Source organism: Perognathus longimembris, chromosome 8 (genome assembly GCF_023159225.1).
Source record: "Perognathus longimembris pacificus isolate PPM17 chromosome 8, ASM2315922v1, whole genome shotgun sequence".
Classification (NCBI taxonomy): Eukaryota; Metazoa; Chordata; class Mammalia; order Rodentia; family Heteromyidae; genus Perognathus; species Perognathus longimembris.
This window is the reverse complement of record NC_063168.1, coordinates 12294330-12355277: the sequence shown is the minus strand read 5'-3', so window position 1 is coordinate 12355277 and position 60948 is coordinate 12294330. Positions and strand designations below refer to the sequence as shown.

Genomic DNA, 60948 nt, shown 5'->3' with positions numbered 1-60948 from the left:
CAACTCTTCCTCTTACAAACCAAGGAGAATGTACAGGGACCGATACCTCCAGGAAGCACAACAGAGTAAATACACACACACACACACACACATTTTTGTCTAGAGAATATATGGTCTAGATGACAGAAGTAATAGTAGCCTTTGCTGGGGCTTTGCATGTAAATCACAAAGGCCTTTAGCAAGTTTGAAAGGACTTGAGTTCAAAAGTAGACAGATAGGATTTCAATAATATGGACGTGAAGAACAAAGGCCACACATAGTTTTAAGGATCTTTAACTGGGCTTAGTATTATTTTCATCACTTATAAAACCCTGGCAATAGGTAATCCTTACCACCTATTCTTTGATACATCAGGAAACTGTAAAGGTAAGAAGAAAACAGGGAACTTTTAACTGTGGAGACTGAGACCCACAGGATGCTATTTTGGAACAGCAGAGGAAAAAAAAAATCTTAAGAGTCTCCATCTCCTTTAAAACAATTGCAAAAAGTCAGACTGAGAAGGTTGAGATCTGAGGATTGCAGTTCCAAACCTACTTTTTTTTCTCTCTCTCTCTCTCTCCCTCCCTCCCTCCTTTTTTCTTTCTTTCTTTCTTTTTTTTTTTTTTTTTTAGGATGCTGGTCCTGGGCTTGAATTCAGGGCCCAAGCACTGTCCTTGAGCTTTTCAGTTCAAGATTGGCTCTCTACCACTTTGAGCCACCGCGCCACTTCCGGTTTTTGAGTGGTTAACTGGAGATAAGAGTCGCATAGACTTTCCTGCCTAGGTTGACTTCGAACCGCCATCCTCAGATCTCAGCCTCTTGAGTGGCTAGGATTACAGGCGTGAGGTCGGCTTCTTCTGGCGCCCGGCTCAGAGGTGTCATTCTTAAGAAGGTCGTGACGTCCACAGAATCACTTCCCCGAGCCTCGTTCAAGGCCACTGTCTCACCCATGGGAACATGGACAGGGTCGTTTTGACCAACCCTTTTTCTGATGCCTGGGTAGACAGACAAGTCTCTAGCATTCACCTAACGGTGGTGTGACGCTCTGGGAAGCAGTCACCAAACCGTTCCCGTGGCTGCTTGGACCTTACTGACAGAGGCGCCAAATTCCGTCGCCGACAATTTGCATAACTTGTCGAGAGGCATTGTGGGGCTGGTAGTTCACACTAGGACCATCGCTAAGGCTTGCCGACGTCACAGAACTACACCTCCCAGCAGGCCGCACGCAGCCGGGCGCGTAAGCCGCTGGCGTGAGCGAACAGACTTCCGGAAGAGCAGGGGCGGGACCTCAGCTGGGGCTGGAGCGAGGCGTCGTCGGGATGCAGCGCCCCGGGCCCTTCAGCACCCTCTACGGGCGGGTCCTGGCCCCGCTGCCCGGGCGGGCCGGGGGCGCGGCCTCTGGCGGAGGCGGGAACAGCTGGGCCCTCCCGGGCTCCCTCGTGCAGCTGCCGGGGCGTGAACAGTCTGGGACCCGCAGTGGTACGGGCGGCACAGGTACCTGCGGCCCGGATTCCAACAGGGTCTGCCCGGCCCAATCCACAATGTCCAAGGCCGAGGAGGCGAAGAAGCTGGCGGGCCGCGCGGCCGTGGAAAACCACGTGAGGGTGAGCAGAGGGGCGTGGGGAGGCTGTCTTCGGCGTGATGGGTTCGTGTTGGGCGCGCGGCATACTGCCAGGGCGTGCCCAGTTCCTGGAAAGACAGCGGCTGCGTGAGGGGGGACACTTTACACCAGTTTGATCTATCTTCCCTGCTCGGGAAAGGCCTTTGAGATGTGGAATCTGTTGCTGTCAAGTCTCCTGAGAACTGTGGTTTCCAAAGACTCCTTGCACAGTTTTCATAGTGGAGCCTGATGGTGTCTGATGTTTGGAGTGTGTGTTGGAGGCACCTACTGAGTGGTTTCCTCGTCCACGGATGGAAAATAGCCCTGGGGTTGTCTGGAAGTCTAATTCCCACCGTCTGGGAAACCTCAGGTTTGCAAAGTGCTCTGAAATTTTACCCCAAGGAAGCTCTTAGGTTGGCGCGCGCGCGCGCGCGCGCGCGTCTCTAAGTGTACACGTGAGGGGGAAGGAGAGAGATTCTGCCAAAAGGGGAACCCGGGACTTTTAAGACTTCCACCTTTAACTAGGCCTGGTGGACACTTGACGGCTAGAGAATGCTGTTCTTCAGTGTGGAGCTGCAGAGATGTTTAGAAGTTACCCAACGAGGTCGCGACCTCACTTGGTTGTTAAGTGGTAGGTGTGGTGCTGTTGGTAAAGTCTTTCAGCTCACGTGGATTTGCTATCACTAGTGGAGTTAATTGTGTTTAATGATAGTACTTTAGCAGGAGCCAAGTGCAGTGTTTCTGTCCTGTGGTGGACTTTTCTAGTCTTGTTATTCTTTTGTCTGTTTTCTACTTCATAGGCAGCACTAGCAGGTCCCCTTATGTGGGAGGGCCCCTGTCAGGTCCAGGATGTTGACCCTGGTCGTTCCTGGGCCAGTCCTCTTAGACCATTTCCATTGCCGCCTTGTTTTGTATAGGACTGGTTAGCAATAGGATTTTCTATAGGACTTAAGAGTGATAGTGTAAAATGATTAATTTGACCCTATGTTTGGGATTTAGTGCCACAGCTTTAATATTTGGAATAATAAGCTGAAATTTGGATACCTGTTTAAGATTTGTTCACAGATGGATATACAGTTACAAAAATCCCTACATCTACTTTATCCTGTTTGTGAATTTAAATTAATATCTGGTGGTACATGTCTCCCTGACCTTTGATTTATAGTTATATGTTTGGTTAAGTAAACATCTACAAGCCTTCATCTCAGGTTAGAGCTCAAAAACTATTGGAATCCAGCCATATCACTCAAAGAAGTTATCAGGTGATACTGAAGAGATCTCCATTAGCCTTCGATTTGTCTTTTAGAGTTTGGTTCAAAGACCTTCTTTTCGCTTTCATTTTTCTTTTAGCTTCCTAAGGAGAGAAAGAGTTTTCCTTTAAGCCTAGTAGGTGCTTTAAGTTGGTGGCTTATGCTCTAGTTGTCTGTCTGCCTACCTCCCTAAAGGGTAAGCCCTTGGGTGATAGTCAACCTTACCTTCTCTTCTTCATTCAGTGTTAGTCACAGAGAAACCTCAAGAAATGTTGACTTTTGTAATGTGGCCCTTTGCTTAGAATTTCAGGGTGTATGGTTTCCAGACCCCTGTACATTGGTGTTCTATTGTGGTAATGATTATTCTCACTTCTGGATGGTGATCTTGGAGAATTTTCAGCGGAATCCTGAGTATCCTTGGGTCCAGATCTGCCTGTTTTAGAGGCTGATGGTGGGGAAGAGAGGTGTAGTTACTGAGGTTGGGTTACCAGGCAGAACTAGCTCCTCCCAAGACCTGTAGCCTTATCTCTAGTTTCTCTGTTGACTCTGTGCCTTTTTTTTTTTTGATGGTCCTGGGGCTTTGAACTCTGGGCCTGGTGCTGCCCTTGAGCTTTTGTGCTCCAGGCTACACTCTACCTAGTGAGCCTGAGCTCTACTTCTGGCTTTTTTTTTTGGTGGTTAATCAGAGATAAGATGGCCTAGTGGCAAGAGTGCTTACCTCCTACACACGAAGCTCTGGGTTTGATTCCCCAGCACCACATATATGGAAAACGGCCAGAAGGGGCGCTGTGGCTCAGGTGGCAGAGTGCTAGCCTTGAGCGGGAAGAAGCCAGGGACAGTGCTCAGACCCTGAGTCCAAGGCCCAGGACTGGCCAAAAAAAAAAAAAAAAAAAAAAAAAAAGAGTCTCACAGACTTTTTTGCGTTTTCTAGTTTTGAACCTTGATCCTCAGATCTCAGCCTCCTGAACAGTTAGGATTACAGGCATAAGCCCCCTCCCTGCTCCCGGCTGGCTTTGCTTTTGAATTGTTTGGCTTAATGAAGCTATTGGGCAGTGGTTCCATTTGGTCAGCAGTGTTTCTAAAGTTAGCTCATTGAACAAGGTTTGTGAATTTCTGCTGTTGCATATATGACACGTGGTTTGGTATGGTCCATTAGAAGGGCTTTCATCTGTAAGACTACCTCATAGCTAGCGTTTGGCCACTTGAAGTTAACTTTGGCTAAGGCAGTGATTCCTGGGTTTGTCATTTGATTCTAGTAGTAGTAGGAACACATGATTTTAAGAGCTTTGGGTCTTTCAGGCCCTGAAATTCTTGGCCTTTTCTAGAAGCCAAAGGAAGAGCTTTGTAAGACAAAGGAAGTCTGATGCACCCAAGTCAATCTGTTTGCCACCTGCCTTCAGGAGCCTGTGAGTGTATGTTAATGAGGAAGCTGGCAATTAAATTATTGTATAGCTAGAGCCCTCAGCTTCAGATCTGGTGTGAAGGTCAGATTAAATTTACCTAGGCATAGTGAAAGCAAGACCTTTTTTTACTTGGAGATCTTTACATATTGCCATATTCAGCTATTTATGAGTTTTTGTTTGTTTGTTTGTTGCTATTGTGAACCCCGTGATGATGTTGTAATGGCTTAGTCACATCCTTGCCCCTAGGTATTCTTGTGGTTTTTGTGTTGTAGGAAGTGAGGAGTTTCACTGTGGCCTTCGGTTTGTCTTGAGGGGCTTCTGAGACTGTTCTTCATGCAAAGGAAGTTTCAGAGTAGACTTTCCCTTGCCAGTGAATTGTTTATTTGTTTTGTTTTTGTTGCCAGTCCTGGGGCATGGACTCAGGGCCTGAGCATTGTCCCTGGCTTCTTTTTGCTCAAGGCTAGCACTGCTGAGGAATCAACCCAGGGCTTCATGTATATGAGGCAAGTACTTTACTACTAGGACATATTCCCAGCCCCAGTGAATTGTTAATCAGTTGCTGGGACTCAAGAAATTTAAAATGTAGTGCTGCTTCAGCATTTCCTGAAATTCTTTATTCAAAGTAAAGTTGTATGTGTATATATGGGCAGTTTGGTGATTAAAAGATGACTTTTCTAAAAGATAAGATCTTGCTACATATATAGAATGGAGCATAGGATTTTTTTTTTTTTTTTTTTTTTTTGGTATGTGTATGTACTGATCTTACGGCTGAAACTCAGACCCTGGGTGTTGTCCTTGAGCTTTTGTTTTTCCTCTCTCTCTCTCAAGGTTGGCACTTTACCACTTGAGCCACAGCTCCATTTCTGGCTTTTTGAGTAGTTTATTAGAAGTAAGAGTGTCATGGACTTTGCTGCCCAGGGAGGCTTCAAGCCAACATCTTCAGATCTCAGCCTCCTGGGTAGCTAGGATTGTAGGCGTGAGCTACTGGCGCTGGACTACTTGGAGCTTTTTTAAAAAATTCATTAAATTAAGAGGGAGCTGAAAAGGGTTAGGACCACTTCACAGGTGTCTTCATTTTGCTGATATAATAATACCTGAGGTTGTGTTATTTGTAATGAATGTAAATTTATTAACTGGAGGCTGGGAAATTCAATATCAGGTGCTGAATGGGAGCTGGAAGCGGGGCAGGGGCAGTTTGAGGTAGCTATGGAGGGGAGGAGGATCAGATTCAGTAAGTAGATATTGGTGCCATGGTGTGGCATAGTCCCATCTGTGGGAGTGGAGCCTCCATGACCTAATTACCTCCCAAAGGTCCTACCTTTTGACCTAGATGGTCTCTGCCTTCCAGAATTACAACATATATACATAATATATATGTAATCTTTCGGGAGGAGTACTAAGATTGAACCCAGAGCCTTGCCACATAGCCTTGCCTTACTAGGCAGATGCTTTACCACTTAAGTCACAAAGCCAACCATTTCTGGGGGTATGGAGCTTGAATTCAGGACCTTTCACTTGGTGCACTAGTCGTGGGGTATGAACTCAGGGCCTGGGCACTGTCCCTGAGCTTCTTTTGCTCAAGGCCACTTGAGCCACAGCACTACTTCTGGCCTTTTCTGTTTATGTGGTGCTGAGGAATCGAACCCAGGGCTTCATGCATGCTAAGCAAGCATTCTACAACTAAGCCACATTCCCAGCCCTTTATAAGGTTTTTGAGACAGGTTCTCTATGCCTTTATTACTTTGAACTTATGATGTTCCTGCTTCTATTTCTGAAGTAGTTGGAATAACAGGTATGCTCTACTGTGCCTGACTGACTTAACAGTATTTTGATGGTGAGAAAATGATTTGTACATATTGATAAGTGTTACCTTCAACTTGTGTTGGCTTTATTGGGACATAACTCATTTAAATTACTTGCTTAGTTAACGATTTTCTATAAGTGAGAGCCAGTCCTACAGAGTTATCAAATGACACAAAGCTTGGGAAGTCAAGTAATATAAGTGGTTTCCTGCATGCATTGAAAGGATATCCTGTTATCTCCTGCCCATTTCCAAGTTGTACAGTGTTGGATAAATCTCTAAAGTGGAGATAGTGTGTTATTAAGCCATAAGAGACTTGTGAGATTTGATTGAAATTAACATTTGTTAATCATTCTTGGTGGATATTTAATAAATGGTAGCTGCTGCTTTGGTATTATTTTTTGTGCCATGGTCTGGCTGGAGGTTGATCCCAGTAAGTTGCTTAGGAAATATTAGTCCCAGGCCTTTCTTTGCTCTCTTGGACTGACTGTTCTGTTCATGGGTGCCTTCCTTCCACCTTTCTTAGAATGGCAGGTTCAGTACATTGACAAGTGTTTCTTGTTCTTTGTATTCAGGAAGTGCTCCACGTCTATTACTTATCAGATGGAGACTGTCAGGCTCCCTTACTAGTGAGCATTTGTTCTCTGCTCATTTTCTCTATAGGGACCCTGGGGATTAACTGGACAGATGCTGATGTGATTTACTATTTTGAGATTACTTTACACCCTTACCTCTTCTGCTTTCTTAGAGAGCTCTAGATAGTGGGTCGGATATGTCCCTAAAGTTTCTTGAGCTGTTCCCACCTTGAAGACAGTACAGTTGAAGGTGTCAATTCCCCTTCTAGGTGTTGCCTTTGTGTGAAAATGGAAATGCCAGCTTTCTACCCTTACTTGGGCTCTGTTGTTTTCTTCTAGGGCGTTTGTTTCTCTTCCCTTTGTTTGGTGGAAATCTTTCAGTGTTTACTGATAGGCTATTTTTATTTTCCCTGCTCTTGGGCCTTGAATTCTGGGCATGGACACTGTCAGTAAGCTCCTTTTACCCTAGGCTAGCACTCTACCACTTGAGCTACAGAACCACTTCTGGCATTTTCTGTGATTAATTGGAGATAAGAGTCTCTGGGACTTTCCTCTCCAGGCTGGTTTCCTCAGATCTTAGCCACCTGAGTAGCTAGGATTGTAGGCATGAGCCACCAGAGCCAGGCCCTGCAGGCCATTTCTGTGAGGCCAGTTTAAGTTGTAAAGTTACTGTTCTGTGTAAAGAATTGAGCCCATCATTTTGTCTGGTGGAGTGAGTGAGTGAGTGTGTGTGTGTGTGTGTGTGTGGTGTTGGCAATGTTAGAACGGAAAGGAGAAAGGCTGTTGATTAACTGTCTACTGGACACTGGATACCAGGATAAAGTACAGTTTTGAGGTTCAGTGATTATGTGAATGGAAAGTAGGCACAGTACCTGCCTTGTATACTTATGATGGTCAATTGCTCTTCATAATTTTTAGTTTAGGAAGCAGTCCGAAGAGGGAGTAAAATGCAGTATTAATGACTTGCTTTCTCCCCCCCCCCCCCCTTTTTCACAGAATAACCAAGTGCTGGGAATTGGAAGTGGTTCCACAATTGTTCATGCTGTGCAGCGAATAGGTATGTTTTGAATGGTCTACAGAATGCTTTGTGTTTGGTCATGGGGGTGGGAGGCCGAGAATGAGAAGCAGTGGGCACAGGCTTGCACTTGCCCATCTTAGCTCTTGTTGTACAGATAAGGGAGAGGGGGCTGTTTGCTTGAGGTCAGTTGGGTGTTTCTGCTCTTTGGGAAAGGGGATTCTTGGGCTTTTTCTACCTGTACTGGGGGCATGATGCCCTGGCCTCTCCATGTCTGGCTGGAGAGGCTAAATTCCAGCAGAACTAGTTATCTTGGTGGTGCACACCCATTAGGAGTCCTATGTTTGGTATCAGGTTTCCTGTGGCAAACGAATTTGAGACTAGAGTAGGCTTCCTCTGTGAATGAGAGTAAATGAGGCTCTTGGCCTTGGGGGCTGGTTCCTGAGTTCATACGGATTCGGTGTGACTGCCTTCATACTGACTGGGTTGTGCATGTGCTTTGGAAGGACTCAGGAGTGATTGTCCCCACGGCTGCTCAACAGGTTCTGCTGCCCTGCTCTTTGTGAAAACAAAGCCTGAGAAGGCTTGCCCAACGCTGATCTCTTTTAGGTGCTAAGGGTCAGGGCCCAGGAGGCAAAATCTAGGATCTCTTGGTTATTAAGAAGTGGTTGTTTTGCTGGTATAGTGCCTTCAGGGAGCCGCCTTACTGGCCTAGCTAGAGCTGTAGTGCCGAGCACTTTTCTATTCTAACCAAGCTGGGAAATTTAAGGACAGGGAATACTATGATTTCCTAAGAGTGGCATCCAGACCTTCCATTATGCAGACTCGATTTAAAAAAACTTGACATTTTGAGAAGATTTTTAAAAAAATTAACTAATTACTTATATTTTAGTAGTTGTACAGAGGAGTTGCCATTAAACAGCATAGTTTATAAGTACAATGTGTCTTGAACAGCCTCACCCCCTTCAACATTCTTACCTATCACTCCTCTTTTTTTGTGTGCATGCTTGTTTGGGGCTGGATCTCTGGACCTGGGTGCTATTCTTGATCTGCTTTTGCTCAAGGCTAGTGCCTGAGCCACAGCACTACTTCTGACCTTTTCTGGTTCTTGCCTGGGATGGCTTCCATCCGCAATCTTTAGATCTCAGCCTCTTGAGTAGCTTGGTAGGATTACAGACGTGAGCCACCAGCACCTGGCGCCCAGCCTCCCTTTGCTCTTTCCACTCTTTCCCTTACTTTTCTTAATTTTGTAGGATATACACCGAATTCTTGACTGCATTCTCCTTCCTCTTTCCTTTTCCCTTTCCCTTGGACCCCAATCCACACCTTTCAAGGAACCACTTCCTGGCGTTTAATTTGTTGAACCTTGACTTTACCTTTCTAAGGAATTAGACTATTTGAATTCTCCCTTAAATCTACCATATTTCAGTTAATACATTTGTATATACTTGCATAGTACCCAAGGTATTTATAAGTTCATAAGCTAAGTCTAGCTTCCACATATAAGGGAAAACATGCATCCTTTATCTCTTTGGGCTTGACTTAAAGAAGACAGTTTTTATTTTTAAGACTTCCTAAAAATTAAACTTTCCAGAAAAATTAAGATGAAGGAATCTATCTAAGACCTTTGGGGCCTAGAGATGATTATCTTTCCTTCCTTTTCTCCCTTCCCTTTCTCCCTTCCCTTTCTTCCCTCCCTCCCTCCTCCCTTCCTCTCTGTGTATACAGGGGTTTGAACTCAGGATCTTAGGCTTGCTAGGTCGGCTCAGTACTGTTGAGCCAGCACTGGTTATTTTGAGATAGGGTCTTTCATTTTTGCCTAGACCCGGGCCTGGCCCATGTCCTTCCTAATTTCCACTTCCTTTTGTAGCAGGGTGGCAGGCACATGCCACTGTGCTTGGCTTCTTTTGGGATGGGGTCTTGCAAACTTTTCCTGGAGCTGATTTGGAACTTTTCCCCTCTCAGCCTCTCTTGTAGCTGGGATAACACATGTGCACCATTGTGCTTGGCTGTTATATTTCTTACTAAATGCAAAAGCTAAACTCAGACTTTGCTTTGGAAAAGGCAGTGTATAGTAATAGGTAGGATTATAGAGCTAGACTGCCTACAGTCATATTCCAGCCCTACTACTGATTAGCTGTGTAACAACTATCAAGGTCTCATATCTCTTTGTCTTAGTTTCCTTGTCTGGAAAATAGAGGTAATAATTGTAACTTAATTTTAGGTTTGTTAGGATTGAAAGGGCTTGTTCATACATTGAGAGTACTCTGTCTGTTGTTAGTACTTAACCTCCCTAGATGTTCTAGTGTCCCTGTCTTCTGGGATATACAGTGAAATGGTTAGCTTTTTCATGGAGGATGGGACACAGCATGAAAGACCGTCAGTGGGAGATAAGCCTTTCCTTCTGGTCAGATTTGAAGAGATACACTTGTGACAAGAAAGGTGAGTCACCAATGTGACTTTTGTCTCCACAGCTGAAAGAGTGAAGCAAGAGAATCTGAACCTCGTCTGTATCCCCACTTCCTTCCAGGTATGTCCTGATTTCCTATTGCATATTGGCAGCTGCTGCCAAACCTGGTTCAGCTGTGTGGATGTGGGACTTTGTGTTGCGTACTGGGGTTCTCGTGAGAGAACCCACCTCTTTAGAAGTAGGGTTTCACATGTGTTCATTTGTGTATTTCTAGAATATTTTAGTATATTTATATTTAGAATATATAAATGACCATATGGTCTCTATCTTAATGGAATGTTATCCTCATTTATAGGTGAAAAAATTGAAGCTAAAGGGAATTTAAGCAAAGTGGTAATAATGTACATGCATTAAAAAAATTTTTTTTTTGTACCAGTCTCTGAGCACTGTCTCTGAGCTTCTTTTGCTCAAGGCTAGCACTCTGCTTGAGCCACAACTCCATTTCTGGCTCTTTTTGGGAAGTTTATTAGAGATAAGAGTCTCACAGATATTCCTACCCAGACTGTCTGTGTAATCCAGAAATTGTGATCCTTTAATCTCAGCCTCTTGAGTAGCTAGGATTATAGGCATGAGCCATCGACATTCAACTGTACATACAGTATTTTGGTTTCCTATATAATGTTCTTCCATCATAGCATAGTAGAGACTGGAGGAAAAAAGTCATGGAGCCAGCTAAATATAGTGAATAATTAGGGAAATGTGAACTTTGGGACATGAAGGGGTGGAGATAACTCTCAGTTGTTCATATGACTCTCTTGAGAATTCTCCATTAAGATATTTCTTGCCATGCACCTGTAGCTCACATCTGTAATCCTAGTTACTTGGGAGACTGAGACCTGGAGGATTGTGGTTTGATATTTGCCCAGGGAGAAAAGTTAATGAGACTCCTATCTCCAAAATAATCAGCTAAAAGTAGAACTGGAAGTGTGGCTCCGGTGGTAGGGCTCCAGCTGAGAAGCACACGGCTCTAAGTTCAAACCCCAGTATTGATTTTTTTTTTTTTTTTTGGCCAGTCCTGGGGCTTGGACCCAGGGCCTGAGCACTGTCCCTGGCTTATTCTTGCTCAAGGCTAGCACTCTGCCACTTGAGCCACAGCGCCACTTCTGGCCATTTTCTGTATATGTGGTCTGGGGAATCGAACCCAGTGCCTCATGTATACAAGGCAAGCACTCTTGCCACTAGGCCATATCCTCAGCCCCTCCAGTATTGATTTTTAGAAAGCCCAAACAAAACTAGTTTTTAACTTAATGAGGAGCTTGATAGCACTATTATCTATTTTTAGAGGACACTTTTTATTCATAATGAAATCCGATAGAGATCTCCATCACAAGCACCCTATTACATCCCCTCCCTGATAATAACTAGCACAAAGTCCAAACTTGACAGAAGCCTAGGTTAGTTCAAATGAACCCAAATTCCCAGAAGAGTTTGTAAATAAAGGATCCAAAATTTCCCTGTGAGCAGCAAGAGCAAAATTAGTTCACATAAGCCACAAAAAGAATCTCCAGACAGGAAAAAAAAAAAAGACAGAGGAAGGCCTGAGATATACCAGTCAGGGAGAAGTCAGACTTCAGAGGCCCTAGGCTCTGTTTCACTACACATGGCAAAAAGTAGTTTGTGCTAGCTGAAGGAGAAAGATAAGAAAAAGTCCTTAGAATAAAATTCCTATAGCTTTGTGGAGCCATCCGTCTTTCATCTCTGTCTAGGGTCAGCCAGCTACAGTGGCTGATGCAAAAAGGGCTCACTTTCTTTCAGTTGGCTCTCCAAAGCTGAAACCAGAGTTATGGGACTCCAAGCCAAAATTCCAGGGCTTCCATGTGTTAGGTCCAGTCACTCACTCCAATGTGCCAGGTAAAGTGCTGAGTGCTGGTGAAACAGGATTTATTGCATGGCACAGATGGCTACAACAAGAGGCAAAGTAATAGTAGCTCATCTTCAGTCATATTTGGAGTATAGACATGGACTTTAGATTTAGACCAAGAATGGTGGCCAGCTATGAAAGGCATGTGTCTTTATTAAAAAATCCTGGTAAAATGTTCCAGCTGGTCATTAACTTAGTCTTTGTTTTGGGAAAGGTTCTGAAGCTAGCTGTCAGGTCAGAATAAGCAAGTCATTAATGGCCCAGAACAGATTCAGATACAAAAATGGAGATTGGTTGCTTAACTTCTCTCCTATTTTTAGTTAATTTGTGGGTCCAGGTAATGAGTCAGTGCTTTTTTTTTTCAAAAGTGGTTGAATACCTGCTACAAAAATAAAGGGTGATTTATTAGGGATGCTGGATTGTACCTCAATGGTTGAAGTAGGCAGTTGTTTTGAAAACTGTCAGTTAGATAAAACTAGTTTTATCTAACAGGGTGGGGTTATAAAGGCTGTGGGCCCCTCTCTTGTGGCCACTCCTCAAAGATTAGAATACTGCTCCTTGGATGTGGGAAGAAATTTGCCTTTGCCTTTGGCACTCTTTTCCCCTCCCAATGTAAGAGTAGGACACTGCCCCAGGTAAAGCAGAAGAACCACCACCAAATAAAACACAGTAAGGAGTCAGCTAGGTACTATTCTTATATATGGCCCTTCAAAACTTTTTTATTACCTGGTGTGAATGTTCTGGATATACATTTTTTTCTTCTTATATAGTACCTGTGGTAAATGAGAAGAAAGGTCTTTAACATTTTGTATCTGGGTATAACTTTGTTTCTGGGTATATCTGTGACTTGTTGACAGTGGGACATGATCTAGTGAGATGCCAACAGAAGTTGAAAAGTGCCTTTGCATTGATGGCTGGATCATTCTTTGAAGACTAGATTCTTGAGGGATGAGAAGCCATGTTGAGAACAGTTCCAGGCACACGAATGAGGCTTACACTAACCAGCCCAGATGAGAAGTCTTCCACAGAATCATGAGACATTATCTATCAATATGTGCTGAGTTTGGGGTAACTGCTGTGCTGCAGAAGCTCACTGATAGGATGCCCTAGTCCTTAATTGTGCCTGGTAACCAGTCCTAGACCAACTCTCTTCCTTTTCCCAGGAATCATTCTGCTGCTTTGGCAGTAAGAGAGGAGGATATGGAGGTGTAACAGGATCTTAAGTTGCCTTTCAACCAGCCTTCATTTTCTGTCTTTGTGTCTGCTTTCTGGAGTTCATGATAACTCTTTTTCTTGAATCATTTGAGAGGTTCTGTGATGTTAATTTGGTTGCCTTTTAGCTTTCTCTTGCACTGGTTTAGTATCTCTTTTATTTATCTCATTGACTGTAGTCAGGGTTTTCTGGGGAAACGTGTATGTATGTGTGTGTGTGTGTGTGTGTGTATTTGTTTCTCTGGAAAAACTATACATATATGAAACAATATATAATCATATATTAAACAGAATATATATACTCATATATATGGAAAAAAATATAAAATTGACAGGAGGGGTTTTATGACTGCCTAACATGGTCAGAAGTTGAGTAGTTCCACAGTGACCTTGTGCATTCTGAAGCCAGGAAAACTTGGGGATGCTCAGTCCAGGAATCTGGAAGCCCAGGAACAAGAGGACCACTGAGGTTGCCCCAGTCTGAGGCTGAGGTCTGAAAGCTGCAGGTGCAAGTTCTAGCTCAAAGGCTTAAGAGTCTCAAGTCTGTTCTCATTTGTGGAGAGCAGCAGCAGAAACCACCTGGCATGAGAAAGGCTGGGCTTGAGTGTGTATGTAAATGTGAATGACCTTTCCCTTTCTTTCACCTTTCTTTCCCTCTGGCCCCCACGCTGTTGGATGGTACTTCTTTTTTTTTTTTTTTCAAATTTTTATTATCAAACTGATGTACAGAGAGGTTAGATGGTACTTCTTGTGGTCAGGTTGAGTTTCAGCACTCAGATCAATAACCTTCCAGAAAGAAAGAACTCTACAGACACGTTCAGAAGTGTGCTTTTTAAAAGTTTTTTAAGTTTTTTTTAAAGCATCTGTTAATTTAGTCATGTTGACACAATTAAGTGTGCTTTTTTAAAGTTTTTTTTAAGCATCTGTTAATTTAGTCATGTTGACACAATTAACTGTTCTTTTGGCCTAGCTGTTAAAAATCTATGTTTATGCTTTTAAGAAAAACTTCTCTATTATTTCTTTTTTTTGGGTTGGTACTGGGACTTGAGCTGGTGTTCTACCCCTTGAGCCAGAGCTTCACTTTCAGCTTTTAAGTGGTTAATTGGAGTAAGAGTCTTATGGACTTTCCTGCCATGGCTGACTTTGAACTGAGATCCTATCTCAGGATTACAGGCATGAGTCACAGGTGCCTGACATTATTTTAATTTTAAGGAAGTTTTGGGAGCCTGGTGCCAGGCGCTCACTCCTCTAAATCCTAACTACTCAGAAGGCTGGAATCTGAGGAACTCAGTTGCCGTGAGTTCAAGCCCCAGGACAGGTACACACACACACACGCACGCACGCACACACGCACGCACGCACGCACACACACACACGTTTTGGGAAAGAGTGGAGCTAAAACAGGTGTTTAGATTGCTATCTTTAGCTGAAAGTTTGTTTTTAACATGGTGTTCTCCTAACTCACCTGTGTTTTTTCCATTTGTCCAGACTGGAAAATACTGGTGAATTTCAGTTACTCAGGTGGTGTAGACTTTGAAAGTTCATGGGGCTATAAAAAAATTCACTTGTTCAATTAACCCTTCTCCCTCAAATCCAAATCCAAACTTATTTCATGATAAGCTTGGCTAGGTGCAGTCTCCTCAAATAGTTGAAAGGAAATCAAAGTGTTTTGTGTCCTGATGAACCTAATGTGATTTGAATGCTTTTGTCTTTAAAGTTACAGGCTTTGGAAGGAGGAAAATAAAGCATCTACAAGCCAGATTTGATCTTAGCCCAAATCAACTTTTTTTTTTAATCAGGCGTGGGTCTTGAACGTAGGGCCTGGGTGCGATCCCTGAGTTCTTTTGTGCTCAAGGCTAGCACTCTGTTTTAAGCCACAGACCCACTTCTGGTTTTCTGGTGGCTAATTGGGCATAAGAATCTATCTTATGGACTCTTCTGCCTGGGTTGGCTTTGAACCCCAGTCCTCAGAGCTTAGCCTCCCGAGTAGCTAGGATTGCAGACATGAGCCACCAGCACCTGGCCTTTGTTTTTGGTTCAAAATAATAGATGGTAGGAGGGAAAGTGTAGATTAGATAAGAGGGAAAGTGTGGAGTTTTCAGTTATATTGTGAAATTTATAAAAGAAGAACTGCTCATCTGCTACATGTCACTGTCCTTTAGACATTTATGGATTACAGCTCTGAATTGCAATAAGAAAGCTTTGTTTTCAGAAGGCTCCTATTTCCAGAAGCACGACAAATCATTCACTTTTCTGCTTCGTGCATTTGAGAGAGCTTGGCTGGAAGAGGTGGGTAGGGCTGCTGGCTTCATACCTTCAGGAGACCCCTCAGCACTCAAGGCTGCTGACTGAGCTAGTGGTAGGGAGGCCCTTCCTTACTGAACTGGATATATGTTTGCTAAGATTGACTCAACAAGGTACCACTGACTGAATGCCTTTGCAAAATTTTTGTCTCATCATTCCAGAAGTCCAGCATTAAAGTGTGCCCAGGATTTTATTCTGAGGCTTGTTCGGTGCTTTTGGAGGGTTACTGGCAGCCTTTGATGTGTCTTGACTTGTAGGTCCATCACCTTGATATCTGTTTCATGCTTATGTACTCTTCTTCCTGTGTATGTGTCAGAGTGAAAATTTCCCCTTTTTATAAAGATACTGGTGTATGGCTCTGATAATTTCATTTTTTAGCTTGATAACCTATGAAGGCCCTTTCTTCAAGAAAGACTACAACACTGAGGTACTGGGACTTAGGGTCTTTTTTTTTTTGCTACTGGGGATTGAACCAAAAGCTTTGTGATCTGCCACATGAGTCACACTCTAGTCATTGTGTTTTGAGGTAGACTCTTCCTATTTTTCCCAGGGCCAGCCTGCAACTGTCCATTCTGAGATTTCAAGTGTGCAAGACCAGGCCAACTTGCTGGGAACACAATTCAACCCACAGCACTCAGGGAGGATTAGACGCATGCCATTGCACTTGTGATTTCTCTTTCTCGCTATAAGGCCACTCAAAGGGGCTTGAATGCAAAGAATCAGGCCTGATGTGGGAGAGGGAGAGTGGAGGGGTGTGGAACCTGGTGATAGGAGCAGGCTTGGAGTATTTTATTCCTGTGGGATCCTGAAGTCATGTAAGGGCCTAGATTTCAGTTATGTTAAGTAAAAATATAGGAGGCCATTGTTTTAGACTGGAACGAAGTTAATAATAAAATTCCATATCACCAAACTGAAACTAAGTTGTTTTCTGACTTCCCAAGCTATCAGGAGAATAAAGGGTAATAGCCAAGTTTCCTAAACAGGCCAGTTTCAGTTGGAGTGATAAGGAAGGTTTTTTTTTTTTTTTTACTTTAAATAGGAAAGTAACTTGGAATTAACCAATTAGTTGTTTTTCTATTCTGTTTACCCTTTGTGTTGATTTACTAGGAAAGTCACATTGAAATCTGCATCTTGTTCTTTTTTTTTTTCTGCTCATTTCTGCTTTCCATAGCCTTTCTATCTATAAAAGCAACCTTCTCTGCTCAGTTCTTGACAAACTTTCTTATTTGATTTATTCTATTCTACAATTAAAAACAAAGCTAATTATGATCTTTCATTTATTACAATTTTTACTTTTTAAATGGTATGTTTATGACAGACATATTTGTGTTTAAGAGATACAATGTGATGTGTATATGTCAGGGTGTGTGTGTGGTCTCACCCTTGAGTATCCATCCTCTCCTGTCCTGCCCTTCCTCCACTCTAATCTCAGTAGTGTGATACTGTCATCTCTGTTCTATGCCATTGGTCACACAGACCAACCCTACCTAGGACTGTGTGAGAAGAGCTATGGGAAGGCGGGAATCCCAGGTGATGGGGATTACTGGGCCCAGCCTCAGGGAATGTGATTAATATGGCTGCAGTAATGCTACCGTTGGAGACATCTAGCAACCCAGAAGTAGTCCAGTAGTACATTTATTATTATGCTCTTCCTTCATTACGTATTATTCTTTAATTAAAACATAATTGTGAGGCTTTTTTCATTTAGTCTGTTATAAATTTAGCCAGCATTTTATTGTAGATTTTTCATTGTAGAAAACTTCAAACTTCTAAAAGAAAAAAAGGAACAATAAAATGAACTTCACTGTATAACCACCCAGTTTCAAATATCAATTCCATGGTCAGTAAATTCTGTTTAATTTATATCTCATCCTCCTCTTACCCCATTATTTTGGAACAAATTCCCAGCAGAACATCATTTCATTGTGTAAAGCTTGTTGTGTTTTCTGAGGGATAAGGGGTCTTTTAAAAACATTGTAATGATGCTAAAAATTAATATTCCTTTATATTCATCAAGTAAAAACCTAGAGTTCAAATTTCTCTTATTGTTTCCTTTAAAATATTTTCACTTTGACTATTGGTGCCTAGCAAGTTAAACCCCAAGAACTGCTCCGCAAATATAAATAAATTTGTCAGTATGTAAAAATAAACTGTTATCTATCAGTCCATAGTGACATGCAGCCTTTATATCATACTGTTGGATTTATTTGTGTGTGTGTGTGTGTATACATACATACATATATATACACATATATGTATATATAATATTTGAGATATGTGGTTTAGCTGAAGTGATTCTCTGCTTTAGCCTCTTGAATTCTAGCATTACAGATATACACCATTGTGCCCATGTTGTTGAATTGTTTAAAAAACTTCTAAGAATCCTATGTAGAACTATTTAATAATAATTAGTTTTAAAAACTTCTAAGATTTTTGTGAGCTTGGTTCTTAATTATTTTATTTTCAAGTCCCAGAGATCCAGTCCAGGGTCTTGCATTTGCTAGGCAAATACTCTGCCACTGAGCTATATCACTGAACTCCCTTTTTCTTTCTTTCCCCCCACCCCTTATTTTTCTATGAATCCAGGCTGGCTTAATACTTGGAAGCTTCCTATCTCTGCCTCCTAAATGCTGGAAGCACAGGTGTGCAACCTTGCTCAGTAATGAATTTTTAATTTAAAAAAATATACACAGTTCACAATTTTAGGAAGACCATGCTCCTGTCCCAAGCAGCAAGTTGTTGAATTAGTTTTGTCATTTGTGTGGCTCCATCTCCTGGCTTTAGGTAGTCCAGGTTGGGACTTGAGTGGGTACTTGAAAGAGGCCTCCGGGTTTGACACTTAAATCCAAAAGAATTCTGAGAATCCTTGCCATGTATTCTGAACAAATGAGTACCTGTGCTTTCTCTTGTCTTTCCCCAGGCCCGGCAGCTCATCCTACAGCATGGCTTAACCCTCAGTGACTTGGATCGACACCCAGAGGTAAGAGAAACATAGATTACTATGTTTCTTGCCTTTTCATTTATGGCTCACTTGTTTATGTACTCCAGATATCTTGGCAACTAAAACTGGTTTGTCATAATTTAGTCATATTAACTTTTCTTCTGGGACCCTGAGTGTTCATTCTGGTTGAGGTCACAGAGGAGAGGTGGTTAGTTGATGTTATTGGTGTTAAGTACAAGTTAGATTACCTGACACTTAGCTCCAAGTTATGAGTTAAGTATGAGTTTAGTAAAGGGGAACTGGATAAGCTTAGAGTTCGGTTCAGAGCTCCTTAAGATAACTTTTTCTAACAAATGTAAAAGAGTGGGTTGGTCCATAGAGTTTACACTTAAGTGGAGACAAGAGGTCATTATCTGAGGCAACCATGGGCATTTGAAAACTGACAAGTTTTATAGTAAAGATTACTAGTCCTAGGGATTGTTAGAAAAGGCTAAAGATGAAAATGAACAGCTTTGCATGTGAATGTAGGACATTTTTTGAACCATTATTAGGTTTTGTTCCTTCCTGTATGAAGATCTTTAGCATCCAGCAGTCTGATGGTGGGTAGCATACTTACTCCACTTTAGGGATATGAAGAAGGCACAGTTGAGAGCACATATGATTAAGGCCACAGTACAAGCAGCATGTCCAGAATTAGAGCTTGTTTATGACTACCTCTAGAACAGTGGTTAGAGGACCAGTAGAACAGCGTTAGAAAAAGAATTGTTGGAAGTGGTCAAGTTTGAGCTGAAGTGGTAAAGCTTCATGGGATGGGTAAGAGAACCACAGGAACCACATGCGGACACATATGGACAGTGCCCAGGCTTTCTGGGTGATTTGGACAGAGTGAGTGATATGTTGGTGCATGGTGAGAAGTAAGAGGGTCAGGAGTTCTGTACCACTGTGATACACGAGGAAATTGAGGGGTTAGTAAGACCCATGGAAGGCCTTTTGGGGGGACTTTGTGGGTAGAGCTGGAGGCACAGGCCGAATCATCTATTAGGCAGCTGTGAAGGAACGGACTTTTGGCTGAAGGTGGGTTCAATTGCCAGACAGAAAAGGTGGCACCATCCTGGTCATGTAGTTTCCACTGTGCGTCCTGGCCTTAGAGTTAGTGCAAGGTGTGGGAGAGTACTGCAAGCTGCAGCTTCACACTGGTGTGAAAGGATGGATACACGTGTTCTCGTCTGCTTCCTAGGCTTTACACCTGTGCCACCCCAGCCTCGTCAAGCAGCCACACAGCATACGTGTGTGTCCCTTGCATACTACTACTTGAGAAAAACCTCACCCCAAGTCTCCATGTTGTCCATATGGAGTACTACTAGTGCTTCCTTGAACTACTACTTTATTGATTTTTTTTTTTTTGTCCCAGTCCTGGCTCTTTAACTCAGGGTTGGAGCTCTTTCCCTGACCTTTCTTTGGTCAAGGCTAGCACTTGAACCAAAGCTCCATTTCTGATTATTTTTTCTTTTTTTTTTTTTCTTTTTGGCCATGCCATTCTTTATTATTGGCTACATGTTAACAACTCAGGGTGACCTATCATAGTAGCAGAGATAAAACATACTTAGCTGGGATAGGCAGGTGGGAGTCCTGGTGAGGAAACTGGTGTTTAAGAGGATAACAAATGAGTGAGAAATTCTCCCTTGCAAACTACACATGACCCCAAGTCAGTCTGAAGCAGTGTTGTCAATGTTCTTTGACACAGGTAGCACCCAAAATGGCCTTATAGCAGTGTGAACAGGTGTGCCGAGCTCAGATTTCCTTAAATTATAAGACAAAACAGAATTGCAAACTAGTGCTCATATTTTTTCATTGCTGGCCTTCAGTGAACCAATTTTTGACACTTCTGATTTATTAGAGCTAAGAGTCTCACACCCAGGCTGACTTCAAACTGTGATCCTCAGATCTCAGCCTTCTGAGTAGCTAGGATTATAGTTGTGAGTCACCAGCAACCAGTTTGATTTTGAGTTTTGAAAGATGAATGAATTTATGTGCTCCCTGACTGCTTTTGGGTCTTAATGCAGAGATTGGGAATATAGACAATTGCTTTGTGAAGTCTTAGGAAATGCCTCAGATAATTTTCCAAGTCAGGAATATACTGAATATTTGTCAACTTCTGTGGAGAGGTCTCCATTTGATGTTCCTGTCCACTTGAAATTGCCTGTATTTGCCCACATTAATACCAACTTCAGAGCTTTTTCTTTGTTATTTTTCCTCCCCATGGATTTTTAATACTGTAAATATATTGTCTATCTGTTTGTATACTTATGACCCTTTCGAGAGCCCCAGTCCATAACATCTAGTTTTTTCCCCCCCTCAAACCTTCATTCCCAGAGTCAGTTTCTATTTCCTTGGTAGTGAAATAGCCTACATTGGGAATGCATGCTCTGAGGAATTCTACCTTGTTCATGGAGAATTCCATCAATGAGAAAAGGGAGCATAGTGCTGTAGCTGGATTGAGGTTTGTGCTTCAGGCCCTGATCTTTTCCCCATTACCCTAGTGAGGTGGCTAACCTGCTGGAATGTCAGTCTCTTGATTGGTTAAGTGGAATATAGGACTTCATGAACTACTGTTGTGCTGCCAAATTTGAAAATACGTCTCAGCTCATGAGATTCTTAGTGGTTTTTGTATCTATCCTATCCCCTTATACAGATTGACCTCGCCATCGATGGTGCTGATGAAGTAGATGCTGAACTCAATCTCATCAAGGGTGGTGGGTGAGTGCTATAGGACTTTCTGGAATACTATTTGACCAGATTGTTAAGTCAGTGGACTCTACTTTAAACCTTTATGTCTGTGAGCAGTCAGGGTGCTGTTCCTTATTTGGAAAGCAGAGGTGTTTGTTAAGTACTGGTTTGGAGAGTATGGTAAATAGAAAAAGTTGAGTTTTTGATCTGCTCATTCTTAATAGTTGAAGCAGAACATCGGGTAACATTGTACTTTAATTTTTTTGTATGTGTTACATATTCTTCTGGTTACATATATGTGAAGCAGTAGGCGGTAGAGACAGGCTAGACTTGATCAGCAGATTCAATGTCTGGGACTGTTTCTACTCCCAAACCCTGACTGTGAAATAGTATATTAGAGCAGGTTATGTAAAACTTGCTCTTCTCAGGCCATGTCTTGAGAATAATGCTTCCTTCTGAATGCATCTTGGAGGGAATTATGTCAGGACTGAATGGAACCACTGTTCATTTGCTAGATTTCTCCCAGACACGGGCTGATGCTCCTATAAGTCATTTACTGGGAGCAGAATGGCAGGATTGAGAATGGCTTTTTGAATATTGAAAACTAAATGTTAAATTTAATGAATTTAAATTTAACTCAAAAGTTAAATCTCACTAAATGTCAGGACTCAGCAGATTTGAGGTCCCTGTATCTGACCTTACTCCTGCTTTGTTCACTTGCTTCTTTCCCCTCCTCAGAGGCTGCCTGACCCAGGAGAAGATTGTGGCTGGCTATGCCAGTCGGTTCATCGTGATTGCTGATTTCAGGTAGTGTCCAGTGTTTTGACCTGCCTGCTGAGAAGGTAGATTGGACCTCAGATCTCACTCACATTTATAGAGGAGGAAGTTTATGGAGAAAGGCTGAGACAATATCTCTGTCTTGTTTTTATGCTAAAGGTAGATGCTGCTGAATGATCACAGCAGTATTACATTGAGCCAGAATTAAGCAGTACTTTATGCTTTCATGAGGAGAGACAGTCTGTGCCCCTGTTGGTAGAGCCTGTCATCATGTGTCACTCATTGGATCCTCGGGGACCTGCCCACACGCAGTGACTCAGCACGCCCTGCTTCTTCCTGGCTCAGGGCTTGCCACATGTCACTCATGCTGTGGACAGTCCTTGGCTAAGCTCTTGGATTCTTTTTCAAGGAGTCTGAGAGGAAGCAGTTGTGCTCAGCATGTTGAAAAATGTGTGTAATTACGTGTGAAATAGAGCTACAGGGAAGATAAAAGTCATACATACTTGTAATAAATCTATGCAAATAAACAAATGATTGACAAGCCAACTTTACCAAATTTTAACATTGTGGTCATATTTCAAATACCTTCTAATTGTGAAACAGCCAATACCTTTGAAGCCCCCTGTTCTGTCTGGTCACTGTGTTTTGCCCTCATAGCATCTAGTTAGCCCCATTCTTGAATCTGATGTTGGTACCATTTATTTTATTTAATTTAAGATTGTTTCTTCCTAGGAAAGATTCAGTGAATCTTGGGGATCAGTGGCACAAGGGAATCCCTATTGAGGTCATCCCAATGGCCTATGTCCCCGTGAGCCGAGCTGTGACCCGGAAGTTTGGGGGTGAAGTTGAGCTTCGAATGGCTGTCAACAAGGCAGTAAGTGGCCAGAGAAGTTTCCAGAGGCCCTTTAGCTCTCTGTCTGCTGTTCTTTCTGCTCTAATAGGCCACTGTAACCTTAATTTTTAGTCTGTTTTAGAGAGTTGGCTCTATTTGTTTCTATGTTCAATTTCAAGTAGATTAAGATGATACTCAATACATTGCACAAGTACTGGCACAGTACACAAATACAGTACTCAATACTGGCACAAAAGGGAGAAAATGGTGGTTTCTATCTCTTGCGATCTGACTGTCCACACCTCTAACCTTTGTACCTGAGATGTGGACAGTCCTGGTGAGTTGCTTGTCTCAAGTCCCCTGGAACAGAATGTTTTCAAGTTCCATAATCTTATCTTCTCATTACTCACATTCTGTGCTAAAACATGAGAAGAAGTAGAACTTTTTGGGCGAGATGAGTACCTTCAGGAATATACTCTAGACACTTCAGTCTGGATGATTTTCTTCAGCTTCTAAACTGGATTGCAAAAAACTTTTGTTTTCTTGTACACTTAAATAAAACTAATAATCTAAACTATAGTTATATAATATCTAACTATGGTTAAAATTTATAACTATGTAAAAAGTTTGGAAGACAGAAAATACATGATCTGTTACTATCCCTTGATATTTTTTTTTATTTTGTCATGTTTACTTCCTGATATTACTATGACTTAAAAAGGTTATCCTAACTGTAGTGTAGTGGTTGTATGAGGCCCTCACCATTATGGTTCATTTGTAGCTGGAAGGCCAGGAGGGGAGGGCGGGGTTCATTCTCCTAGCTGGCTTAACCCAGGTGGGATACCAGCCCTCACTTGACAAAATTCCCAACTGAGCTTTCACTCCCTCTTCTCCAGTTTGTGAGGGAGATCTAGTTTCCTTGCCTGTAGTCCTGATGTTCTTTCTGTCAACATTTGTGTTCCTAAACAGGCTGCTTTTCTAGTGTCTAAAGCTGTTGACGAATTCTGGACTAATTAACTAAAACACTAAAGCTCTGCCTGTCTTTGCTTCCTGTCTTTTTTTTTTTTTTCTTTCCTTTTTTAAAGACTGGTCCTTGGGCTTGAACTCAGGGCCTGGGTGCTCTCCCTGAGCTTTTTTGCTCAAGGTTAGTTGCTTTACCACTTGAGCCACAGCTCCACTTCTGGCTTTTTGGTGGTTAATTGGAGTCTCACAGATTTTCCTGCTGGTGTTGTATTCGAAGCACGAACCATAATTTTCAGATTTCGGCTTCCTGAGTAGCAGGATTACAGGTGGGAATCACTGGTGCCTAGCAATGTTTCTAGTCTTTTTGATGTGATTTCCTGATCATGGGAAGTTCTAATGGGATATATATATATGTATATATATATATATAGTTATTCTGCATATCAGCTACCTTGTGAAGTATGCATTGTCCACCTTTTGCAGTTGAGAAACAGGCTCAGAGAAGTTGCCTCCAAATTCTGTTCTTACATGGTGTTCAGACTCAAATTCAAGTCTTTCTGATTCCATAGTTCCTTCTCATTAATGCTTTGCAGTGCTACCTTTCACAAAGCACGAGGCAGGATTAATTATTGGAGCCCATTAATTAATCATCTTTGGTTATCATCTTCATGTCCCTAGCCTCTGCCTACTGGTGTCTTCATCCTTGGTCATTATGGAAAATTACCTTCTAGGGTCCTGTGGTGACAGATAATGGAAACTTTATCCTGGATTGGAAGTTTGACCGGGTGCACAAATGGAGTGAAGTGAATACAGCTATTAAAATGATCCCAGGTAACCCATTTACTGGGCATAGTCACTTTTTTATTATTGTTGTTTTATTTTATTTTATTTGGTGTTCCTATTTTGAACTCATTTTCCCTCTTCCCCCAAGAATAATTGTTGTCTACCCAGCAGCTTTGGTATGTATTTTAGTCTTTCTGAGTTGGAGTAGCTATCTGCTGATGCAGGTCAGATGAGGCTAGTCTTGAAATAAAGCCACCATCTCTAAGTAGAGCCTGTCCTTCCAGGAGCTTGACTGCAGCCTCTGATCCTCATGGGCTGTCCTAGCAGAGGGGGAGTGATGGCGTTCACCCACTTTCAATGGGTGCCTGTCATGGGCAAGCTGCTCTGCTTTGGGCTACAGGGGATGCCCCCACTCACATTCATAGAATCAGTCCTCAAGGGGAATTGGTGTGAACCTTGGAAGCTGTGTGGCTGTGTGAGCCATGGCTGCAAATAACAGAATGGAGCCCAGAGTGCACAACAACTGTTTTTAAAAAAAAATTATTATTTCATACAAAGAGGTTAAAATTTTGTCACATTATGAGTACAGTGTTCCTATCTCCCCTTCTATCATTTCCCCCATCTTTCTCCATCCCATCCCTACCCTCAAGTTATATAGTTAAGTTTCTACATAATGTACATTGAGTTTTTTACATAATGTAGTTCAATTTTTATACAATGTCCATTGAGTTAAATTTTTTTTTACATAATGTACATTGAATATAATGATTGTATTTGCTCCAATTCCTTCTTCAATTTGTGTCTCCCCTTTGCTCCCCCCCTCCATTTCCACTTCCTGGTATTCATTTTGATAGACAGTACATTAGTTGTTCAAAGGAGTTACATCTTTGGATTCCTCCCCTAAGTATACCATCCTTTAAGACTGTGTGTGTGTGTGTGTGTGTGTGTGTGTATGTGTGTGTGTGTGTGTATGTATACATACACATATATGTATGTATATACATATATACACATACATATATACACTCATATATACACATATATACACACATATGTATAGACATACATACACACACACATATATAGCCCTGTCTGTAGATGTTATTATGCATTGTATTTTAGATCTAGCTCTTCCACATGAGAAAAAACATGCTGTTTGTCTCTCTGTGTGTGGCTTTGTGAGCCATTCCTGCCAATGACGTAGAATGGAGTCCAGAGTGCACAACAGCTGTTTTTTTTTTTTAAAAAATTATTATTTTCATTGTTATGTACAGAGAGGTCACTTTTCTATAAGTCGGGTAATGAGTACATTTCTCCCTGGACAATGCTACCTCTTCCCATACTCTCACTTCCCTTACTCTCTCTCCCTCCTGTCCCCTGCCTCAAGTTGCACAGTTCATTCTCAACATAGTGCCCACCTAACACCTCAGCTGCGTTTGTTCACCCTTTGTCAATGATTGTACACAGTAGCTAGGTTATCTGATTTTTTTCTTGGCTGTTGTTTGTGATCCTTGAGAGTAATAAGGTCGCAAAGGATCACCTGAACATTTGAAGAAAATACCTAACCCAAGCCAGCCATTGAATATTCAGCTTATCATCAGTTCCTGTGTGCCTCTAATTCTTACTAGTCTACTAGTGCCTTTACCTAACTTATTAATTCAAACAGATGAATTGCATTATACATACTTATTCTTTTGACTAGTGTTATCTACTTAATGGAAAACTAAAAGCCAAGAAGGCAGGAGGAAGAGACATGCAGAGGTCGCTGATCATAATGGGTCAGGATAGGAAACTGCTCTTCCGGTGCACTACCTCTTGTGTTTCTTTCAGTACCCACTAGGGAGCTCCCTTGCTCTTGCTTAGGTCTTTTTGGGTCCAATGAGACTTTGAGAAGATCTTTGTGAGGATTTTTCTTCATTTTGCTGTTCTTCTAAATGTGTGGAATCTGCATACTTTTAGAGCTTTTTTTTTTTTTTTAATATAGAACCTAGCCTGAAGAAAATGAAGGACAGGTTAGCTAGTAAATCAAGCAGTGTGTTATCAACATGCCCACCAGAGTGGTTTGTTATCGCCTCTCCTTTTCTCCTCCCAGTGTTGCCTGTTAGTTTTGCTGTTGGACTGATGGCAGGGAGAGAGAAGCCGACCACTCTTCCTATTGACCTCTTGCTCATGTCCAAGGTGTACCACTCAGACCAGCTCCCTTGGGTCTCAGATCCAGGCCACCTGGAGCAAGCACCTCTTTGTTGAAGAACCAACACCATTGGGGCCCTTCTCTCTGCGCTCACATTTAGCCCTCTCTGTCCTCTGCACGGTGTTTCATTTGGGGTGGAGCATCTCAGTAATTTGAAGACATTCCCACAGGATTACCCTGTGATCACCAGGATCTCCACGCACGGCTGTTCTTTTCTTTCTTTCTTCTCCTTTTTTTTTTTGGCCTGTCATGGGCATTGAACTCCAGGCCTAGACACTGCCTCTGAGCTTTTGCTCAAGACTAGCACTCTACCACTTCAGTCACAGCACTACTTCCAGCTTTTTCTCTGTGTATGTAGTACTGAGGAATCAAACCCAGTGCTTCATGCATACGAGGCAAGCACTCTACACTGAGCCACATTCCCGGCCTCCTTTTTTTTTTTTTAAATTAAGACTTTTTTTTTTTTTTTTTGCTATGCCTGAGGCTCGAATTCAGGGCCTGGGCATTGTCCCATAGCCTTTCTTTGCTCCAGGCTGGTGCTCTACAACTTGAGCTACAATGCCATTTCTGTTTTTTTCTGAGTAGTTTATTAAAGATAAGAGTCTTACAGCCTTTCCTGCCCAGGCTGGCTTCAAACTGTGATCCTCAGATCTTATCCTCCTGAGTAGTTAGGATTATAGTCCTGTGCCACCTGTGCCCAGCCCAAAATTAAGACTTTTGGTTAGCATGCATTGATTATCAAAGGAGGTTCCATTGTATGCTTCCACACAACCATACAAAGCACCCCATTCCATACCCCCTTACTCTTATCTGTTCTCTCCCCTCCTAGGATTCAACAGGTTTCAAAGTTTTGTTTTCATATATTCTGAGTTTTCTTTAAAGCCTTCTCTCCTCCCCATCCCCCTTTTTTTGTAGTGGGGCTTCAACTCAGGACCTGAATACTATCCTTGAGCTCTTTTTCTCAAGGCTAGTGCTCTACTGCTTTGAGCCATGGCACTACTTCTAGTCTCTAGTGGTTCATTGAAGATTAGAATCTCATGGACTTACCTGACTGGGTAGCTTAGAACCTTGGTTCTCAGACCTCAGCCTCCTGAGTAGCTAGGATTATAGGTGTGAGCCACCAGCATCCGCGTAAAGCCTTTTTCTTGAAGCCACTTTGACTGTGTGGTCAGATTGCAGCTTTCATCTTGTATGTCAGAGGTTTGGAGAGGAATAGGGCTTGAGGGCTGTGGTACTCATCTTTGGGAGACTTTGGTTGTACAGGACTTATTGAAAATTATAATTTATAATAAAAATTGTCATGTAACAAGCAATTTTAATTATAAGTCAGTATGTCCAATATATATCTTAAGCACCTCTCAAATCAGTAGAATACACCTTTGTTGAAACATTAAAAAGAATAAGTAGCAACAGGGTGCAGGCTTATGCCTGCAATCCTCAGGAGGCTAAGATTTAGTCTTATTTTGAAGACAGTACAGTTTTGTCCAGGGACCTTCATATGTAGTGACCCCACGTGGTTTGTTCATTGAGGGCTGCCCTGCAAGTTTTAGTTTTGTTTATCCTTTTAAAATTTCTTAGTTCAACTGAGCCAGTAGCCTGTGTGCCCACCAGGGAGGCCACGTTGCTGGTGAGGTTGTACATATAGAGGAGTTTATTTAAACTCTCATTGCATCTTTGGGTCACCATGCATCACGCACCTAGAAATACTTAAATAATAAGTGTATATGGAATGAAACAATAAAAAACCCCACAGAATTACTTAATTCATGCAGCTTCTCTTGGTTCATGCCTGTACTCCTAGCTACTCAGCAGGCTGAAATTTGAGGATTGCAGTTCAAAGCCAGCTTGTGCAGGAAAGTCTGTGAGGTTTTTCTCCAAGTATACCAAAAAAGCTGGACATAGAGCTGTGGCTCAAGTAGTAGAGCACTACCTTTGAGTAAAAAGAGCTTAGGGACAGGAACCCAGGCCCTGAGCTCAAATCCTAGGGCTGGTACACACACACATACACACACACACACACACACATACACACACACACACACACACACACAAAAGATTACAGTTAGTTCAAAATTTTGATTAAGCCGAGTTAAGTGTCCTTCCCTTCCCTCTTTTCCTGCTTACTAGTACCAAAAAAATTCTTCTTTTTTTCCAGTCCTGAAGCTTGAACTCATCAGGGTCTAGGCACTACCCTTGAGCATAGTACTTGTCTGTAGGAGTAGAATTGCTGGGTGTCTAGGCATGAATATGTTCATCTTTAGAAGATCACTAACAAACATTTTCTCAAGTGGTTGTTGCAGTTAATTCTGCACTATGAAGGTGTAACATGGCCTTGTTTGCATCTTACCCAACTGCCATCGTGCTCATTCTGGTAATGCATAAGATTGTATTCACTTGGGCTAATTTGAATATCTTTTAACGTATTTAGTAGCCTTTCTGGATAGCTTCTTTTATCAAGTGCCTTTGAAGTCTTGCTCATTTTTCTCTTAGGTTCTCTTTGTCTTAGTTATTTGAAGAATTATTTATATATTTTAATGTGTTTCCTGGGGAAAATTGGTAGTGTGGTTGAAAATAACTGGGAGTGGGGGCTGCTTAGAGTCATCTTGGAGGGTCTCTGTGGAAGAAGATGTGTCATACACTGGACAAATGAAGAAGAGCAGTCCTTCGAGCAATTGAAGATGATCAGGCAGGCAAAGGGATGAGCACAAGCAAAGGCACCGATGGACAGAGCTGGAACATTTGGGCTCCTGAAGAAAGCCTTCATAGGAAGGGCGAAAGAGGTGGTATGAAGAAATAAAGATAGCCAGAATCGATATCTACTTTGTGAAGAGTAAGGCTTCGGATTTGTCATGTGTGCACTATTACTTCTAGTGTTTGCTTCCTGTGATCCTACAGTCCTTGATTCTTGTCATGGGATGCTGACCCTTCATCCTTCTCTTTGTCCTGCAGGTGTGGTGGACACAGGGCTGTTCATCAACATGGCGGAGAGGGTGTACTTTGGGATGCAGGATGGCTCGGTGAACATGAGGGAGAAGCCTTTCTCTTGACCCTTGGAGGAGGAGTGTGCTCACCTTCCGTCTCTCCAGCCACAGCCAAGGTGGATGTGTCTCTCCTGAGCCTTTGCCTTAATGTATCCTGCCAGGGCGGACAGTCGATACTGTGGGAGGTGGGGAGAAGTTAAATCAGTCTTCTGAAGTATTGTTATGTGTCTTTTTAAAAAGAGAAATTTAAACATATATATTTTTACTATTAAAATATCCAGTTTTTTATACAGTAGAACTTGATTTCATGTTTTATATGAAACATTTACCAAAAATAAAAATAAACAAGAGAGTGCAGGACTGTCTTAGAAATCTTCAACTTCGGCCTGCTGATTAAGTTTCTGAATTACCATGAAAATGACTTTCTTTGGAGCTGGTGAAATGAAGGGCAGCCGGCAGCCATTTCCTGATGCCTTACTAGACACATCGTTTACTTTCCTGCCACTCTGTTTGGTTTGTAGGTAGCTTTCATTGTGATCACGCACAATATCTACTCACATTTTAGGTTCAGGTTGACAGGAATCTGGCGTGGAGCAGTGTGGTGTAGGGACTTGGAATGAGGGACTTCGGCTGGGACCCTGGGGCTCCTTCACACCCCTGTTATTGGAAGCAGTTGGCTAGAAATACTTGCCAGTACTGCCAAAGCACTGCAGTAAAATGTGAAATACTTGCTTTTTTTTTTTTTTAAAGATATCCTTTCTGTTAATATTTTTACTGTTCTTTTAATATTGCATGATTTGGCGTCAGACGTCATCACTTCATGTGGTTTGAAGTTTGAAATAAAAAGTGTTGTGCCATTTTGCCAGACTCTGTGTCTTTACTATAGAATTTGCAATGAAATGTGAGTTAGTTTTGCTCACCTAGTTTATACCAGGTAAGGGGTGGAGTTTACTCAAGAAATCTGAGCAACAACCAGGTAAATGGTTTCTTTGTTTCTGGTAGGCAATACTTTACTATTGGGGTTTTTAGCCTCCCATGCTCTCCTGACCTGTGGGAGAGACGGGAAAACACACCCCACCTGGATGAGCCAAGAAGAAGAAAGGGGAGACAGACTGCCCACACCAGCCCTCCTTTTGTCGGAGGACAAACAGACAGTCCGGGAGCCAAGTCAGCGCTAAGACTCTCTTTAATGGGGGAAAGGAGCCGCTCTTAGAATGGGTCAGAGAGCGGCGGAAGGGGAAGGGTGCGGGCACTTACGTAGGGGCTGTGAAGGGATGCCTGAGCTGTCCGTCAAGAGTGGAGAGCCGAGGGACCAATCCTAAGAGGTGGCCTTCTATGTCACAGCCCACAGGACCGCCTCCGGGTTCACCACCAGGCGCCATCTTGGCTACACGTGGTCCCAAGGCTGGAGGCGGGGTCATCTAGAACCGCCTTTCCAGTTCTGTGGAACCGGGAAGGCAGGCGGGGCTATCCACGTGGCCCCAGTGCTGGGAAAACAGGCAGGGCCAGCTAATTGCCCCTTAAAGATGCAAGGTGTGCCCCACATCTCCCCCTTTTGTTTTTAATTAGCAGGAGGCGCCCTACTCGAGAATGTGCCTGTCTTAGGTCACCCCCCTCTGGATGTCTTACCCGTCATTAGCTATCACTCTAGCTCTTCAGGCAAACCTACGTGCAGGGCTTGCCAGCCCAGTGGAAGAACTCGGGGTGGGGAGGGGGGAGAGGAATTGGCACTCAAGAGGAGGCCCTGTTATTTTTGCCTCACGCCTGTACACCCTGGTAGGATGCACATTCTGGTAGGGGCCATGACCAACCTCATAGGGCTTCCAATTGGCCAAAAGCAGCATAATGCTGCCAGACCACCATTAACTGGACAGCTCTGGCTCATTGCTTAAGAAATAGGGGAATCCTGTTTACCCTAGCAAGGGTCAAGTGTAAACACAGAGGTAATGTAAACACAAGGATCATGAAGGGTCTCTACCACGAGGGGGAGAGGGTAAGGGAGCCACCCATTTGGCTCAGTCTAGGGAAAATTGGAGTTCAGTCCATTTTGGCGCTGCTCAGGGTGGGCAGGCAGCATTCCCCTTCTCTGGCGGTGAGCAGGTCCAGGCCCTGGCGGTTCTGGAGGTCCACGGCAGCCAAGGTGCTAGCAACTTAACGCATGTCGTTAGTAAACAGCTTATCGTAAATATGAAGCAAGGTGCCAAGGCCAACGCCTATTCCCCCCCTACTCTCAACAACAGGGGAAAGGCAAAAGGGAGACAACAGTGCAGACTCCATTCCAGTTCTTTGGCAAAGCTGTAGGTGGTATTGCCACAGGGAAACATTGCACCATAAAAGATGCCGAGGTAGAGTCCAAGAAGCAAGCAGGGCCGGGCACTGGAAGGAAGGGAGGCTGGCTGTCCCCATTGTTGTCCACCGCTGATGATACACACAAGCAGGTTTCCCGTATTTCCAGGGAGGAGCAGGAAAAAGTCCACCTCGGTCTTTTTTTTTCTAGAGAGAATGAGAAGGCATACCTCAAGAGAAAGTGCTCTTGGGTAGTTATTCTGGTGAACAATATTTTGGGTCTCTAGCAGGTATCCAGATTGGGCTTGGTTCCCCAATTGGAAAAACACATCTGAAGCCCCTTCCCATGATCCAGTAAGGGGGTCCTTCCATTGGACTTCCACCTTTAAATAAGGTGTCTGCTTTAACCAATGCCTAAGCCGTCAGAGGTTGGTCTTTGGAGAAATTTAAAATATTTAATGTAAGCATGGCTGTCCTTAACTGGTCATGGGGGCTGCTTCTCCCTTTTTGTTTTAATAATTGGTCCTTTAGGGTCTTGTTATGCCTCTCGATTATGGCTTGACCCCTTGGATTTTATGGTATTCCAGTGGTGTGTTTAATATTCCATATTTGAAAAAATTTCTGCAATGGTTTGCTTATAAAGCAAGGCCCATTGTCTGTCTTTACCTGTAGAGGTATCCCCAGGATGGCAAAACATTGTAAGAAATGGCTTTCAGCATGCCAGGCCCTTTCACCTGAGTGGGTAGTTGCCCAACAGGTGTGTGAGTGGGTGTCTATGGACATAAATATATATTTTAATTTTCCAAAGGGAGCATAGGGGGTTACCTCAGTTTGCCAGATAACATTAGGTTTAAGGCCCCTGGGGTTAACTCCAGGAGACTGCAGAGGCGGGACCTGCCGAAATGGCATACATGATCTGCTTGTCCTTATGATCTTTTTAAGTCTTTTATAGGAACCAGGGGGAATCTTTGTTGTAACCCTCTCCAGTTTAAATGTGTACGCCCATGGAGTCCTTGAGCCATTTGAAAATTTTTTTTCTTTATTCTTTTTTTTTAAATTTAATTTATTAATTGAATACAAATTTTTTGACAAGGTGTTGTGCAAAAAGGGTACAGTTACATAGTAGGGCAGTGTGTACATTTCTTGTGATATCCCATTTGAAAATTTTGAGGCTGTGCAGTGACTATAGCTATAATAGTCCCATTAGTGGCCAGGTGATCAGCCATTTGGTTACCTCGTGCCAGATTCCCAGCTAGTTCTTGGTATCCTTGGAGGTGCTGCAAAAAGATAGGCTCAGCCCGTTTCTTTAGTAAAGACCGGACTTGGATCATTAAGGGAGTAATTGGATTTTTATCTAGTTTAATGTATGAGGACACTAGGGTTGGTAACCAATTAACTACATACAAACTGTCAGAGAATAGGTTCATAGGCTGTTGGACATGGGTAAGTGCCAGGGCAACTGCGTACAGCTCCTTATAGGTGGCGCCCAACACTTGGGTGTCCGCCACCCCAATAATGATGTCATCCATATAAACGTATAAAATAATATCTGACTGGCCCTGAGGGGTTGTAAGACTTGCGACACGTAATGCTGGCAGAAGGGCGGACTGTTAGCCATGCCCTGAGGTAGTACCACCCACTCATATCTTTGGTCTGGCCTCTGGTAGTTAACCGAAGGGATAGAGAAGGCAAACTTCTCACAGTCCTGTGGGTTAAGAGGAATGGAAAAAAAGCAATCCTTGATGTCTATTACAATAAGAGTCAGATCCTGAGGAATGGAGGGGATCCACGGCAGCCCTCGCAAAGGGGTGCCTGTGGAAATCATCTGCTCATTTATTTTTCTTAGGTCCTGTAACATTCTCCATTTACCTGTAGCCTTTTGTATAACAAATACAGCACTGTTTCAAGGACTTAACGAGGGTCTAATATGTCCTAGGGTCAATTGTTCTGATACTATTTCTCTGAATTTTTCTAGTTTGTTTAGGGGGAGTGGCCACTGTTCCACCCAAACCATGGGGCCCGGGAGCCATCGAATGGGCAGGGACGGTAGGAACAGTGGCCCCTAGGACTGGGGATGAGGCCTCAAAATGGCAACGGGAACCCTCTGCCTCTTGGCCTCAAAAGGAGGAACTCCCTGATAGTTGCTAAAGTTACCTGACAGGCCACGATCTGTGGTGATAAAGGCCTCAGCTTCCCCCAAAATATCCTGTCCCAGCAGAGTAGCTATTAAGCTGGACGCCACCAGGGGGCGTACTTCTCCCTGCCTACCATCTATATCTCGCCAGGCAAGCCATTCCCTGGTTACTTCAGGCCTAGCACCACCCCTCACCCCCAACAACGGAGGCCCAGGGATCAGCCTCCATTGTGGGGGAACCTCCTCTTTTCTTAATATTGTCTGTTCTGCTCTGGTGTCAATCAAGCATTGGAACCTTTTCCCTGCTATAAAGATGTCTATTTTTGGCCTAACTCCCAGGACTATTGGGACTGTCCAGTGGACCCCAGCAGGGTCATTGGACTGGTTGCCTTCTTTGGGTGACGGGGCTGGAGGGTGCCCCGCTACCAGTTTAAAGGCTTCCCCTCAATGTCATATTTAGACCTACACTCCCTTTGCCAATGAAGTCCCTTTCTGCACCGGGGGCAGGGTGTTTTAGGTTGCCTCTTAGCCTGGCCTGAGAGGTGTCCTTGTGAGGCCCCAGGTTTTACTTGGCCTGTAGGACACTCCCTCTTAAAGTGGGCCTGTTGGCCACACACAAAACAGACCTCCTTGTGTGCTCTGCAGCAAGTGGCATGGGTGCACGAAGCCATCTGGGCCTGTAAGGCTGCAGCCAGCGACTGTGTCTGGTGGGCCTGAGTACCAACATCCTTGGTGGCAACTATCCACCCTTTCATAGATCTATCCTTCATCCCTGCACAGGCTAGTTTATGGTCTGTGGTCATTCCCTCCCAAACCAACATCTTAACAAACTGGTCCCACAGAGGCCCAGGAGGGAACTTCTTTGGAGGCTCTTTTCTACTCTGTCAATAAAGGTGGCGAGGTCCTCCATAGCCCTTTGGGTAATTCCTGTTATTGGGGGCTCCGAGGGGCCCTCCTCTAACCTTTTCCATGCTGCCAGTCCTAGGGCCTGCACTTGTTCTTGATAGGGGGCAGGAATAGCAGCCTGTTGGAGGCCTGTAGAGAATTGATCATTGGACCCTGACAACATTCCAAAGGTTATGGGGACTGGGGGATCAGCAGCTGGGGGATCAGCTCTTGACCTGAGAATGGCACTTGTCGTTAAAAAAGCACACCATTTTAGGTACAGTGGGCCAGGAAGTACGGCCTTAGTTAAACTCTTCCAATCCTGGGTGGTGCACAGTTGATGAGCCAGAACTTGGAGGATGGTTTCAGCCCAGGGTGAGTTAGGTCCATCCTCAGAAACTGCCTTTTTAAGTTCTTTAAGATCCTGGGCTTCCCAGGGGTACCACCGGGTCGGCCTATTGCAACCCGGGTTAGCATTCACTGGCAAGGCCGTGCATGGTAAGTGTGAGCCGCGGCCATGAGCGGGCGACTCAGCGGGCTCTCCCAGGCTTGCACAAGGTGGTGGGGAGCCTTCGGCGGGGGAGGGGTACGGCGGAGGCCATCCTCACCTTGCCCGTCCGCCACGTGTTCTGAGGAAGGGGCGCTTGGCTTGGGACCTGGGGGATCTGGCCCAGGCTCCTCCCTCCCCTACTGGGCAGCAGGAGGGCTGTCTCCCCCCCTCCACGATGTTCCCCCACAGATGCTTCCCCAGCCAAGTTGCTCTCCCTTAAGGGGCCTGGGGAGAGGCAAGTCCTAAGGTCAGAGAGGATTGAGAAGAGTGCGGGAGAGGGTTCCTCTCCCAAGCTAACTTCCCTCCATCTCACCATTTGTTCTACTCCATCCCAAGTAGCTAGGCTGAAAAGGTCGGCAGATGCCACCCAGGGTGCAGTGTGCTTCAACGCTTCCCAGACCCTCCTGGCCTGGTAGTCCGAGACCTCCAAACCTACGTTTTGGAGCATGAAGCTCAGTGCTTTGAGCGCTCGATCATCATGCTGAGTTTGAGCCTGCCCCATCTTTTTGGGGGTACCTTCACCTCGGAACTTGATTGGCTTGGCCCGCTGATAGTTTCACCTCATACGTCCTCCTTGCTCCACATTGGGCGCCAGTATCGGGGTTTTTAGCCTCCCGCACTCTCCTGACCTGCGGGAGAGACGGGAAAACATGCCCCACCCGGATGAGCCAAGAAGAAGAAAGGGGAGACAGACTGCCCACACCAGCCCCCCCTTTCGTCGCTTTCGTCGGAGGACAAACAGACAGTCCGGGAACCAAGTCAGCGCTAAGACTCTTTAATGGGGAAAGGAGCCGCTCTTAAACGGGTCAGAGAGCGGCGGAAGGGGAGGGGTTCGTGCACTTAAGTAGGGGCTGTGAAGGGATGCCTGAGCTATCCATCAAGGGTGGAGAGCCGAGGGACCAATCCTAAGAGGTGGCCTTCTATGTCACAGCCCACAGGACCGCCTCTGGGTTCACCAGGCGCCATCTTGGCTACACGTGGTCCCAAGGCTGAGAGGTGGGGCCAGCTAGAACCGCCTTTCTCCGTGGAAACCCGGAAGGCAGGCGGGGCTATCCACGTGGCCCCAGGGCTGGGAAAACAGGTGGGGCCAGCTAATTGCCTCTTAATGATGCAAGGCGTGCCCCACACTTTACTGTATTTAAATAAGGGAATATTTATTCCATAGACATTGGTCCTACAGAATGTTGCCTTTCTTTGTCAATACTAGGGTAGCACAGTCAAACAAAAGTTATACTTATGCCCAGGCTTTTTATTAGTCAAACTTACTGTAGTCACATAAGCTGATAAGCAGTAAAATAGGTAACAGGAACTTTCTTTTTTATTCCCTCCACTCTGTAACCGTCAGATAGACTGCCTAATAAGCAACGAATGTGTAGAAACAGCTTCATCAACAGGGAAAGGCCATGACTAGCTCAGTGATCATTCTGGATGGGCCTCAAATAAATGGCCCATTTGGTTGTTAAAAGTCTCAGGGCCAACACCTTTGTTTTCCCCAAGCTAACTGCTAATATTTGAACAATCCTTTCCTCAGCTTACCCTTTGTTTTGAAGTTTGAACTGTATTTACACCTACTGGCATCTCGAGTCCTGCTAAGTTGAGTTGCAGAATAAAAATAAATCAGGACAGCATTAAAAGGCATTTTTGCTTCTTGCCAAAGTTCTTTTTTCACTCTCAAGTTTCTTTTATTTTAGAAAACTTTATATTTTTTGTCCAGTTCTGGGACTTGGACTCGGCCTGAGCACTGTCCCTGGCTTCTTTTTGCTCAAGGCTAGCACTCTACCACTTGAGTCACAGCGCCACTCCTGGCCTTTTCTATATATGTGGTGTTGAGGAATCGAACCCAGGGCTTCATGTATACAAGGCAAGCACTCTTGCCACTAGGCCATATTCCCAGCCCCTAGAAAACTTTTTAAAAACTTAAAAGTATCTTTACAAAGTTGTACAACATATCTTTTTGTGAGTACAATATAGTGTGTGTGTGTGTGTGTGTGTGTGTGTGTGTGTGTGTGTGTGTGTATTGGTCCTGGGGTTTGAACTCAGAGCCTGGACACCGTCCCTGAGCTTCTTGTGCTCAGGGATAGCATCCTACTATTTGAGGCATGGATCCAATTCTGGGTTTTTGGTAGTTTATTGGAAATCAGAGTCTCATGGACTTTCCTCTCCTGGCTGGTTTCCAACTGTGATCCTCAGCTCTCAGCCTCCTGAATAGCTAGGATTATAGGTGTGAGATACCAGTGCCCAGCTAAAATGCATTTTAAATTACTACTATTAAGTAGTTGCACAAAGACATTACAGTTTCATAAGTCTGGTTATGAATACAATGTATCTTGATAAATGTTATCCTTTTCATCATTTTTTGCATCTCCAACCCTACCCATCCCCTCAATTTTCTTGGCTCCGTTTTGACATATGTACATTAAATATTTTGACTGCATTAGCTCATCTTTTCTCAGTCCATTTATCTTCCCTCCTCCCCTGGAACTTCCTACCCTACTCCCCAACAGTACATGTTCCACATTCCTGGTATTCATTTTGTTAAACTGTAAGTTGTTCAAAACTTGAAGCACAGAAAATGAAGGATACTTAAGGTTATTTGTGAGAAAAGGCAGGTCACTTACATAGGAAAATGTATCCGTATAATAGCAGAATTCTCAGGAATTATAAAGGCAAAGAGAGCTTGAAATGATTTTTTTTAAAAGTACTGAAACAACTGTCAACCCAGAATATTCTCTCCAGCCATGCTTTCATTCATAATTGAAGGGAAAACAAAAACATTCCATGAAAAGAAAAAACTAAAACAATTTATCAACACAAAACAGCAGATCAACATGAACATGAGAAAAATGAAGATATCAGATCCTGTTAGATTACTAGATAAACAGAATGAACTAGAAGAGAAACAAAACTAAAATTGGGAGGAAGATGATAGGACTACATTTCAATTCTAACAATATTAATAGATTCACTTATTCTATCAACAGATAAAGTCAGGTTCTGGTGGCTCCTGCTTATAATTTTAGCTAGTAAGGAGGCTGAGATCTGATGATCACAGTTCGAAGCCACCCAAGTCCAGGAGACTCTTACCTTCAATTAGTCACCAAAAAGTTGTACGTGACGCTGTGGCTCAAATGATGTAGTGCTAGCTAAAAAGCTCAAGAACAGCTTCCAGGCCTTAGTACAAGCTTCAGGATTGGCACACATGCACACACACAGTTGTCTAACACATTGTTAGGAAAGTTATTGTTAGGAATTCATTCTTTTTGTTTGATAAATTTAATGTATTTCACATTTTATTAGCATACATTAATAGTACAAGGTGTTTCATTGTGATAATTCCATAGATATACACAGTATGCTTGGAGTAAATTTACCTCTCATATTTCCTTTTTCCTTCCTCTTTCAAACTGTGGGTTCCTTTATGCTATCTTCATATCTATCTAACCTTGATCCTCTTCACTACCAGCACCTTTTCCCCTTCCCATCCCTTCCACTGATTCCCCTTTCATGGTTACGTCTCCTTGTTAATATTTTAAGAGTCAAAACATGACATTTGACCTTTGGAGCTTGGCTTATCGTACTTAGCATGATGAATGCGTTATTTTTCATGAAGACAATTTCTGTTTGGATGATAATTTTTGTAAAACATGAGCTGATAAAATTTGAGAGAGCAAAATTTCAGAATAGTACTAGGTTTGTGTGACATAGGTTAAATTTGGGGATAAAGATAAACAAGCTAGGTTTCTGAAAAACACCTGCCTGCTCCACCCCACATGTTAATACGTTGTGGGTTTGGCAGGCGTTCACACCTGGGACCAGACTGGAGTTTTGAATGCTAATGTGAGGCTTCTCTTGAAGAAAACAAAACATCAGCTATACCCAAGGCACACATACAGTAGTTTATTCTAGAGGTATTTTTTTTTATGATAGTCCTCATTAAAAATATTATCTGACATTGCTAGCAATAAATTAGGTGAAACAACTTTATTAGTATATGTGGTTTATTAGTATTAGTATATGTGGTTAATCTGAGCCGCAAGTTTGGTGTTTGAGAAATGCTTGTAACCAAGGTAGGCTACCACCCTTCTGGGAGGCAAAAAGAGAAGAACATGACAAGGATGTCAGCAAAATCTATGAAATCTACTCAGTTCAGCTAGAGTTCAGAGTTTTGACTTTCTCCATGATCAGACTTTTCCTGTACTCCGTCCTGGCTCAGTTCCAGTGGGCCCTGGTGGGGGTGGGGAGAGGGTGACATAGACATGAGGGAAGTATCCCTTGCCTCCTAGTGCCTCCAGGCTGATGAAGGAGAGGACAGTGACGGGAGTACCGTGATGGGAGGCTATCCATGGGGAAGGGGTTATCACGTGACTCAGATACCAGCTACTTAAGGCTGTCATTGCTGGCAAGATACTTTTCATTTACGTTTAATAATCTACCCTAGTTCACGGTGGGGAAACAGGCCTGAAGTGGATGGCTACTTGGTCACAGACACAAAGCTGGCTAGTCACTAAGTGATCCTGGAGGCCCTGATTTTGAGGGTGGGGGTTTTATCTCCCTCTTGTGTTAAAAGTCCCAGAGATGCCACAATGTCTTCATGGGAAAATTCCAGTGGACATAGATACATTTCAAAGACCAATTTTAGAGTATTTTTTTTCAAATGGTGAACTTATTTCTGGAGAGGGACTTTGATAGGCTCCTTAATGTACAATTTCAATATCAACCTTTTATTTGAAGGCAGAAAGGAGAGGAAAGGGGGAAAGGGTTACTTTGAACTTGTTCCATGTGCCAGACACCATTCTGGGATTTTTTGCCTGTGAGGCCATTTGCTACTTTATAGTTGTTTTTGTTATTATTTTTGTGCCAGGTCTGGGGCTTGAACTTAGGGCCTAAGCACTGTCCCTAAGCTTTTGTGCTCAAGACTAATGCCCTGCCACTTTGAACAGAGCATTTTGGTAGTTTACTGGAGCTAAGAGTCTCATATATTTTCATGCCCCAGCTGGCTTCATACTATGATTCTCAGATCTCGGTCTCCTAAGTAGCTAGGATTATAGATGTGAGCCACTGGTGCCTGGTATAGAGTGTTTTTTATTTTTTCTTTCTTGATTTGCAGAGTGAGAAACTGAGGCAGGGTATAAATAAACTGTTCAGGTCACCCACTGGAAAGCAGGTCAGATTTCTCTCATCTCAGATCTTGCTTATACTTCAAGATAGTCGTCTGACTAGTTTGTGTTCCTTGATTGTGTCTACTGGTTGAAACATTGATCAAACCTAAGTAATTTGGTAAAGCATTGAAATGAGTATGCTTTTTATTTTCCATATGTGCCTTTAATAAGATCATGATTAAGCCTCCCTGCATCCGTATTCTGTTGATATTTCTTTGGAAGAGAAAACAGAATGTTGCACATTCCCTGGGGTGGGCCATGAGAAATGGCCCTGTGTACTGGTTGTCACTCCAAAGGAAGCTTGAGAACAATAGATTGTCCCCTCTCCCTCCCCTGGCCCCTCCCCACTCCCTGCTTTCTCCCCATGGTATCAGCACAGTGGCAACCATAGGTGTTACTAACCTGGGAAGGGGTATTTTTGGCTAAGAATTGTGAGTCCCTTTAGCTACTCAGGAGCAAACTGACTGAGGGAAGCCATTGACTTGTGCTGTGGCAGCTATGGGTTTCTTAGTTCCTTGGCCTCAAGAAACAGGTGCTCCTCAGGATCAGATGCTGTCAGAAAGCAGGGTAAATGGTTAAGCATCTTAATAATTCTGACCTGGAAGGTGAGAAGAATAGTGAGGTTAAAGCTGGTATTGGTGAAACAGTGGCAGGCATTCATTAGGGAGATGCCTGCTACTCTTCATGGCCTTGACAATGTTCCTGTTAGGCCTATGTTCAGACATGAGTATGGAGGAAGTCTTGTTTTGTCTTCCTCATGGTGACAGAGTGGACTTGTCTGATGATCACTGATGTTCTGTGAAATTACTCAACAAGAGAACACCAGGACTTAAGATAGGAGAACACTGTAACAGGAGAATACTGTGACCTAGCTGGGGGTACCAGACCAACTTGTAGCCACACTAAGGCCTGACTGGTAAACCCAGACCAAACTTGGCTGTCAGGGGCAGCATTTCCCTTTCTCAGCATTTGTATGGCCTGAGCATTCTGTAATGAACTCTTCTACATCCTTTGGCTATCTGGTACTGTTCATCCATTGTGGCATTAAGCATTGAGGTGGGTGACCTGGACCCCAGACATGCTGCGATGTAGCTCCAGCTCTTAGACTTCATTGATGCCAGAACAACAATTTCTTGTGATCTTCTCAAATGCCTGACTGCTATTTCCTGTCACACCTAGCAGCTGATGCAGCCAGATTTAGGACTGTGGCATCCTTTGCTCACCACTAAACCAGTAATCAGGTGATGTTTTTCACATAGGTTCAGTGCCATTGCACTTTTAGAAACTGGGTTACACCTCTGGGTAGCAAAACACTTCAATATAGCACAGCACTCAAATATACCAAACTGATAAACATCCAGTAGTGCTTTGAGAGGGGTGGAAGTGTGATGGAGGCAGAAACCAGACAGAGGAGGAAAGGACTTCCTTTCAAAGGAAGTTATGGACAGAGTTATGCATCTTTTTTTTTTTTTTTTTGGCCAGTCCTGGACTCAGGGCCTGAGCACTGTCCCTGGCTTCTTTTTGCTCAAGGCTAGCACTCTGCCACTTGAACCACAGCGCCACTTCTGGCCATTTTCTGTATATGTGGTGCTGGGGAATCGAACCCAGGGCCTCATGTATATGAGGCAGGCACTCTTGCCACTAGGCCATATCCCCAGCCCAGAGTTATGCATCTTGATGAATAAGGTAAATTCAGTGTTTAAAACCCTCTCTGCTATGCTGGATCTCTGATAATTTTCCCAAAACAGTATTGGGGTGGTCGAGGAAACAGTTCTGTCTTAGAGAACTGGAGTCCTGGTGGGAGCATTTCTTGTCAGCCCAGTGATAATTAGAGCCATGCATTCGTCCTGATGGCAGAGCTACAGTCTGAAGGATTGCGCAAGTTCAGAGATGCCTCTAGCAGAGTTTGAAATAGGGGGCATGATCGTTTTCATTTTACTTCTTCTCACTAAGCCTCACTTCCTAAAGATTCCATCACTTTCTAATAATACCAAGCTGGTTGGTGATGAGGCCTTTAACATGTAGGTCTTTGGGAGACACCCAAACAGCAGGACCATTAAAATTTTAAATTGTTATTGTAAAGGTGTTTTACAGAGGGTCACAGATATGTAAGTCAGGTAGGTATTGAGTATATTTCTTTTCAGACATTGCCACCCCTTCCCTCATTAGAGCAGGACCATTTTAATGGAAGCTGCAAACCTTTCTCAGAAATTATACAGTGTCACTTCTACTTACTTGTACTAAAGCCTATTTCAGGAGTTAGAGCAGTAGACTTCACTTCCTGATGAGAAAAGGAATTAATTCACTTTGTCAGTTGTCACATGGAATGATGTACAAGAGGAATTTAGCCTTCATCTGGCCAGTGGACCCCAGAGTCGATGGAGAGTATAGCAGTGCCTGCAACTTCACTCAGGGTGGCAGCAACAGTGGCATCTAATTCAGGCTATGGGTAGGACAGGGGCCATCATTTTACCAGTTTCTTCTTACTTTTTGGGCCCAGTTTTTAATTCTTACTTATTTTTGGAGCTGTATAATACCATCTTAATGAATCCTTTCTGATTCATGTAGCTAGAGCTAGCATCTGTATCGTTGTGTTTAACAACCATGACTGATAACCTAAACAGTAAGAGGAGAATCATTAAAGACTCAAGACAAAATTGTTTACCGAACAGGAAATGCATATGGATAATAAACACCTGAGAAATGTTCCACCTCACTAACACAAAAACAAAATACAGCCATAAATAAAACAGCAACAACCTGATGGTCTTGTTTTTCTTTTATTCTAATAAACAAATGAATGTAATCAGCTGCAGAGGTGATAGTGAGATGGGGATTGTTGACTGGTCAACTTTCTTACTGGAGACTTTTTGGCCATCAATTTTAAAATGGATAATTAGATACTTAGAAGTGTAGGCAGAAATATATGCACAATGACATTCATGCTAATGTTATATGTTAGCTAAAATTGGAAACTTGAGTGTTTTTGAATCAAACTGTGATGTCTCATCTGGATGCTGGTAGCTCATGCTTGTAATCCTCTCAGGAGGCTGAGATTTGAGGATCATGATTTACAGCCAGCCTGGCAGGAAAGTACACGAGACTCTTATCTTCAGTTAATTACCAAAAAGTCACACAGATCTGTGGCTCAAGTAGTAGAGTGCCACCTTTAAGTAGAAAAAGCTCAACAACAGTGCCCAGGCCCTGAATTCAAGCAAAAGTACTAGCATGCACAAAGAAAAGTGTGATGTTTCAGGTTATGCAGCCATCCAGAAAAGTTTGTGAAGAACTTAAGATATAAGGAAATCCAAATGGAAGTAATAATGAATGATACATTATTGAGTGGTAACCAAAATTATACACGTGACATAGATCAGTAATGATGCAGTCAGGAAAATTAGCCACTCTTGGCATCACAAACCATTTTTTTTATGGGAACTGCTTCACAGTGACGAGCAGTGGGGGGCGGGGGAGTGTCCATCATGAGTTTGGAGTGATCCAGAAGTGAGTGATGCCATCTCCATCTTTTCTTCATCCTCCCCCCAGGGATAAAGAGGGTGGTACCACAGTCCAGAAATTTGTGGGAGCTAGCATCAAGGAATAGACTAGCCACTGCTCAAAGATACCTTCCTAAGGAAGAGAGTGACAAATCCTCCTAATCCTGGTTTATTCTTTCCTTCCTATCCATTCTTTCCACTCTTCAATCTCTTGGCAGTGTCTCCCATTGGCTAAATCTACCCAGAAGCCTGTTTACTGGAGCTAGGGACAGGAAATGGAACTGGACGTAGATGGACAGGTCGAATACAGTGTAATCTCAGCTATGTAAAAATGATGCATTGATGCATATTAAATGATGTTACAAGTGGGTAAATGTCCAGGAGTGGAATTGCTGAGGCATAGGGTAGTTCTATGTTGAGTTTTTTTTTTTTTTTTGGCCAGTCCTGGGCCTTGGACTCAGGGCCTGAGCACTGTCCCTGGCTTCTTCCCGCTCAAGGCTAGCACTCCGCCACTTGAGCCACAGCGCCGCTTCTGGCCATTTTCTGTATATGTGGTGCTGGGGAATTGAACCTAGGGCCTCGTGTATCCGAGGCAGGCACTCTTGCCACTAGGCTATATCCCCAGCCCCTGAGTTTTTTTTTTTTTTTTTGAGGAAATTCCATACTGCTTTCCAGAATAGTTGAACAAGTTTACATTCCCACCAACAGTGTAATAGAGTCCTGTTTTGGCCACATCCCCACCAACATATGTTACTGTTAATTTTCTTGATAATGGCCATTCTAACTGGGGTAAGGTAATCTCAGTGTTGTTTTGATTTGCCTTTCTTTTATGGCCAGAAATGTTGAATATCTCTTCATGTATCTATTGTTCATTTTTACTTCTAAGAAGTCTCTTTAGGTCCAATTTATTAATTGGGCTGTTGTTTCTTTGAGGGTTTATTTTTGGGGATCTAATTTTTTGAGCTGTAAGCATATTTATGATATTAGGCTCTTGTCTGATGTACAGTTAGTAAAAATCTCCCATTCTGTGGGCTTTCTATTTAGCTTGTTAGGTATGTCCTTTGCCATGCAGAAACTTTTAAGCTTGATGCAATCCCATTTATCAAGTCTTTCTTTGATTCATTGTGATTCTGGAGCCCTAATGCTTCCTCTACCCCTTCCTGTACTATTTTCATGATTACTGGTTTTACACTGAGGTCTTTGATCAATTTTGAATTGATGCTGGTGCAAGGTGACCTGTAAGTATCTAGTTTCAGTTTTCTGCATGTGGATAGCCAATTTTGCCAGCATCATTTGTGGAAGAGGCTGCCTTTCTTCCAGCCTGGGTATTTTTCAATAGAGCACAAACACGGCCACATTAAAGCTATCAGCACAGCCATATTCATGGTAGCTTTATTTACCATAGCCAAGATATGGCATCAGCTCAGATGTCTCTCAGTGGATGAATGGATCAAAAATGTTGTAGAAATACACAATGGAAGTTTAATCATATATCAGGAAGAATAATATTGTACCATTTGTAAGGAAATGCAAAGACGTGGAAAAATATATTAAATGAACTAAGACCCAGAGAAGCACCGGGTTTATGGTTTCCCTTGTTTGTGATACCTAGAATGTTCTATAAATCTATAAGTAAACACATTTGGTGGTGCACAAGTGGTTACAGATGAATTAACTGAAGTATACTAGACCCTATGGAGAGCACAAATAGTGTAATGTTTTAAAAAGACTAGGTCAAAGCCCAACAAAATAAGTACCAGGAAATGGGTACTTGCAAGAGGGTAGGGTAGGGACAAGGGTGGGCAGGGAGGCATAGAAAAATAAAGTAGGGGACTGGGAATGTGGCTTATCGGTAGAGTGCTTGCCTTGCATGCATGAAACCCTGGGTTTGATTCCTCAGTACCATATAAAAGAATACAGAAAAAGCCGGAAGTGGTGCTGTGGCTCAAATAGTAATTAGCCTTGAGCATAAAGAAGCCAGGGACTGTGCTCAGGCTCTGAGTCCCAGACCCAGGATTGGCAAAAAAAAAAAAAAGAAAAGAAAAAGAAAAAGAAAAATGAAGTGGGAAGGGAAATAATTCATTGTATATACCACAGAACTGAGGAAAATAGGGGAGGAGTGGGTCGAAGGGGGTTGAAGTAATGACAGAGATCAAGATGCATTGTATAAATAAGCTTCTTTGTGACAGGGCAGAAAACTAAATACATAACCTAAAAAAATTAACAAAATTAAACAAAGGAGTAGGTTGGTTGGGGAGGGTGAGAATGTTGAATGTAGTTAGAGTGATCAAGATGCACTGTATTTTTAAACTGCTTTGTTAAATAGCAACTCCTTTGCGCTACTACTTAAAGATTGTGTGTGTGTGTGATGCCAAATAAAATTTGGAAAAAGATAATGCATAGGGAATGATGAATGTGACAGGTCAATGAAAAAAGTTTGGAGACCTAGTTTCAGACTTTGCTGCATGGCCTTCAAAGAAGTTGGTGTCTTCCCGGGAAGTAAGCAGCAGGGGGCGCTCCAGCCCACTTAGGTTACTACAGAGTGGGACTCTTGGGTCCCAATAGCCACTGACCTCAAGGGATTTGGCTCTATTTATCTCAGAATTGATCCATTTTAGGCGAGCTATTGCCATGATTTATGAGAAAGCCACGTTGAACACCACTGGAATGAGGGTCCTTGCTTGTCTTTTAGGGTGTTTGCACACATATATGTTGATATGCCCTTAGTCCCCAAACATCACAACTGATTGTCACGGCCCAAAGGGACTTGCACTGAGTTGTCACAGCTCAGAGTGGTCACAGCTTAGAGTCCTAGATGACATGAGCTCTCTAAAGTTCCAACGTGGCTTTCCCCCAGGAAGTACATCCAATTCCCCAGGACTCAGAAGTTTTGACTTGCTACTCTCCCTCCTTCTTATCCCAAAGGACTGGCTCAGAGACCAGCTCAGATGCTTAACCAGCAAAGCAGCAGGTGTAGTTAGAGCTGCATCTTGTAGTGGCCAGAGGACATTTCTTCCAGTGGAGATGTGTTATCTTGAACGTTCTGCTCTCACTGCCTAGGCCTTAGCTTCGTTCTCCTGGATGCACAAGGCCTTCGTGGCTGAACGTGCCTGCTGAGTTGGGCTCCATTTCTGGCTACCTGAAGTTCCTCCATGGTTTCTTCAGGTGGGCAGTTTGCACTGGGTATCTACTCCCGGGCCTGTGGGGGTGCAAGGAGCATGAAGGCTTTCTGTGGGAGAATGGGTCAAACTTGGAATACTGAACAGGACAAAAATGCAAGAGGGTTCAGATCTTGATGGCAGCGCAGGTGTATGGGGAGCAGCCCGAGATGCCATAGTAAATCCCACCAACCTGATGCCTATGCAGAAACTATCTGTGTTCTAGAATCACAAGGCTGTGTATCCCCCTCCTCTCCCCCCCCCCCGCCCGCACCAGCTAGAAATCCAAGGTGGTCCACGTCATGGAAGAATAATTTCATCTCAGTTTTTAAATTTTTATTTCTTATTCTTTCTCCTTTGAATAGTTGTTCATAACCTGTTAGTGCAATGGATACCTGCTTTATGTTGGGACACATTCATCTCAGTTTTTATATTTGGATTTTCCAAGCACCTCCTCTCTGTCGACACTCCCTAGTGGAGCCTACTTTTATTTGTGTGGTTTCCTCCCTTTATTAGTATAGAATGCTGCTTAACTTTATGTTTTTTAATTTGAAAAAATGTGTCAAAGCCATGTATAGGAAAAGACTTCTCTGATAAAATGTAGGTTGAGATTATGTAAATAAAATATCCGTGTTAGTTGATACCATCAAAATATAATTCTTAAGAGTAATGAAAGGGGGGCTGGAGGAAGGGAAAGTGGGAGAAAAATGAGGGAGGGGGTAACAGTGTTCAACAAGAAATGTACTCATTACCTTACTTATGTAGCTAACATCTCTGTACATCACCTTTAGAACAAAATAAAATTCAAAAACAGAGTAATAAAAGTCATAGATGTCATTCTGATTGTGTAAAACATTTCCACCAAAATAAACTTATTTCAGGCATGAAAAGTCTCTGAATAAGTATTTTCCTTGACTGATAACGATTGCACACTTTGATCCTAGACGATTTTGAAGTAGTTTGCACAGCTGGAAATTCTGTTCTAAGGTTGGGGCCCAAAGACCAGCTCCTTTCCTCCCCCTCCCTCTCTTCCTTTCTTCCCTCTTGTTCTTTTTTACTTTTCCCCTCCCTCCCTCCTTCCCTCCATCCATCTCTCTCTCCCTCCCTTCTTTCCTTCCTTCCTTTCTTCCTTTCCTGGTCCTGGGGCTTGAGCTCAGGGTCTGGGTGCTGTTCCTGAGCTTTTGTGCTCAAAGCTAATACTTGACTCACAGCTCCACTCTGACTTTTCAGTGGCTAGAGATAAAGAGTTTCTAGCACTTTCCTACCCAGATTGGCTTTGAACCACCATCCTCAGAGCTCAGCTTTCTGAGTAGCTAGGATTACAGGTGTGAACCACAGTGTCTAGAAAGCTCCTTTCTTTTAAGAACAGTTTTCTTGTCCTTTAAATATATTATTTTTACTACGGTATAATTTATACACAATAAAATTCACCATAATTCATTTTCATCCTTAAAATGGAGTGCTATACTATAAGATGTATACAGCCTTTACTTTCAAATAAAGTTACTCTGTTTACTTAGAAAGGATGTATGTGCATTTGGAAATTTATATTTATGTTTAAAAGTTTTGGGGAGAAAAGATGGATCTTTTCCCTGAATAATCTTGTAGATTTAACGTGCATGCATGCAATATTCAATAATTATAAATTCTATTTAAGGGCAAAATATATTTTTTGTCTCCTATTAACCTAGTTTAAATGCTGAGACTATATCCAAGTGTAAAAAATGATAATGAGGTCAAAAAAGCATAACAAAGATTGGCTTTAAAACTCAATCTTTGTTATGCTTTTCTAATATGCTTAAGGAAATTTGCTTTACAGCTAAACTTCATTTAAAATTTCTTAGCCAAAAGCTATGAAGTTATAGAATTACCCCCACAGTTACTCTTTTGAATTGTTGGCATGTGTTGCAAAAGTAAGTATTCTAAAATTAAATGGAGTTTTCAGTAAGCAAGTCAGTTATGCTTTTGAACCTCTTTATTTATATTTTAAAACATGTCTTTGATCTTTTGAATGTTCTTAAGAATGTAACTAGACAACTGTAGGTGAGCAATTAAGAAAGAAAGAACTTCATTACTTAAACTTGCATCAGTCTAATTTATTTTAGACAGTTTGAAATGTAATGCATTTTCAGTTCTCAATCCAGTTTTAACTCATTTCCTTCAGACTGCTAGGGAGTCATTAGCCCTTGGGTTGGAACATTAGTTATGGACCAGGCTCTCCATGCTGAGCAGACCCCATCTGAGAATAAGACAAAGGCTGATGTCTTATTTCTACTCTGAATGTCGGCAAGTTGTTTCACCTCTACTAGTTCCTGAGTGTGCCCTATTATAAAAGTGATATATTAACAATAAACATTCTTTTTGTAAGGGGCATTAGGGGGGCATTTCACTGTGAAGTTTCCATACAGGGACATCACTAGAACTTCCTTAGCCTGGCAGATATGGGATAGTAGAGAGAATTAGTTTCCATAGTGACCATTTTGAACTGTTGAAATGTTGAACCAAATGCAAGTATTGATTTTTGAGACAGTTTTGATATGTAGCCAGGATGGCCTTAAATGTGAGATCCTACTACTAGTATATCTCAGATGGTATGTTCTAAAGGAATTGAATGTGTCAGGCGCCAGTGGCTCACGCCTGTAATTTTAGCTACACAGAAGGCTGAGATGTGAGTACTGCAGTGCAAAGCCAGCCCGGGCAGGAAAGTCCATGAGACTCTTTGTCTTCTTGGTGCTGGGATTGGAGGCAGGTGCTCCCACTAGGCCTGGCTAACAGCAAACGTTTTGAAGGAGGAAAATTTGTAGTTTTATTACACTTTAGTGCAGCAGCATTCTTAATACTTTATCCATTTTGCTTTCCAATATTTAGTCATAAACATATATATATATATAGTGACATAGGGCTGGTTTTAGACATATTGAATGGCACACTTTATAAATGCCCCATTGATTTATAAATTGTCATATAGACTTAGGAACTGCTTCTTACTTGACTAAAGGTTAGTCCATTGAGGCAATTTTCCATTATTTCAGTAGCCATTTCTCCACTTAAGACTTTTTCCCACTTGACTTATTTATTATTTTTGTAGTTCTTTGGGTAGAGTCCAGGCCTGGCTCATGCTAGACGAATTCTCCACTGAGAATTCAGTGTAACGACTGAGTTACACCCCAGCCCTCAAATATTTGATTTTAGTATTTCTTGAAATTATCAAGTTACAGGGAATAAAATTTCAGTAGCTTTCTAGATGTGTTACTGAATTGTTTTTCAAAAGAGTATCCTGCTTTGAAATGCCAATTAGATATTTCACAAATGTCATTTCTTTTGACCACGAGAAGATTATTTTGCAGGTGTGTTTCTTCCTTTTCAATCTGAGAGCAACAACAAATACCTGAGTGTAAAGTTGGCTATCCATCTAGGTACAGCTGTCTGTTTCAGGTACTGAATTTGACAGATAATCTTCTCACTGAGAAACCAAAGTAACTGACTTAGCTGCACGGATCAAGTACAGAATTTGTTTCCTTCTGAAAGTCTGGTGGTGGAAACTTTGACTTTCTGTTTCTGTGAGTGCAGGTGTCCATCTCGAAGGAGGGAGTTGAGGGAAGTTATTCCTTCTGGTCTAATTACCCAGCACTGAGTATGTGCTCGTGTGGAATCAGTAAGCAAGCCTGTCACACGTGAAGAGCCTAGTGTCATTTCCTATTGCGGATAAGGACAGAGAGGCCCGCCATGTTGCCTTTCATAAAATGACTCTGCTACCATTCCTGGCAGCCTTCCTTTCAGGGTCACTAACAATTAAGTTGCAAAGAGTTTCCCCAAGATTGTTTATGGGATCATGATTAAATGTTATATAAAATGTAGCCAACTGTTTTTACACTCCCCCCATTTTATATTGAGACTTATTTTAGAGTTCACGATTCTCATGATCACAAAGAAGCAGACCAGAGAAAGGCTTATTAAGTCTCTTTTCAAATCCAATGTGTACTTTTTGTGTTTTTTTAATCTTATTTTAGGCTACTCATTTATTCATTTTTAAATTTATTGTGCCTATATGGGCTTGAACTCAGGCTTGGACACTGTTCCCTATCTTTTTTGCTCAAGGCTAGATGTTTACCGCTTGGACCACAGCTCCACTTCCAGATTCTTGGTGATAACTGGAGATAATAGTCTCATGGACTTTCCTGCTGGAAAGTCTGGAAAGTCTGGTTTTGAACCAGATCTCAGCTTCCTGAGTAGGTAGGATTACAGATGTGAGCCACTGGCACTTGAAATACTTCAGTCTTCTAGAAAATACTATCCAAGTGTCAAAATCACTCTGTAACATAGCTTCTATAACACAGATGAAGGGAAAAGTAGACTTCATGTTATGGTAATTTCATCCAATGTTTATGTAACCAGGATGCTTGGGAATCATAGATTTCCTCAGGTGTTCAACAACTACATTATTTAAGTACTGGGGACCATCTCCTCATCTACTTTTTGGACTTCCAGGTGTATACTCAGCACCCCTGTAGGTAAGCATATGTTTTAGGTTGTGGAATGAAGGTCTGTGGAAACTTGGTTTAAGGCTATGAATATCAAGGAAGTTATGAGCTAAGCTACATGATAGCTCTTCCCTATCTCTGTTATTTTAGTTTCTTCTTGGTCAGTTATCTCCATTAAAACAATGGTTCTTTAAATGATTTTTCATTTGGTGAAGCTTCAAAAGTCATATAGAAAGGGATTTCCATGTCATACAAAAGGGAAGAACCTTAACAACCCTTCACATGGCCATGTAGGGATCATAGCATTTTAAATTTGGAAAAGACCTTCACAATTACCAGTCCAGTTCTCCATGTTACAGGTAGGGAAACAGGCACAGTAAGTTGGTCAAGGTAGTTAACAAGGTAGTAGTAGACAAGGGATTTGAGTTTACTCTTTAGACTTCATTGTGAGTAATGTTTGCTCTTATTTTAAAAAAATCTTTCATTATTTATACAAAAGGATTTCAATTCAACATGTCACTTAATAAGTACAATACATATTGATCAATGTCATTTGTTCCATTATTCTCCCTTATCTCTCTCAATGTTTGCTCTTATTTTAGAAATGAGTAGACAACCTAGTTCAGGAATTAGAAGCAAATAATCATAACCATGAGTGCTGGTTTAATTGTAGAGGCCTCTATGATTTATAAACTTTTTTAGGTATTTAAAAATTATCTTTATAGTTATAGTAAGTGAAGTGTGCCAGACCCAAAGAAACATGGACTATATGGTCCCCCTTATAGGGAGTAATTAGCACAGGTTTAGGCAAGTCACAGCAGAGGATCACAGGAGCCCAATAGCTATACCCTTATGAACACATGAGAGGATGCTAAGTGAAATGAACTCCATGTTATGGAAACGATTGTTATATCACAGTTGTAAATACTTTCAACGTGCCATATGTAACTGTAGCCTCTATTATTGATGATATTCCTGTATCACCTTCCTGTGATTGTACCTACACTATCTCTGTATCTTATCTGAGTATATTGGAAACCGTGTATACTGGTATTAGAACCAGGAAATTGGAAGGGAATACCAAAATCGAGAGACACGGGGTAAAAAAAGACAAACAACTACAAAAGCAATACTTACAAACTGTTTGATGAAAATGAACTGAACAACTGAACAACTCATGGGGGGGAGGGGGAAGGGAAAGAAGGAGGTGGAAGGGGGGGTGAGGGACGAGGTAACAAACAGTACAAGAAATGTATCCAATGCCTAATATATGAAACTGTAATCTCTCTGTAATTCAGTTTGATAATAAATATATATATATATAAATTATCTTTATAGTTGTTGAAAGGCGTTGTCACTTAGCAAAGCAATTTATGAATGCAGTATATCTTGATCAATGTCACCCCTTAAACTTTTTAATTAGCTTATACTAGTTGTAGAGGGAGGATTTATTTCATGGTTACATCTCCATACATGTTTACATTATATTCCAATTAGTCTTACTCCCTCTTATCATACTTCCTTCCCCCAGCTAAAGGACCCTTAAATGCACAGAAATATGGATATCTACAACAAAGTTTATTTGATATTTTATAAAACAGCCATACTATATCAACATTTTTACCCCTTTTATAGTTTGAAAGTTTTGAGATGCTGAAGTGATTTCTGAACTCTCAAAGAAAGAGAATCATTAAAGAAAGAAACCCACATCTATTAGCTTTATTTCACTTCACTCATGAGGTTTAAAAACCATCCCATTTATTTTAGTTAGAATAGTAGCACATTCCTTAAGTCAGGAAGCTAACATGGAATTTTCTGAGATTACTTAACATAATTTTGGCAATTTCTTTAACCCAGACTGTTTTCTATTTTATCTTAAAAAATGGCTTTGTTAAATGCCAACTTCTTTGTACAATGACTTAAAGCTAGTAAAATAATAATAAAAAGGTGGGCTTGTGGATTTTCTTAACTGTGCATAACAGATTTTCAATCATTACAGTTTGATAGAGCAAGGAGGGTTAGGGCATGATTTAAAAATTTACAAAATGTTTTACATTTGAGTGGCAGGTTCTGGGAAGAAGGGAGATGTACAGATGACCTTTTGTATCCTGGTGAATCCTCATCATAGCATATGGCTGATATTCTGATATGAGTAAACAATTAGTAAAGTGACATAGCTGAGCTTTGGAAATTGTCTAGTAATGATCACACGTAGGTTGATTGAAGTAACAAGTACATTTACCTCTAGCTAGATTCTGCTCTTGGTCCTTCTCACAATGTTGACAATCCTCCTTTAAAAGTATTCTCTGAACCGGGCACTACAGGCTCATGCCTGTAATCTCAGGTATTCGGGAGACTGAGATCTGAGGATTGCAGTTCCAAGCCAGTCCAGGCAAGAAAGTCTTTGAAACTCTTACCTTCAGCTGATCACCAAAAAATTGGAAGTGGAGCTGTGGCACAAGTGGTAGAACACCAGCCTTGAGCAAAAAAAGCTCAAGGACAGTGCCCAGCCCTGAGATCAAGCCCCAGAACTGGCACACAAGTACTGGCACCCACTACACTCACACCTACACGCACACAAAGTATGCTCTGTTATTATCATAAAAATTACAAACAAGCAACACGAGATTTAGGTAGTCTTAGTAACTTGCTCCCGGCAAGTCAAGTACACTGTGGAAGAACTGGGCTCAAAGTCCTTCTGCCTCACTCTATAATGTATACTTTTTTCATTGCACCTTTGTTTATACTCAAGGAATACTGGTTAAAGTGTTTTACTACTTTCCTTGATAATTATTCCAAGATATAACCATTTCCTTTCTCTGGACATGCTGCATAGAGAGGTTAGGCCTCTAAGCCCCCTGCCTCTAGCCTAAGGTTGGGGCTGCATCTTCTCTCATTTCCTGTTCTTCCTGATGAATCAGCACGCAGTGAGATGAAAGGAGCCAGGTCATGAAACGGTGCCATACCCCAACTTTGCCTTCCTTTCCCTCTTGGTGTTGTGGGGACAACTCTGGAGTATGGACATCTTCGAGGGAAGCGTTTCCCAAACCTATGGGCTGCACGCCAGCTCCATCATCTTCTCCTGAGAAATCTGTGACCATCTCTCATGTAGTGAGAAAAGCCTGCTTTCATTTCTTCTTTCACCAAGCCCATCTGGCCAGAGCAGGTGCTGGGCAGGGCTCTTAAAATAGAAGACTTGGTTCCGTGTGAGGTGGCACTGCGGAAATCCCCTTGCTTCTTCACCTTCTGTTCATGTAATGAGATGATGAAGACCTGATCTCTCACTGTGGCATTCTTTTTTTTTTTTTTTTTCCCTGCTGTGGCATTTTTCGTGGGACCTTTTGTTTTGTCAGTTGACCTGTCTATAGGTTCTTTAGTTGTAAAATACATGACTTGTTCTTGCTAATCTCTAGGTTCCCTCCCAGCTTTGATTTTCTGTGTCCATTTTTCTGAGTAGGAAGCCCATTTTCGCATTTATCATCTGTACCTTCCATTTGCCTCGCAATGTTATTCCAGCAGGAATAGCTGGGACTCACATTCCTTGTTTTTTTTTTCTTGTGTTTTAGGGCCGTGTATTGCTACATCTCTCAGTGTAATCTGACCATATGTAGCCTAGGCTGGCAATGAACTTGAGATCCTCCTGCCTCAGCCTCCCAAGTGCTTGGATTACAAGCATGTTCCACCAAACAGTTTCTTCTAACTATTCTTAATTTTTCTATCATCTTGACATTCAGATTACTCTGCCCTAAAAACAAGGAGAAAGCTTCAAAGAGGCCTGATGTGGGTGCTTAGAGTTATAAAAAGTGTAGACAATTAAATTTAGTACCTAGGGTTGTTTCTGTAACAACTAAGTTTTCTTTTTGGCTTAACAAATAAAGATGCTTCTTGAAAATTCCAAATCTTGACAGCTTGGATTTTTAAGAGATTTCTCTTTACTAAAATTTATTAATTCTTGCAACAACCCATGAAAAAGGTGTTGTTCTCCTAATTTACAAAGAAGGAAAGTGAAGTTCAGGAAATAATAGTAATATATTTTAAAAAATGGGTTTGCTGTAGGAGCTAAATGAGAGTCAGACAAGTGTCTGACTTATTCTGCACTGAGGACAGGTTGCTTCACTTAGGATGAAATAATTAATAATTTTTCCTGCTTACGAGCACTGGTTCCTGGTTAGACTTAAGGCTTGGAAATAAGTTTAACAATGGTCTCTTTAACCTCAAATAAATCAGTCATACTATATGTATGTATGTAAGTGTGTGTGTGTTTGTGTGTGACTTATTCATTAAATTTTGTGGTACTAGGGATCGAACTCAGGGCCTTGATTATGCTAGGCAAGCATTTTATTACTGTCACATCCCCAATTTTTTTTTCAAATAGGCTAGCACTAATTAAATTAATCCCAAGTGCTAGGATCACAGGTATGTATTCGTTTATTTATTTAAGCCTTAAGTCTTTGTACAAAAATTTCAATTCAACACCCTAACAGATTTTAAATGAGACAAAGTGAATATAGATGAAACCATTAGAGAAAAGCTTAAGTCAATGGTGGATTGGACAGAGATGCTCCAAGAAGAGCAGGAAGATTCTTATAATGATGGTTTCTGAGTTAAAATTGCTGGAGAAGTAGGGAGCCAGTGTAGTTGGTCATCCCTGGTACAAGTCAAGGCTGTAGTTACAAGTATGTCACAACATATTAGGAAGAGAATGATATGTATCATTGAAAACAATAAATTCTTCCCAACTCTTACTCTAAAAATATATTAAATCTATAAATGTAGGTAGAAAAAAAAGAAGTACCATGAAATAATAGCAAATAAAAGAAGTTGAACGTAAGATCCCAGTAGGGTAACTGACACTGTGATAATGGATGGAAATACATAGATAACATAAAAAAATGATGTGAGAATTAAAATAACAGAGAGTAAGGTCATGGGTTCATAGACAAATTTAGAAGCTACTGCCTTTTCTAGGTTTTCATTTTAATCATTAACAGAAACAAAAATAATTTTACATTAAATAATGGTTGGATTGAATAATGTACCGGTCCCTAGATAAAGACTCCATACTTCTCTGGACTTCGAATATTAATTGTGATCTCTTGGTCATAATGACCTTGAGTTCCTGAGTGTACATTCACATAATAAATACATATATTTTGCAGCAATCCTAGTAGTTGATTTAATTTTCTTTCCTCTGTCTGCATTTCTGCGGTGTTCCTTTTCAGATTTTCCTACAATCTGATACTGAATGCAGAGGGAGGGACGCTAGAACAGTTGCCTCTGGTGTTGGCCCAGGCAAGTAGTTGCGTGGAGTGAAAGGCTTGAACTCCCAGGGTAGGTACCTGAAAGGTGGCTTTTCCATTTGAGTGAATCTCTTCATCTTTCTGGTTCTGCTTCTTCACCTGAAAAGTGGCAAAATAATTTCACACTCTGCCAGTCAATGAATCCAAAGAACAAACAAACCACCACACACACAAAACAACCCCCTATAACTGTCCTACAAGCCTCTATCAATCAACCATCCAAGATTTATTTGTTCATCCATGCATTTATTTATTCAACAAAGGCTTATATGACTAAGGCACCATGTGTTGTGCCACGCTCTATAATAGCTATAAAGTAGTACAAGGATTAGGTGTAAAAATTCTAGTTTAGTATATGACAAATGCTGAGTATTCTAAGGTAATAAAGTATGCTCTTTGCCAGGGATAAAGTTCTAGATTATAAACGCACTAAAAACAATAAATAAGTTAACAGTTTCAGTAAGTATCATGAAGTGCTATTTGAGAAGTATAATCTCTAGTTTGGTCATATGAGTGTAGGTCCTGATTTCAATGAAATTCAGATAAATAAAAAGAATTGAAGGGTGAAAAAAAAATCCTAGTTCATGTTTTCAGTAAATGGTAGGTGGGTCATAAGCTAAAAAATGGAAACAAAAATGCCCTTGTATTGCTGCCCTTACAACTGTGATTCTCAGATGATTTGTTCCAAGGGGAACAGTAGCCATTTCTACATAGTGGACAGAAAGTTTTGTTTCTTAGGAGCTTCTATTTTGATAAGAAACAAGACAGAAATACCTGGAAAACACACACACACACACACACACACACACACACACACACATATATAATATATTAAACACATTTTAAATACAAAGATAGTATGGTATTTAGTCAAGGCAGTGTCATGGGGGAAATTGATGAGTTCTTATTAAATTAGGATTTCTTCATTAGTCACAGATGATTTTAAGAAGGATGGACTTTCTTTAGGCTGTATGGCAATAGAATGAAGTTTTTACTTTTAGATACACCTGTAGAAAAATAGCTTGCATGAATTATGAAGTTAACAATGTAGACCCTGTAAGGCTATTTGTACTGAAACTCATTATTTGGGATTTATTTCATGAAAACAGGAGTTACAGTGTTATCACTGTCCTGTCAGAAACTTGGAACTTGTTTAATGTTACTTATTGATGTATTACAGACTATGGTACTGGAACTGGAAAGAAGAAGCATATTCCATTTTTAAATAATTAGGAGTTGCTGTGTTTCTGAGCATGTTGCTGGCCTGTTAGAAAACCAAGTTGAGACTGAGAGTGGAAAGAGCCATTTGCAGGGGTGCTAAAGAGTTAAGCAGAAGCGTGTGTGCGCGCGCGCACGTGTGTGTGTGTGTGTGTGTGTGTGTGTGTTGGGGTGGAAGTGGTGAAGGTTAGATTATGCCATTTTTTGCTTCTCCTGTTTCAAATATTTAGTATTGTTTTAAATAGTCCATTTGGGAGAGATCGTGTCTGAGTGCTCAAGCATTTACAACCTTAAACAGATGGGTGGAGGTTGGACAAGAAGCCAAGAAGGTCATGGCATGGCATATGATGAGATTCTTCTCGCCCCTTGGCTGCAGGGAATCTTTTCACCTCTGGTAGGCTGCATTAGTTAACATAGTAGAGACTCCAAAATTATATAATCTGACAATGGATCTTGGTACATGGAGAAGCAGACCAGCTAACAGACTTATTACATAGCAAATCTCAGAAGCCGGTAGCTCTATATACTCGGGGGCTGCTTTGTGTTTAGAACTCTCTAGACTAGATGCTATCTATGCTTCCTGCTTTTCTTTCTCCTCCTTTATCATTATCTTCATCTCCATTACCATTCCTATTTCTCCCCACTTTTTGAAGGTATGTTTCTCCTTGTGATCATTTTTAATATTTGCTTTAATGTGGGCTGGGATGCCCTTCCTGCTGCTCAGCAAGCCTGAGGCCCTGAGTTCAAACCCCAGTACAAACAATGCATGTTTAGTAGCATGTAGCATGGAACTGAAGTATAAACATTAATTTGCTAAATACACTCACAGGATATTTTTTATTTCTTCATAAAAAGGAGAGGATTAAAATATGTGGAGGACTATTTGGGGGGGGGGGAGAAAGATTCTGTTAGGATGGGTGATCTTCCATCAAGAATGTGCTCATGTCTACATTATTGTCTTTGGTGGATGATAACATAAAATACATACTGAAAACCTGTATGTGGGCTCTTCACTTTGGAAGAGCATGGTGAAAGTTGCATGAACCTTTCTTGCTTTGTTCACATCAGGGAAGAGATCTAAGCTTTGTTTGGAGAAGGAAGCTCTTGAAAGGCTGATGGTGAGTGTAGAGTATTTGTGGGCCATGCTGCTGCCTAGAAGGGCAGAGATTGATGTGTCCTGTCACTCGAGTCTGTTGTTCTCTTTGCCTCACAGACACTAGCACTTGGGTCACATTGCTCATCAATGTTTGTAGGATGGAAACAAAATCCAGGTATCGGTACAAGATTAGAAACTCTATGAGATTGAACACATTCTGATTCCCCAAGGTGCTTATTCTTTTCTGTGACATTAGTTTTTCCTTTGTTACTTATCTCTATACATAGTGGAGGGTAAAAACAACTACTGATAAAAAGAACATCAGTAACCTTCGCTTATGAGCCTAGGCAACCAAGTGGGTAGGAAGGCAGGTGTACTCTACTATGAAGCTCAGAGAGAGTTTGTGATGCCTTAGAGTTCAGAGCCTCCTTTTCCACAAGGGTACAAAACTCTCTCCACTCACTGTCCTTCCGGCTGGGAAGACAGCTGGATAGTTGGACCATTTGAAGTTATATATTGATAACTGAAGAACACATTTCTTTTGTTCAGGATGGAATGGTTAGTGCTTGGGGAAATGTATTTTTATTTTTACCTTAGTCCTGCAACATTTTGTAGGTTCTCTTATGGCTTCTAGCAGGATGGATGGGGGCAGATATATTGAACTCAACTAGTGCTTTAGGCCTTGGGGTGAGACTTAGGGTCCCCAATCTGTCTTCACCTTGTACCTCATTTTATGGTTTTAGTTGCAAGATTTTTCTTGCCTTTTCACAGTATATTGGAAGAAACAAATGTTTCAAGCTCAACTTGTTAATAACTAAAACCAAGAAAAGGCCACGGACTGAGTACAGTACCTTCACATCCTAATGTTTGGGCAGGTGTGTGAAGCTATGTACCTTCTCTGCTCTCCAGCATGCATCAAGTACCCCTCATCTGTGCTTGCTTTTGTAGAAGCCCCTAAACTTTCCAACGGTCACCCCAGTATACTCTATGTTACAATTTCTAGTTACTTGCTTCTACCCTAGGCTGGGAGCTCCTTGGGGTTGAAATTTCCGTCTTTTCTACTGTGTTATCTGCTGAACAAAGTAAGAGCCAGGTCATAGTGATATTAATAAATGTACATAGAATAAATGAAGGTGATCATCTGTACACACAAACATACACTTTTTTGTATAATGTTAGAGTTTTTTGGTGTGGAAGGATGTCAACTTGTGACTTGGTAAGGGCTAACAGATGGGGAAATGGATATGTGGGAGGTTATATGCATGGGTGGAAAGGAACATGATAGAAGAGAAGGCTTTGGCTATGGGCTCAAGGAAGGTTAGTGAAATGTATTCTGAAATGTTGAGAGCTCATCTCCATCCTTCCCAGCCTTTGAGTACTGAGATGGCTGCTATCCTTTGTTTCTTGCTGCTCTCCGATATTTCCAGGATCTCTCTTGGTCCCATGAAGCACCTTCTTTCTCATATGTCACACAGTCACTATGGGCCAAGTGACCACCTCAGACCTCTTCAAAGACATT

At 42.1% G+C, this 60948-nt stretch overlaps 1 protein-coding gene across 1 annotated transcript; it reads left to right on the top strand.

Moving 5' to 3' along the window:
• The first annotated feature begins 1264 nt into the window (after positions 1–1264).
• On the top strand, positions 1265–30532 carry Rpia (ribose 5-phosphate isomerase A). The gene is made up of 9 exons (XM_048352522.1): positions 1265–1583; positions 7605–7665; positions 10098–10153; positions 18391–18450; positions 21104–21168; positions 21877–21945; positions 22648–22789; positions 24442–24541; positions 29634–30532. Exons 1-9 carry the CDS (start codon positions 1299–1301, stop codon positions 29729–29731), a joined length of 936 nt encoding a protein of 311 aa, XP_048208479.1. The 5' UTR covers positions 1265–1298; the 3' UTR covers positions 29732–30532.
• Positions 30533–60948: the final 30416 nt, after the last annotated feature.

Excerpts from the sequence above, each read along its gene's own strand:
- Rpia (XM_048352522.1), top strand. The coding sequence starts at position 1,299 with ATGCAGCGCCCCGGGCCCTTCAGCACCCTCTACGGGCGGGTCCTGGCC. Across the intron at positions 7,666-10,097 it reads TCATGCTGTGCAGCGAATAG|CTGAAAGAGTGAAGCAAGAG; the intron begins GTATGTTTTGAA and ends TTGTCTCCACAG. Across the intron at positions 21,169-21,876 it reads AATCTCATCAAGGGTGGTGG|AGGCTGCCTGACCCAGGAGA; the intron begins GTGAGTGCTATA and ends TCCCCTCCTCAG.